This window comes from Macrotis lagotis, chromosome 1, assembly GCF_037893015.1.
Source record: "Macrotis lagotis isolate mMagLag1 chromosome 1, bilby.v1.9.chrom.fasta, whole genome shotgun sequence".
Taxonomy (NCBI): domain Eukaryota; kingdom Metazoa; phylum Chordata; class Mammalia; order Peramelemorphia; family Peramelidae; genus Macrotis; species Macrotis lagotis.
Genome location: NC_133658.1, coordinates 902814540 through 902886628, shown reverse-complemented (window position 1 = coordinate 902886628; position 72089 = coordinate 902814540). Strand labels below are relative to the sequence as shown.

Here is a 72089-nt window from a genome sequence, read left to right as displayed (position 1 = left end):
TTCCAATTTGGTATTTAATTGGAGATTTTTAATTTACTCTTTTTTTAGCTTTTTAGTTGCAAGTCCAATTTATTGATCTGTTCTTTCTCTATTTAAGTGCTGTAAGTATTAAGAGATATAAATTTCCCCCTAAGTACTGATCTAGAAAGAACGAAAGAAAGAAAGAAAGAAGAAAATACTTGAAAAAGCAGAATTGACTAAATAGAAAAAGATACACAAAAGTTCATTGAAGAAAGCAATGGAAAAAAGTACAAAAATTCACTGAAGAAAAGAATTTCTTTAAAAGTAAAATTGACCAGATGGGAAATGAGTTATAAAAGCTCAGAAGAGACTAATTCCTTAAAAATTAGTATTGGATGAGTGGAAGCTAAGGACTTCATGAAACCTCAAAAAATAATAAAACAAAAACAAAAAAAATGAAAAATAAGGAAAATGTGATATATTTCATTTTAAACTTGAAAGTAGTTTTTTTTTCAATTACATGTAAAGCTAGTTTTCACAATTCATTTTTGTAAAATCTTGGATTCCAAATTTTTCTCCCTTCCTTTTTTCTTTCCCTCCTCCCCAGGGCAGCAAGCAATCTGATATAGGTTATCCATGTACAATCTTGTTAAATGTATTTCCATATTATTCATGTAAAAGACGAATCAGAACAAAAAGGAACAATAATGAAAAAGAACAAAAAACAAATTTTAAAAAGGGAAGATAATATGCTTGGATCTGCATTCAGATGAAACAGTTTTCTCTGAATGTGGATTGCATTTGCCATCATAAGTTTTTGGAAATGTCTTTGATCGTTGTATTCCTGAAAAGACCTATGTCTATCATAATTGATCAAAAATGTGATTTATTTCTTTGGAGAAAACAACTGACTTGGAAAATAGATTCGGTAGAGACTATAGAAAATTATAGAATTATTTGAATAGCATGATCATAAAAGGAACCTAGACATCATTTTTCAAAAAAATTAACAAGGAAAACTGCTCTCATATTCTAGAAACAGAGGTATAAAAAGAAGTGGAAAGAATACAGCAATCACCTTCTGAAAGAGATTTCAAAATGAAAACTCCTAGGTATATTAAAGCCAAATTTTAGAGCTCTTAGCTCAAGGAGAAAATATTGGAAACAGTGAGAAAGAAACAAGATAAATATAATGAAAGCACAGTCAGGATAAAACAAGATTTAGCAGCTTTAATAATGAAGAATCAGGGAGCTTGGAATATAATATTCCAATGGGCAAAGGACCTAAGATTACAACCAAAAATCACCTACCCAGAAAACTGAGTATAATCCTCCAGGGGGGAAAAGGAGAGGATTTTCAAGTATTCCTGAAGAAACAGAATGGAATAGAAATTTTGACTTTCAAATGCAAGACTCAAGAAAAATATATAAATTTTAAGAGATTTGGTAAGTTTGAACTATTTACTATATTGAACTATATTGAAAAATGATACTTGATACTCCTAAGAACATTCTCATTATTGGGGCAGTTATATGGAGTACATATAGAGGACAGGTGTGTAAATTGACTATAATGACATGATACCTTAAAAATGAAATTAAGGGGTGACAAAGAGGCAAGCAGTGGTAAAGAGGGAAAGGGAGAGGATGAAAAAACTTAAACAATAGACAGAAAGATGGGGCATTTGGGAGGGAGTGCTTAAACTTTATTTTCATCAGAATTGGCTCAAACAGGGAATAATTTAGCTACTCAGTTGATTATAGAAATCTATCTTGCCCTACAGGAAAGTCAGAGGGCCAGGAGATAATATTGGATAAGAGTGGAGGTTGATAGAAGGGGAGGCAGATTGTGAAAGGTGATGGTCAGAAGCAAAACATTTTAGAGGGGGGAGAGAGAGAGAGAGAGAGAGAGAGAGAGAGAGAGAGAGAGAGAGAGAGAGAGAGAGAGAGAGAGAAAATAGGATAAATGGGGAGGGAAATACAAAATAATAATTGCTGTGAAAAAACTTGATAGCAAGTTTCTCTAGTTACCAGTCCTTGTTCACAGGCAAATTCTGGGTCTGAGAAAATAATAGGCAGAAACCATCCTATAAGACAAGTTATGCCCTGAAATGTGCTTGCCAGTGTTAAATATAGTGTGTCAGCAGAACCTGCCCAGCCTTGTACCAAATCCCTTTTATACAATCATTCTAGCTGTTCCCACAGGACTCTTCCTTGGATGGTCACAAATGATGTAATTGTTGTATTTTCCTGTGTGGTGGAGTTGTCTGGGGAGATCACTTATGCTCCAAATCTATTGTTCTATGAGACACCTACACACTTAAGATTATGGATAAAATATCTGGTGGCACAATTGCAAGGTGGAGTTCCAAGGAATGGAGTAATCTCATGATTTCCAAATTGGTTCCTTGCAAAGAAAGTAATTAATAAACCGCTAATAATTTATTGGCACTCTGTCTCAGGTCTGCTTTGCCATGATCAGGTTAGAAATGGTTCAGAAAAAACTTGATTAACAATGGAAGCCAGGCCAATAAGATCCTACCTTCACCTTCACAAGGTCATCTTCTCCATATGCAATGGCAAATGTCTACCCACTTCCAAATTTATCCCTCTATTAATTGAATCACCTAGCTGTATAAGAGAGTGGAGGATGATGTATAGGCTGTGAGCCTTGGAAACTAGGGAATTGTCAGTAACAATAAAAGTAATGTGGGGGTGGCTAGGTGGCACAGTGGATAGAACACCTGGCCCTGGAGTCAGGGACACCTGAGTTCAAAGCCAGCCTCAGATACTTAATAATGACCTAACTGTGTGGCCTTGGGCAAGCCACTTAACTCCATTGCCTTGCAAAAAAAAAAGTCATGTGGATGGATTTAGCAAGAAAAGTAATGAGTTTACTTTGGAACATGTTGACAAGTTCAACATCTATTTTGAGAAGCCCAATAAGCAATTAAAATGTGAGACTGGAATTCAGCAAAGAGGTTAAGGCTGGATTAGTAGATATGATAATCATTAGCATGGAGATAATAAATAAATGGAAGCTGAAAAGATAAAAAAGTAAAGTAGTATAAAGAGAAAAGAAAAGAATACTCACATTAAATAAAACCTTGGACTTGCCCCAATATGATCAAGTATGACCAGAATAAAAATCAAACAAAGGAGACTGAGGAGAGGTTAGAAAAATAGGGGCAGAACCAATGTAGAGAAGTGCCATGAAAATTAAAGAGAAGTGACAGCTGAATGATAAAGGTGAAAATAAGATTGTGCAGAGTTCAGAGAGTTAAGAGGAAATGAAGAGAGAACACAAATTGTAGATGACATTCTGCAATGAAAGATTTGGGATAATAGCTAGCAGGGATTGAGATGGATGGATCAAGTGAGAGGTTTTGAGAATGGAAGAGAGATGGGCATGTTTCCAGGCAATAGGAAAACCAAGGGGTATGTATACAGGGGAAGTTCATAGATAAGGGAGAGAGTTGGAATGATTGATGGGGCAGTTTGCTGTGGAAGACGGAAAGGTACAAGATCCATGCACATGTAAAGAAGTTTGTCTTAGCCAGAAGAGTTACCTAATGTGAAACAAGGATGAAAGAGATAATAGTAACAGAAGGTATTTGAATGATGTGAAATAAAGAGGACAGTAAAAGGAGCTCTTGGCAAAGAGTGTCTTTTTTTCAGTAAAAGATGAGATTCTCATCTGAGATGAGGGGTAGGAGTAGAGGTAATGGAAATCCAAACGGAGAAATAAAAACCTTTGGAAGAGCCACTATGGTTACTAAAATAGTGATCTAATTAGGAAGCTGTAAAAGAATTATCTTGAGGCAGTGAGGATCTAGAAGTTATGTAAACTAAATTTGCAATGGACCCAATCAGCAGGGATTTGAGATTATGTCCAACTTTCTTCATGAACATGTGAATGAGTGATGGCAAGGGATGATGGGAGTGATTCAAGGTTTAAGTTTGCTTGGGATAGATCAGAAATATAAGAGGACAAAGGACACAAGAGAAGAGGACAATTTAGGGTTGCATTGATTTCAGCAAGGAATTAATAAGGGAGAAGGAAGGTAATATAGTGAGTGTAGGGGTGGTGACCTAGAAATGAATTGAGTTGTGGAGGGATTAGAAGTCTGGACATGGAGGAAGAATAGAGTTTGGGATTTCAAGGCAAAGGGAGAGATGAAATGACAAAAGATTATGATAAGGGAATTTCAGAATTCATGAATATAGAAATAGTACATATTTGAGGTTGATGAAAAGATGAAGGTTATCTGTGTGTGACTAAGATAGGGTGGAAGACAAGATTATGGAAAATGGCAAGTTGAGGAATTATGAGTTTAGGTCATATGAGGGAGTAATATGTTTGTTGACAGTGGTTGAGAAAGAGATAAACCTGTCAGAAGATGAACTCACTGAGAAAGGAAGGAGAGAGGGTTAGACATAAAGATATCTAACAGATTTGCTGTAAAACTATAGGTGGAGGCCATTATGGTAATGACCACCCTGATCAGAGGGAGATAAGGATACTTATAAACAGGGACAAGGGAAGCTAGGATATACATGGACCAAATGTTAAACCTCCCTGGAGGTTGTGTTATTAAGTTCAGCATCCTTATACAATGCTATCTTGTCTAAGGAACGAGAGAGACTTCTTTCCTAGATTGAAGTACAAGGAGGGCAGGACAAGTATCCTTTTGAAGACTAAAGAAGGTCACAATTCATTCATCACAATAACTAAGAAAATCAACCTTTGACCAGGAATATAGTTGGGTAAAAACTTACTATCATCCTGACATAATCCCATTTTGATCAAAGATGTTACCATTACATCATCTATAGAGCAACTATGGAACAATAAATGAGGGTTATTTTGGAGGAGGAAATTGCATATCTTGGAAACTTGGAAAGAGTTGCTAGGATATTGGTAGGCAATGTAAGGTCTCTGAGGGGCATAAGGATGGATGATGCATTAACAGAAACAAAGGAGCAAGTTACAGAGAGCAAAAGGGGCAATTCCCTTTGATTTAACAACCCATACATATAAGAAAGGTAAAGGGAGAAAGTAAATAAAAACTTAAAATTTTGGTCCATTTCTTTTCTCTGGAGACATCTGTTGTGCTCCTGTATCTCCAGATTTGAGTCTTTTCATCATAAAATTCAATTTGGTTGTAGATATCTTTCTGGTAAAAGAAATATCTCAAACATAAATTTTATCAGATCAAATCTTGTTTTTTCCATTAAAGAAACATGAAATTTAGAACTCTTAGATAATAGAAATTACAATTTGAATTCCCAATTGAGAACTTGGTCACATAGAGGAAAAGGATTCTGTTACAAAGGTGAATTCATTAAAATTCATTTCCAAATTAACTTGAATTTGTAACATATACGTTTGATAATCATTTTCGAACAGTATGTAACCAGTAAGTGATTTTCCAATAAAACAGTTTTAACCTTTTCCCAATGGTTATAAAGGAACAAAGACTCTTGTTTGAAAATAATTTTTCTAAACAAAAAATTTTTTTAAATAGACCACAGGTCCTCAGACTGGCCAATATGACCAGAAAGGACAAGGATCAATGTTGGAAGGGATGTGGGAAATCTGGGGCACTAATACATTGTTGGTGCAGCTGTGAACTCATCCAACCTTTCTGGAAAGCAATTTGGAATTACACCCAAAGGGCAACAAAAATGTGCATAGCCTTTGATCCAGTAATACTGCTACTGGGTCTATACCCTGAAGAGATGATGAAAAAAGGGTAAAAACATCACTTGTACAAAAATATTCATAACAGCTCTGTTTGTGATGGCAAAGAACTGGAAATCAAATAAATGTCCTTCAATTGGGGAATGGCTTAGCAAACTGTGGTATATGTATGTCATGGAACACTATTGTTCTATTAGAAACTAGGAGGCATGGGAATTCAGGGAAGCCTGGAGGGATTTGCATGAACTGATGCTGAGTGAGATGAGCAGAACCAGAAAAAAACACTGTACACCCTAAAAGCAACATGGGGGTGATGATCAACCTTAATGGACTTGCTCATTCCATCAGTGCAACAACCAGGGACAATTTTGGGGTATCTGTGATGAAGAATACCATCTGTATCCATAGAAAAAAATGTGGAGTTTGAACAAAGACCAAAGACTATTACTTTTAATTTTAAAAAAAGTTACCCTATTATGTAATTTTGCTATCTCTTATACTTTATTTTTCTTCATTAAGGATATAATTTCTCTCTCATCAAATTCAACTTAGATCAATGTAAACCACGGAAACAGTGTAAAGACAGACTGCCTTTTGTGGGGGGTAGGGGGAGGGAAGCAAGATTAGGGGAAAATTGTAAAATTCAAAAATAAATAAATCTTTCTTTTATAAAAAAATTAAAAAAATAGACCACAGGTCATGCTGCTTTTGATATACTTAGTTGACTAACATTCCATTCCTTAAACTAGAATATGTGATAATTTTGAGAGTGAATCACATCTTTGCTTATATACCTCCTCAGCTTTTGAAAAGCTACAAGAATCTTAATTCCCACAGGAACATGTAGCTGACAACAGATGCCAAAATTATATATTAGCCTAATTGGCTATCAGAATTAGGTAATTATAAGCAAAAATAGCATAAAAATATTATTTTTATATTGATCACCTGCCATGATTTCAGGAATTTACCACAAGGACTACTGAAGACAAAATCATTAGAAAAATCTTATCTGTGTTCATCTGGTGTGTCCTATGGGTGGTAGGGGGGATATTATTGTGCATACTTGGATACATTCTGTGGGCTTCTGATTTCTATCCCATTGTTAGCTAGATAAATAATCCCATTTAATGGGACACAGAGACTTTACTTGAATGTAAATGACTTAACTCTTTCCCAAATTTATCCCTAGGGTCTTTCCCACAGAAACTGGGTACCTAGATAGGTGGTGGAAAATACCTCAGCACCTTCTTTTTTATTTTTTGAAAAATTTTTTATTGTTGCTATTTCAGATGGCTTTATTTATTTGTTTTTAAAAATTGAGTTAGGTTATGCATTTTCCAATTACATGTAAAGAAAGTTTTCTTTATTTTACTTTTTTAAAAAATATTTTTTTTCACATTACTATAATATCCTTGTAAAGTAAACATAATCCCTCTCTTCCACATACACACACACACACACACACACAAAGAAAGAGAAATCCAAAAAAATGAAGTGAGTGAAAAAAGTACTTCAATCAACTCTGTCTTTGGGATAGATAGAATTCTTTAATCATAAATACATCAGAGAAATTGCTTCTACATTTCCCCCCACACACACATTGTTAGTTGCATTTACTTCTAGCCTATTCTTCCCTACCCCATTTATTCTGTTCTCTTTCTCCTTTCACACTGTCCCTCCTCAAAAATGTGTTATATCTGACTACCCTCTCCCACAATTTTCCCTCTCTTCTATCACATGCATCCCCTCATTTCCCCTGTCGCCTTTCTCTCATCCCTTTCCTCTCCTATTTTCCTCTAAGGTAGGATAGATTTCTATACCCAATTAAGTGTGTATGTTATTTCTTCTCTGAGCCACTTCCAATGAGAATGAAGGTTCACTCATTACCTCTCACCTCTACCTCTTCCACTCCATTGCAAAAGCTTTTTTTGCCTCTTTTATATGAAATAACTTATCTTATTCTACCTCCCCTTTCCATTTCTCCCAGTACATGCCTTTCTCCCCCCTTGATTCCATATTTATAAAATATTATGCCTTCAAATTCAACTTCCTCCTATGCCTTGTTATGTTCCTTCCAACTGCCCTAATAATTGAGTTTCATATGAGTTATCTGTAGTGTCTTCCCAAGCAGGAATAAAAGCAGTTCAACGTCATTAAGCCCCTCATAATTTGCCCTTTCTATATACCTTCTCTATTCTTCACCTGAGTCCTATACTTGAATATCAAACTTTCTGATCAGTTCTAGTCATCAGAAAAGTTTGAAAGTCCCCTATTTCATTGAATATCCATTTTTTTTCTCCTGAAAGAATATGTTCAGTTTTACTGGGTAGTTGATTCTTGATTATAATTTAAACTCTTTTGCCTTTTGGATTATCATATTTCAAGCCCTAGGAGGCTTCAATGTAGGAGCTGCTAAATCCTGTGCTATCCTGACTGTAGCTCCATGACATTTGAATTTTTTCTTTCTAGCTGCTTATAATATTTTCTCCTTGATTTAGGAGTTCTGAAATTTGGGTACAATATTCTTGGCAGTTGTAAGGAATGTGGGAGTATTTGGTTTCCACAAGAATGTGAAGGGAGATTGTTAGTTTCATTATAAAGACTAGGGTCTGCCTGAATTGGTGCTTATGGGCAGGTTTGTGAGTGTAAGAAAAAAGAATTAGCCATGCCCTGATCAAAACCTGAGATTAGATCAGGTCTGCCCCATTTAGCTCTGAGTTAACCTAATGTCTGTGTCCTCCTTTGTGCATGATCAAGGAGGTTAGGGTTCACTTCCCTGGGCTCATTAATATAATGAGCAGGGCAGGGAAAATGTATAGGGATGAATGTATCAATTAGATTGTGATCTTGGCCAATGATTGGCATGACGGGGGAGGAACAAGCATATGACTCTCATTGTCATAATTCTGTACCTCCTTTCCTTAAGAGAAGAGATCCTTCTTTGCAAAGATGTATAAATAAAAGCCATTTTAATCATTATGGACTAAGTATTTATAATGAGTATTCATTGATAACAATTTGGGGGCTATAATGTAAATCCTTTGATATTTTTTCTAAAAATTTGAGAAGAAATTTGAGAAAAGCCCATGAATGGCTTTATTTCAAGCACATTTCTTGTCTTTCTTTGCTGAAGAACTATTTCAGGGATTTCTGGAAAAAAATGACTCAGAATCAGAGTTAAGTGATTAAAATTCCTACGGAATAGAACTATGGCAAGGATGCAATCTTTAGTTTAGTATGGTCATTTAGTATGGTGGTCAGAACTGCCCTGACTTAGAAGGCCTCCTTCTAAGGTGGGAGAGCTATCCAGAAGGAGTGGCCAGAGGATCAATCATTCCTGAAATGGGGAGAGGGCATCCAGGTTCCCCTCCAGGAATTTCCTTAAAACCTAAGTCACCAGCAAACAGACTTGGGAGACCAAGGAGCCAGAAGGAAGCTGGAAGGAAGCTGATTGGATCCTGATAAGGTAGGTGTGTGTGTGTGTGTGTGTGTGTGTGTGTGTGTGTGTGTGTGTTCTTGCAGGTGTGTTTGAATTGCATGTTCTTTTTTATTTGTCATTAATGTGTTCTGAGTTTAGTTCTAGCCTTGGGATATTCCTGAGTCTCTGGACTGAGTTTAAGTTTTTAACTATGGTGGGGGGAGTTAGGAAGTGAGTAGGAGTTTCAGAAGGTGAGGTGGGGGGGAGTGTGAGATCTGTAGTGTCCTGCTCCTCCCTTGTGGAGATCTGCCTCTCCCTCACTATGCCAAAGGTAGTTGTACTGGTGTATGGAGATGGAGAAAGGGGGTGGGGGCACTTAAAGAGAAAAAGTTGTGGCAGGGAGAGTTGAGAAAAGAATCAATTCTAAAGGAGATGATTAAGACTGAGAAGGTATTCTCATGGTTGTCTGGGAAATGCCCCATTCTTCCTGGATTGAGGAGCGGGGAGGGGTGGCTTGTTCCTATCCCCCCCATCTCATTAAGACTTGAACTGCAAATTGAGTTCTGCTGAGAAGTGCCCCACCTGTGGAGGGGGGAAGGGAAGGAGACTTAAGTGCTTATCCTTAAAGGGAAAAGTGATAGCAGGTGAGGTGATGTGCAGTAGGAAAAGAACAAAAATATAAGAGCCAGGAGTTGGAAGACAAGATTTTTGAAAGGAAAATCTCCCTGTGTTTGAAAGGGGAATTCCTAATTTGAAATTTAGACTGGGAGGCCACGTTATAAATTTAGTATTTGGAAGGAGTTTGAGTTAAAGTTGTATATTTAATATAAAATTCTTGTGAATTTAGTAATATGAGTTATTGGGGAAGGTTTTAAAAGGAAATCATGCTAAATTGATCCCTCTGCTATGACCACCTGGCCTAAAGTGCTATACACTTGACCCCCACGCTGTTTTTTTTAAGGGTAACCCATTTCTGAACTGGATTTTTGTGAAACACTGGAGATTTTAAAGGGGGAATTATTGTTAAATTCTGGCAAAGTCTTTGTACAGAACTTGGGTTCATGTATAATGTAATGAAAGAAAGATTATTTTGTAAAATCTAGTAACTTGTGGTATTCTTACTGCTGTTTTGTTATATTGTAATTAATAATACATGTTGAAAGTTTAAAGTCATCTTGTCCTAATTCTGAAAGTAATGATTTGTATTTTAAACATGGCTAGTAGTTAAACAGATCTAATGTATAGAAAGTTTCCAGTTACATATGTAAATTGGGATTATTGTGATTATATATATCCTAAAACTGTGGTTCTTTGCTTTGAAGTAAAAGCACCTATGTAATATGAAAAAGATAAAAACGAGAGATAATTTGAGATTTTTCTGTAACAATCTCTAGCTGATTGTTATGTGAGAATTCAGGAGATGACAGGCAATCTCTTAGTCAAAGGAGGTGTTTATTTGTTGTATAATATAATAGACTAGAAGGAGAGGTCTCCAACCAAGACGCATCTGACATATCATCTTCATATGGTGATAAAGCAGATGTGATTCCAGACAAAGGGATGTGGTTCTGGAGATCAGAAGTTAGTGCCACTAGAAGGACAGATTTTTTAGGCAAATTTTGGTATATGGTGTTTTTTTTTACACTCCAGATGCCGGAAGAAGTTATTGATCTTTGCATAAAGTCTGATAAAAAGGAGACTGGAGATCAAAGGCCTTGAATAAGAGGTAGAAGACAGGGGATGTAGAGTTAGACATAGTTAGAATTCCTGGTTTTAGGAAGGACCTAGAAAGAACACTCAAGGAAAATCTGAGTTTTTAGTAGGGGCTTCATTAATTTGGACCCCATCAAGATTATAATTGGAATTTAGTGAACTGGACTCACTTGAAGTTCTAATTCTGTAAAATTACTATTTTAGTTCATGGTACTTTTTTTATTCTATAGTACATTATATTAAAAAAAAGCAACTCCATGTGATAAACACTGTAAAAGAAGATAACAAAGAAATAGAGATGTGAGGGAAGGATTCCATTGAATATCATATTCACTTAAAAAAGTAATTTTTTTCTAAATTACAAATAAAAGAACTTTAACATTATTTTTTCAAATTTTAAGTTACAAATTCCCTTTCTCCTTTAACTCCCCAAATCAACAAAATAAGTAATTTGATTTATGTTATACATATGTAGTCCTGAAAAGCATGTTTTCATGTATGTCATGTTGTGAAAGAAAACACAAACAAATGAACAAATAAAAAAAAACTACAAGAAAATTATCTGCATTCAGACTCCATTAATTTTCTCAGGAGATGAATAACATTTTTCATCATAAGTCTTTCAGAATTTTCTTGGATCATTATATTGCTGAGAATAGCTTAGATATTCACAGAAATCATCTTACAATATCGCTTCCCTCTGTTTTTCCCCCTTTCCCTCCTACTTTCCTATAGAATAACATAAATTTCAAAAGCTAATTAGGAATGCATATCATTCTCTCTTTCAGCCAAAACTATTGAGAGTAAACTTTACTCAGTGTTTCCATTCTCCCTTCTTTCTTTCTATTATAGCATCTCCTTTGTGCCTCTTCATGTGGTGTCAGGTATTCCCTAAAGCCTGCACCTTCTTTTTTCATGTCTCACCTGTTTCATACCTATCTTGCACCCTGACTTTCTTTCAAAGTTTACTCCTTTTTTCCTAATACAACCTTCATTTTATTTTGTTATTAATTTTTTAGATTTTATTTATTTTGAATTATACGATTTATCCCCTATTCTTGCTTCTCTCTCCCCACTTCCCACAGAAGGCAGTCTACTAGTCTTTACATTGTTTCTATGGTATACATAGATTTCAGTTGAATGTGATGAGAAATCAATTAAGGAAGAAAAATAAAGTATAAGAGATAGCAAAATTACATAATAAGATATTTGTTTTTCTAAATTGAGGGCAATAGTCTAGTCTTTTGTCTTTGTTCAAACTCTACAATTCTTTCTCTGGATACAGATGGTATTCTCCATCACAGATAGCCCAAAATTGTCCCTGATTGCTGCACTGATGGAATGAGCAAGGAGCAAGTCCATCAAGGTTGATCATCACCCCCATGTTGCTGTTAGGGTGTACAATGTTTTTCTGGTTCTGCTCATCTCTCTCAGCATCAGTTCATGAAAATCCTTCCAGGCTTCCCTGAATTCCCCACCCTGGTTTCTAATAGAATAATAGTGTTCCATGACATACATATACCACAATTTGTTAAGACATTTTCCAAATGAAGGGTACTCACTTAATTTCCAAATTTTTGCCACCACAAACAGGGCTGCTATGAATATTTTTGTACAAATGATACTTTTGCCCTTTTTCATCATCTCTTCAGGGTATAGACCCAGTAGTGGTATTACTGTATCAAAGGGTATGAAGATTTTTATTGTCCTTTGGGCATTATTCCAAATTGGTCTCCAGAAAGGTTGGGTGAGTTCACAGCTCCACCAACAATGTATTTGTGTCCCAGATTCCCATATCCATTGTCCTTTCTGATCATATTGGCCAGTCTGAGAGGTGTGAAATGGTACCTCAGAGATGCTTTAATTTGCATTTCTCTAATAAGTAATGATTTAGAGCAATTTTTCATATGACTATGGATCACTTTGATTTTCTCAACTGCAAATTTCCTTTGCATATCTTTTGACCATTTGTCAATTGGGGAAGCTCATGGGACTTTTAATTAATTTTCTCTTCTGTGTCTGATACTGGGGATGGTCAGCAAAAGGAAGTGCTGGTGAGTCAATGTTTTTTCTGGAGCAAGGAAGTCCAATGGGGGTCTGAAGACCATAGGGGACAGGGATGAGCAGTTGAAGGGACAACTTTTCAGTGTAGTCTGACTTGATTTCTCAAATTGGGATAATGCCTCACCTGGTAGGTTAAATTTGGCTTGAGACATTTGACTACCCACATGTCCTTTGCCTGAACACTGACATTCAAAAGTCATATCTATAAAGGAATTTTCCTCTGATGTCCTGGATCTTTATAATAAGCTACTATAAACAAACTAGGATAAAGAAGTTTTAGGTCAATTGAATTTAATAGCCAAATAGATTAAAAGGATGGCTCTGGCACCTGCTGCAGCTTTGTGTTTTGATAAGAATTAAGATCCCTTGATTTATATCTTAGAGGGGATTTTTAGGTAAGAAGAATGGGAAGTTTTAGGATATAAAGATACGATCCTGTATAATTCAAGTTTAAAGTTTAGTTTAAGAAAAGTAATGTGAGACAGCTAAGTATATCAGGAAAAAAAGAAAACCTATGGTATATTTGGAAATATCTTGGGTGGAAAATAATTCATTTTGGCTAAGGATCTTTGATTCATTATTGTAATAAGAGCAAGGGGTTAAGACTTTTTATTTGTGAGGCAGCTAGGTGGTGCAGTGGATAGAACACTGGCCCTGGAGTCAGGAAGACCTGAGTTCAAATCCAGTTTCAGACACATAATAATTACCTAGCTTCATGATCTTGGCCAAATTGCTTAACCCCACTGCCTTGTAAAAAAAAAAAACTGAAAAAAAAGACTTTTTATTTGCAAGTTGCTGGATACTCTTTGTATTAAGAAGATTGTCAAATGTTTATGTTACGAGCTTAAGTTAATTTGACAATTTTCAGTGAGTTCACTAATGTAGTGAAACAATTACGGAAGTTTATTGTGTTAAAATGAAGTATGTATGTCAACATGACCATGAATAAGGCAAAAAGTAAATTGTAATAAGCTCCAGAATTTTATTGTCTTGTGATGAAAACATGTATTATGGTCTGAGTAAAATGAAGTTCCTTTACCAGAGAAGAGAAGTTCTCAACCAGTCACCTGAGCTGGAGAGGACCTTTTAAAAATGATTCAGAAGCTGCAGAAGGATATCAGATGTTTCCAAGGGAAAAGAAAGAAAGAGAGAGAGAGAGAGAGAGAGAGAGAGAGAGAGAGGACAGAGAGAATGGATTAATTCATCTCTATCTTGCACTTATGTATATGAATTGTTTAGTCAAGGGATCTGCCCTTTTTGATACCTGTAATTATCCCTTGATTCTGTAAGTATATCACCCCTATTTATGGCCCTCTCTTTATAGATAATGCACCAATCAAGAGATGAAAGTTTTTATAGAAAGGAGAAGAAGAGATGAGGTGAAGATGTGCTCCACTGAGAGAAAAGGAAATAAGAAAAAGTTATATCCTACATGCTACTGTATATCCTATCAAGCTTGCTGAAGGACACTATTATGTTTACTCCCCTTACACTTCGGTAACTGTCGAATATATATTCCCAATTCCTGCTCCCCTGGCTGGAGGGCAGGGATGGAGAATCCATCTGTCAGAAGTCATTGCCCTATCTTTTGGTGTTGCTCACTTTGCCAGCCTAGGACTTGATTTTTAACTCTTTATTAAGGTGGGGCTCTGCTTCCAGGGTGGAGGATGCTTTTGAGGGTTTTTACAACTCTCTTCAGGAACACCCTACAAGTTCTCAATTCCTACAAGGTTTCAGGAGAAGTTCTACTGCCACACCAAAAAAGAAGGAGTGAACTGCTCTCCTGTCCTGTGCTCTGTTCTGTGGATGACCACAAGCACTCCTCTCTTCCCTGGCACCATGAGGAGAGTCCCAGCTCCTTTGTAGGTAATAAATTCTGTTGACTCCTTTTCCTGGAGTGGGGCCCTAAACTGTGAACTTGATCTGAATATGGGCAAAGTAACAGCTCTGCTTCAGGGATTGCAAAGAGACCTCTGTTATCTCCCCACGCCCCTTACTGTCCATGGGCTAAGCGCTTTAGAAGTCGCTTCCCAGTGGTTCACCTCTGGGTGACTCCACAAGTCTACTCCTGTTCCCTGGGGATCAGATCTGTGCTGAGATCTACACCGGGTTCTCTGGTATGGCAGAAGTTTTCTGCTAACCTTCCAAGTTATCCTTGGCAATCTGTGGGCTGAGAGGTCTGGAAACCATCACCACTGCCACAGACTCAGGTGCCCCACAGACTGTTCCTGGATGCCTAGAGCCAGTTTGTTCTGGTGGCGCAGGCAGCACTACAGTCCCTTTACAACTCTGGTGTAACAGACCCTTGAGCAGATCTTCCAAGTTGTCTTGGACTGGAAAATTATTTCACTCAGCCTTTTTTGTGGGTACTGCCACTCTAGAATTTGATTGGAGTCACTATTTAAAGGCATATGGACTGGTTGGGGGAGAGCCTAAGGGAGTTCCTGCTTTTTCTCTGCCTTTTTGGCTTTGTCCCCCTAATTTATCTTTCTGATAATAATCATAAATTCCTATTTTGACAAGATGGCACAGAAATTCTATAGAGGAAAATCTCATATTTATTGGGAAAAACTGTGATGTCTAAGGCTTAGATATCCTGATTTAAGATAGAAGCATTCTTGCCCTTCTAGTGTGTGACTATGTAACATAGATAAGACATCCTGAAAAGCAGGGAAGGGAACTATAATTGATTTCATTGACTGCTGCTAATCATCCTATAGTTCTTATCTGCTCCCTATAAAATGTGGCTTAAGATCTCATTTCTGGGGGAACCCATTCTCAAATTAGAACTCCCTACCTTATGAGAACCATTAAAAATTTATGTCATCTAATTTTCTGTTTTTATTTTCTTATGGCCAAACTCTGGGAGCTAAGACAAGTTGATCTAATATAGTTTGTCCCTTTATTAGGGCAAACTTTGGAGGTTAGTGTCTGTAGTTTTATTCTTTATTAGGCCAAGACTCATGGATTTTCCTCAATATACACTTTCTCCTCTCTTCAGTTTCAAGGAGACGATGACCATTATGCCTTTTCTGTTTATTCCAGAAGTTGGGATGTAGCCATATTGTGCCTAGAATGTTGGACTGGAAATTTGTTAGATCTCCTTCATATCCCACATGTGACACTTAACTTTGTGACCTTGGGTAGTTGACATGATTTCATTGAAATTCAGTTTCTTCAGGTGTAAAATGTAAACAATGATCCTCTTGTTCTGATCTCATGGGAAACTGTAAAGGTCAATTGTTGTTTGTTTTATGGGTGGAGATGCCAGACCTGTCCTCTCAGTGATAGGTCAATATCTATTCTTCAATTTGCAGCTTCAAAGACCTGCTTGGGGCCCATTCTAAGTCTAGTTCTAGCCTTTATATAAGTTGGGTAAACTGAGGCAAGGGATCACAATAATTTGGAGAGGACCCAGAGGGTGGCAAGCAGTATCATGATGGGTTTTGAGTCCTTGTCATGTTAATGTATTGAAGGAAGTAGAGGTACTCAGCATGGGGAAGAGAAGACTCAGGGAGGGGGCAGATGTTAGCTATATTTGAAGGAGAATTAAACTAGTTTTGTTTGATGCCAGTGGGCAAAATCAAGAGGCATTGGTGGAAGTTTCAGAAAGGCCAGTTGAAGTATGAGATCAGAGAAACAATTAACTAGAATTTTCACAATGTGGAATAAATTACCTTGTCTTTCATCTGAGGAGAATCAGATGCAGAGTCCAGGCAAGAAACATCCAGGAGAAGCTGCCATCTCTTGGGGCAAAATAATTGGAAATCCTTCCATTCGTTGCTCCATAAACCCAATGAGTCCTTGATTCCTGGCCTAATTTCTCTTCCTTCTTTCACCAACTGGTCTCTCAGTCCTTGCAGGTCACTATGTGCCAATGGGCTTCCACCCAGATCTCAGGGACTTCCTTATGAAAGATCAGTCACATTCCTTAAACATGAAGAAGGAGTGCAAAGTTCCTTGACCCCAAGAATGGTCCCCAAGTACTGCATAATTTCACTCAGATCACAGATCACAGAATATCACTCACTGAGGTCATTGTATCTAATTCCTTAAGGCTTGAACCATTATTTCTGTCTGTCTGACCAGGGTCTCCTTAAGGGCAAGGTCATTTCGCAGGTCACAGGTCACAGGTCATGGAATGTCAGCATTGGAGGTGACACTAGGAGCCATATTTCCTGACTCATCCCCCTCCCCAAATTTTATACTGTCTCTCTCTCTCTCTCTCTTTATATATATATATATATATATATATATATATATATATATATATATGTATATACTAACTATATATGCCAAAATAAATCATTATTAAAACTTTGCTTAAAGATGCATCCTAATGAGGAACCTCTCAGGTAGCCCTTTTCGCTTTAGGATGCTTCAAATGATTAGGACCTCATGCCTAAACAGGTCTTTCCCATCCAATGTTCCTAGATCTGCCCCCTGGGTTATCAAAGGATGGCCCATTAAATTCTCTAAGACTTTTATCACATGCTCTCCCATCTTGCCCAGTCTCCCTTTCTCCAGGATAAATACTCCCAACTCCTTCAATAGATACTTCTCACTAAGGACCCAGCCTTTGGTTAGCAGCTGAATTCAAATCTAAAGTGGTGTAAGGGAGACCTTTTCATATCCTAGATTCACATAAACTTCATGAAGATCCACAGTCCTCCTCTAGATCCACAGGTCAGGACATTTTTCACCTGTAGCTGGGGAAAATAAAGAGCTATTCCAGTCTCAACAGTAACTATTTGGACAATTATGACTGTATTGTATCAGTGAGGGACCTGTAATGCTATAGTGTGGGTTACATCTAGGTGTGGGTCTATAAATTGAAATGGAAACAGTTGACTGAGAACAGGGGAAGGACATGAAGAGATAAAGGATCAAGTTGAGACCTGGGAGAACAAGTTGGCCCTGAGGAGGAAAGGAACATCCCACTCAGATATGGCACTGGGGAAGGACCTCCTGGTCTGGGAACAATTTGTTGTCTAAGCCTGAAGTCGGGGAAGGGGTGACCCAGTCCTGGAGATATAATTACCTAATTTTGAGTAGGAGTCGCAGAGCCTCCTTGCTTGATTGTGATAAAGGCTCAGTTGAACAGCAGGTAGAAGAAGGTGGGAATTGGACCAGCAGAGAACAGTACATGGATTCTGGAAGTCTCCTCCTCCTCCTGGCTGTCTTCCTGGGACTCCTTCTGCTCATGGCCCGGAGAACCCAGAAAGACAACCTCCCTCCAGGGCCCCAACCTCTGCCTCTGCTAGGAAACCTGCTACATATTATTCGCAAAGGTGTACTCAAATCCTTCTTGGAGGTGAGCTATCCTTTTCGCTGGGTGATTGAGTGGACCTAGGACCTCCCTCCTTGGGCCAGGGCAGCATTGGGGTTGCCTATGGTGATGTAGTTGCCCACTCTGTTTTCTCTCCACGTGAGAGGAGTGCTTGGATATTCCTCAAGAGGAGGTGGGTTGGGTGAGGAGTATACTGGAGAACCTTGTATCACTTCCAAGATCTGGGTCTCATGTCTGCTCCCCTAGGATTAAGAACTCTGACATTATTTACCAATGAGGGAGATGTGGGAGTTTTGACAACTAGTAAAGAGGGAGAGATTTCCAAAGAAATGTGAGTGTGGTGTTGTGTGTGGGTAGAGGCACTGGGTCTGATGTCTGAAAGATCTGGGTTCAATTTCCAGATCTTCCATTTATCACCTGGACAACTTTGACCAAATTACTCAAATCACTTGCCCCAGATTCCTAATCTGTTAAAAGGATGATGTTGAACTAAGTGACTTCTATGGCCCCTTCTGCAGCTAGCTGGTAACACCAGGGCAGCTAGAGGTGCAGTAGAGACAGTACCAGCCCTGGAGTCAGGACAGGAGTTTGAATCCAGCCTCAAAAACTTGATACTTAATAGCTGTGTGATCTTGGCCAGGTCACTTAACCCTGTTTGCCAAAGCTTCTTCATCTGTAAAATGAAGAGGAGGAAAAAAACCCAACAAAGCACTCTACTATTTTTGCCAAGAAAATCCCAGATGGGATCAAGAAGAGCCAGACAAGACTGAGGAGACCTGAACAGCAAATTCTAAGATCCTTTCCAGTTCTGACATCCTGTCGTCTATATTCATAATATCATAGATATTGAGAGAAAGAGGACTTCATGAATCATTTGGTTCAGAAATATAAATTTGTTGATGCACTGATCAAAAATATGTCCTGTACCAGAGCAAAATGTATCGGGAAAAGTTTAATGAAATAAGTGTACATTGCAATACTGATAATGTTAATTTGAGGTGTTCTAAGTTAATGTGCACCCTGAAATGATCTGTGTCTATATGAGCTGACATCACTCATCCAGTTTAATCTCCCTATATTACAGATGAGAAAACTGAGGCTCAGAGATGCTAAGTGATTTTTCCCAAAATACACAATTAGTAAGTCAAGTCAATAAACATGGATTATAGACCTCCTATGATCCCTGCAGGCTTTGTGTGTGCTAGTTTTGGGGATATTCAGAAAAACAAAAGTCATCCCAGTCCTCAAGGAATTTGCATTCTAATGAGGAAACAACATGTCATCAACTCTGTACTACAAGTTATAGCCAGGGTGAACTGGAGAGAATCTCAGAAGGAAGGTACTAGAAAGTAATAAGGACAGAGAAAGGTTGGGATTTCAGCTGGCCCATCTTCTCAAATTCCAAAGTCTCAGACATTTGTCTCATTTCTTTCCCTTCTGACTTCACCCACCTCTTTATCTAGATAAGACCCCAGACCCTCTCCTTTAAGTCATAGATACATGACTTAAAAGAAGGAACCTTAGAAGTCATTTAAATCAACATTACCCTTTTACAAAGGAGGAAATTGAAGCAAACAGGGTTAAGTGTCTTCTTAAGGATCACACAGCTAGTAAATGACTAATGGTAGATTTGAACTCATCCAATTCTAAGTCCAGTGTTCTATCACTATTACTTGATGATGTTTATCCTTTGTTCTAGAAGACCATGGCATCAATAAGATGATGCCATGAGAAGCATATAAATTAGATTTGAGTGAGGGGGATGGTATAATACGTCACCAGCCTCACTTTCTCTTCCAGAGCCTTCTGGGTCTAATAGCCAGATATAAATCAGGACAACTGGAGAAGAACCTGGATACGAGGCAAGCAGGGTTAAATGACTTGCCCAGGGTCATCCAGTTATAAATGTCTCAGTCTGGATTTAAACTCCAGGAGATTAGTCTTTCTGAATTCAGGTCCATCATTCTATCCACTTCACCATCTAACTGACCTTAATGCTAATCCTAGGAAGAGTTATTATTATCTGAGAGACTATATTATCTAAGACCCCAGTTTCAGAGTTGTGCTATAGGACCCAGGGCAGAGGTGGCCAGAGGGTAGAGATCCTGGTTGTCCTTCATTCTTTTTTTTTTTTTGGCCTTCATCATCAGCTTCACTTTGTCCTCCAGAGCCAGATATGGATCAGGAGGACTGGAGATGGCTCTGGATATGAGGCAATCAGGGTTAAATGACTTGCCCAAGGTCACACAGTTAGTAAATGTCAGAGGCCAGCATTGAACTTTCATCCTACTGACTCCAAGGCCAAAGCTTTATTCATTGCAGGGCAGAGATGGCCAGAGGATTGAGACCCTGGGGTAGCTAGGGCATCATCATTGGCAGGAGGATAACAAAGTGGGTGCTTCTACCACACAGTTTCAAGACAAATATGGGGATGTGTTTACTGTCTATATGGGTACCCGACCGGCTATTATCATATGTGGACCAGAGGCTGTCAAAGAAGCTGTGGTGGACAATGCAAAGGTGTTCAGTGGCCGTGGGGTCCTTGCCATAGCTGATTCAATCTTTCAGGGATATGGTGAGTAGGCTGTGGGGACCCTGTTTGTGTGGGGAGAGAGCAGAGGTGAAGATCAGGGCAGGAAGGATTCAGTGAGAGAAGGAAGTGCGATGATGAAGACCAACTGATGGGACTCAAGATGCAGGAGTCAGAGAGATTCAGGGATCAGTGACCTGTGAGAGAAGGGGGAGAAACGATGCAGGAAAGTGCTAGGGAGAGATTGGGGAGGAGGGTGATAGAGAGTCAGGGAGGAATAACGTAGTGGATAAGACATGTGAGGAAGGGACTTTGGAGTAGAGGGAGAGAAAGTCAGAAATAGTATTATTATTATCTATATTATCTAAGACCCCGGTTTTAGAGCTCTGCCATAGGAGTCAGGGCAGAGGTGGCCAGAGGGTTGAGACCCTGAGAAGTATGACAAAGTAGGTGCATCGGCCCACAGTTTCCAGGCCTAGGGGAAAAGGATAAAGAGAGACATTAGGATGGGGGAGGAGAATTGCAGGAGTGAGCAATGTAGGAGATAAGAGGATTAAGAATCAGAAGGAATTATCTGGGGAGAGAAGTTGGAGGGCATGGATTTGAGGGTTAAGTATATGATACATTGATTATATGAGTGGGGAAGGTCCTAACTCTCTCCTTTCTTCTCATTCCCAATTTCTTTCTCTTTGTCCCAGGATTCTTTTCGGGTGGATGTGAATGGAAGGATATTCGCAGATTCTCATTGACTACCCTCAGGGACTTGGGGATGGGAAAGAAGAGTATTGAAGAGAAAATAAAAATGGAAGCTCAATACTTGGTAGAGGAACTCCAGAAAACTCATGGTGAGGAGAGGAGATAGCAGGATTAGGTGCAGAAGTGCTGAATAATGGAGGCAGATACACAAAAAATAAGAGGAGAAAAATATAAAGACTCAGACAGAGAAAAAGATGAGAGGGAATGAGAGAGACAAAAAGTTAAGAATAAAATCACACAAGATGACCTTCTAAGAGTCCCCTCCATGTGTCATATATAGGAGGCAAGCGAACACTTGTGGAGTGGTGTTAATCATTCAGAGTACTGACTCACATGTGCCAATTTAACAGGTAAAGATCCAGCCAAGGGGTTTGAATGAAGTCAGAGTCCAACATAGATTTTCTTCAGCATTTATGTTGAGGCAGCTAGGTGGCCCAGCGGATAGTGTGCTAGACCTGGATTCAGGAAGACCTGAGTTCAAATCCAACCTAAGAAATTTCTTAGTTGTGTGACCCTGGGGAGATCACCTAACTTCTGTCTGCCTTAGTTTCCTCATCTGTAAAGTGAAGATAATGATGATGATGATGATGATGATGATAATTAATGAACCTCCCAGGTTTGTGGTATCAAATGAGACACAATTGCAAAGTGCTTCCCATAGTGTCTGTCACATAATAAGTGCTTTGTAAATGGTGACTATTACTATTGTTGCTGCTGTTATTTTTATCATTCACCAGAGACTTCTGTTCTAGAGTTGCCCTTTTCTGCACTGGCTAGGTCCCTTCTGGTAGTCTCATGCTCCAAATGGAGTTTTGCTATGTGTGGGGTTTTTCTCTGACTCCTGGGTGACTCTCTAATCTAGGACATGATATAGTCATTGAATATTAAAATATGAAACTTTATATTTTGGCTATCAGTTTTCTATTTTTATTTTATAAATTCTTATGATATTCTACTTTCCCAGGTCTCTTTCCTTTCCATTCATAGGTTTTGACACTTAGTTTGTTATGAGCACATAGCACATAGCTTCAATAAAATGTATTTGAAATGCAAAAGACAATATCAACCCTCCCCATCACAACCACTCCCTCCCAGGTCTTCGGAGTAAATGTTGCTATTTCCAGAGCATGCATAGTGGCAAACTCATAACAAAGGAATGGGGAAAAATCTTTACTCCTTCATCTAGAAAGCTCTAGAAAAAGAAAGGAAGATGGAATTCTGCCTGGTTCACTAACCACAGGTTTCTTAGTTGTTCAAGCACCCAACCATTTCAGGGCAACACTGAGTGTGGTGGAGCATCCTCTCTTCCCCTCTAGGGTCAGCCTTCACTGTCCATAACTTCTGTCATCTCTCCTCCAAAGTCTGAATGAGAATAGAAGAGAGAGGTCAAGTCCTGATGGTGTCCTTCTCTCTCCTACTCCTGTCACAGAAGGGATTCCAGAAGTGGGGAAGGATGGTCCTTTTCCCAGAGTCTCAGAATCTGCTCCCTCTGGGAATTATTTTCTTGGGCCCTAAGGATTTTCAGAGAGAGAGAGAGAGAGAGAGAGAGAGAGAGCAAACTATCCCAACAATAATAACAAAAACCAGCTTCCCCTGGGCTACCGATGAAAGCAATGAGACATAGATAATAAACACCAGAGAGCTTCTTACCACTTCCTGAATTCTTTCCTTTTCTGTTTCTCCTCCTCCCAGGGGCTCTGCTGGACCCTGTCACCCTTTTCCAGTCAGTCTCATCCAACATTATCTGTTCCATTGTATTTGGGAAGCGTTTTTCATACCAGGATATCCAGTTCCAGGAACTACTCAACAGTTTCTTCGAAGCTTTTGTCATTATGACCTCCCTATGGATGCAGGTATGACTTGGGGACCCATGAAAGAGGGACACAAGGAGATACCATGGACACCGAGAAAGGGACATGAGAGATAATGAAGGGGGAACAAAAGGAGGGGAGCATATCAGGAGGGAGTTAAAGGGAAGTGCAAAGGGGAAGGCATAGAGAGGGAAGGCTGTGAGCAAGGGGGGATTCAGAGGGCAGAGAAGATGTTTCATATCCCTAGAGCCAAGCAGATGATTAAAAATGGCATTAGAATACAGAGAAAAACAGAAAAAGACAAGAGACAGACATCAAAGATATTCTGAGAACAAAAGGAAGCTTGAGTTTACTAGTCCTTAATATGATAACAGCAATGATAATAATTATTATATTTACTCAGAACTTTAAAGTTTGCAAATTCCTCTACAAATGTTGTCTCATTTGTTCCTCACAGATAGGATCTGAGACCTAATTTGAATTCAGGACTTATTATCAATGTATCAGCTATGATAGAGATATGATCCAAATAGATGAGGCACTTATGGGAGCCAATGAAGTAGCTATTGAGTAATATTCATTTGGAATATTAAATTATATTTAAATTATATTTCTAGTCATATAGTTAAAAATCCAGAAGGAAGAAAAGGAAGGAAGGACAAAAGGAAGGAGATGGCAGGGTTGGGGGGAAGTGGAGATAAGATTTTTAGAAAGGGGCAGTTTGAGACTAGGGTAGGGAAAGATCGTGGTGGGGAAGGAGGGCATTTGTATCATACTGAAGTATGCTGAGAGCCAGGGGACCTGTTGGGGGACAGGGTTGGGGGACAGCTAGGTCTAAGTCTTCTGCCTTGCCCTCTCTTCTCAGCTCTATGAACAGTTTCCACATTTGCTGAAGTATTTTCCTGGGCCCCATCGCCGTATAGTAAATCTTGCTCAGCATACCAAAGAATTCATTGCTAGAAGGGTTGAGGAGCACCAAGAAAGCCTGGACCCCAGTGACCCCCGGGACTTCATAGACAGTTTCCTGCTCCACATGGAGAAAGTGAGTCACCCTCTTTTCCCCTTCCCTCAATACACAGGAACTAGTGAGACTTGCAGAAAAGACTGTAATGGGTGAATGTGTTTGTGAACTTGTGTGTGGGTGGGTGTGGGTGTCTGTGTGTGAATGTGTGGGTGAGGGAGGCAGGATGAGACACAGAGAAACTAAGAAAAAACAGAGAGAGATATAGAGGCATGGAGAGAGGGACAATAGGAAGGAAGAGGTTGAAGAGAAGAGATGAAGAGAAGGTTGGGGAGGAAGAAAAACTGCAAGAGAGAGAAAAGAGTGATGCTAGAGAGAGGGAGAGGGAGACATGGGAAGGGAAGCTCTAATCCACCCATGGATTGACAAAAAGGAGGCAGTACAGGGGTCAGGACAAAATAGAGGAAACCTCAGTCCCTGAGAGAGATCCTATAAAGAAGAGGCAGTGAGACACATGAAAGAACTTGGCTGGCTCTCTGTGCTTCTTCCCTCTCTATTTGCTGTCAACCATTCTAGGAGAAGGACACAGATCCCGAGTTTGATCATAATTCCCTTATCGCCATCGTCTTGAATTTGTTCTTCGCGGGTACTGAGACAACCAGCACCACCCTGAGATATAGCTTCCTTTTGTTTCTCAAGTATCCTCAGGTGACAGGTGAGCGGGCATCTTGGGTGGGGCAGCCCTGGGCCCTTCTGAAGGTACAAGGACTGAAAGCCTCGAGGACTCAGTTTCCCCTTGTAAAAAATAATTCTGGATCCAAAAAGTCCTGAAGAAACTAAACGATTGGACTGAATTTAGTAGAATGAAATCTAACAAGAGTGAATTAAATTAAATTAAAATTTTATATCTTGTTAAAAAATCATTATGCATAAGATGTGGAGTCATAGATAATAGTTTAGAAAAGATCTGGAGGTTTTAGTGGGTTAGAAGCTCAGTGTGCATCAGCTGAGAGATGTGGGGACCAGAAAATTTAATAGGATCTTAGACTCTGTAAAGAGGGATATGATTTCCAGGAATGAGTAGGTGATAGTGCTGTTAACCCTATACTCTACCCTCATTAGAACATAACTAGAACATTCTATTTGGTTCTGGAATGTTGATAAGCTGCACAGTATCCAGAGGAAGGGGGCAACAATGATATTGGAAGGTGTTGAGTCCCTGTTGTATGAGTAGTAATTTAAGAAACTGTGTGTGTTTAGCCTTTAGAAGAGAAGTTTGGGGATTTAGGAGATGACTAAGAAGGTAATGAAATCTTTTAGTATCTGAAGGAATGTCCTGTGAAGGAAGAAGTAGCCTTCTATTAAACACCAGTGACAATGGAAGGGGTAGGGGATGAGAAAGAAGCCAACTGAATCTTGAGGCAAGGAAATTTCTTAACCTTGAGAGTTGTTCCAAAGTGGAAGTAAGTGATTATCTCAGAAGGTTGTATAGAATCTTTAAACTGATATTAAAGATCAAACCTTCTGTTCAGCTCTGGCCATTCCAGCAGGAACATTTGAAATTCCCCTGCTTTCCATCTTTTTCCCTGGAAGAGGACATTCAGTTTTGCTGGGTAGTTGATTCTTGGTTGCATTCTAAGCTCTTTTGCCTTCCGGTATATTATATTCCAAGTAGAGGACTCAGGTGAAGCATAGAGATTGGAGGAGGGGGGAAAATATGAGAGACTTGATGATGATGAACTGCATGTATTCCTGTATAGAAAAATGACACTGATAATACTCATATGAACCTTCTCAGTTAATAGAGCAGGTAGAGGGAGCTTTTATAGTTGAAGCACCAGAGAAAGCTGAATTTGAAGATAAAGTGATGTTGACTACTTGTCAGGTGTGTTGTAATGGGAATTCTTCTTGAAGTGTCTAGATGGCACACACACGTTTCTTCTCACTTAAAATATGCCAAGGGCAACTTGGATGGTCTTCCAAGCCACCTTCTAGTTAGGATGCTCAGTGAAGTTCCCAAACTTTGTTCTTAGCTTCTGCGTTGTCCTGAGAATCAGACCCAGATTTTTTTTCTTTCAATGTTATTTTATTTTATTTTATTCCAATTACATGAAAAGGTAGCTTTCAACATTCATCTTTTTGTAAACTTTTTGAGTTCCACATTTTTCTACCTCCCTGCCTTCCCTCCTCTTTCCCTATAATAGTGAGTCAACTGATATATGTTATATTTATACAGTCATGATCAGATGCATATCTTTAACTTGTCTGATTTGAGAGGCAGCTAAGTGGATAAAATGAGGAAGCTCTGAGTTCAAATCAGACCTCAGACATTTGCTAGCTATGGGACCTTGGGTAAGTCATTTAACCTCTGCCTGCCTAAGTTTCCTCAACTGTAAAATAGTTATGAAAATAACACTACCTCCCAGGGTTGTTGCCAGGATCCAATGAGATAAATTAGATTAAGTGCTCAGCAAAGTGCCAGTAGGTGTTCTATAAATGATCACTATTATCATATCATCAATAATAATGATGATGATGATGATGATGAGACAGTGAAATATGAAGAGACAGAAGCTACCTATCCTCTCCAGATAATTTATCCAAATATTAAGTAAAATCAGCCCAGAATGGAATGATATTCTTTCCACTTCTGTATTCAGAGAAAAGTCCCCTTATCCCTACTCTGCTTTCCTATTTCAAATTCTGACTCTGATGAACTATTTTTCAGATTTGTAATACTGAATAAATATATGAATGAATGAATTAAAAAGCATCTAATTGACACTCAGTGTATGCCAACCAAAAATAAACAAATAGAGATTCAAATAAAAGACAGATAGTTCCTGCTATTAAGGAACTCATACTTTTTTAAATTGAAATTTCATTTTATTTTCCCAATGACATACAATGGCAGTTTTTCAACATTCATCTATTTGCAAATGCATGAGTTCCACAGTTTTTTACCACTGTTTCTTTCCTCCCCCCCTCCTCATGGTAGCTAACAGTCTGTATATGTGCATTCGTGGTCGACATATTTAAATATTAGACATATCATGTAAGAAGAATTAGAACTAAGGGGAAAGAAAAAGAACATGAGAAAGGAAGGAAAAACATAAAAGGAATTTTTAAAAAGTGAACATAATATGCATTCAGAATCTGTGATTGTTTTCCTCTGGATGTAGATGGCATTGTCCATAGCAGGCCTCTCAGAGTTGTTCTTGATCTCTGAATGGCTAAGAAGAGCTGCATACACATCACAGCTGACCATCTCATGATGCTTTTGTTAATGTGTATAATGTTCTCTTGGGAATTCATACTCCTTTTTGGGGGATTTTTTACAAGGCACTGGGGTTAAGTGACTTGCCCAAGGTCACATGGGTAGGCAATTATTAAGTGTCTGAGTTTGGATTTGAACTCAGGTCCTCCTGACTCCAGGGCCAGCGCTCTATCCACGCACCACCTTGTGGCCCTGAACTCATACTCTTAATGGGGAAATAAAATATAAAAGGAAGTTCATCCTCAGGGCAGATGGAAAGATCCAAAAGTCTCAAGGGGGCAGTGGCAGATGACAAGATACAAGGAGACTTAGAGTACATCTAAGTCAGATGTTAATACATTTATTAAACTTTTACTATGTTCTCCAACACTGTGTATCTCTACCCTTGAGAAATTCTCAGTCAAATAGGGTAGGTTCCATATATCTTCAATTAATTCTGGACAAACAAAATATAGACTGGATAAACCAGGGTGGGGGAGTGGTAATCAACCAAAGGAAGGAACTGACATTAAAGAGAATCAGAAGGTGGGATTTTACCTGAAACTTAAAACACACTGAGAAAATTAGGATTTGGAGAAGAGGAACAAAAATAAGTCAGAAGACAATCCCAGAGCTCTAGGGGATGTAGATGTATTACAGTTGGTAAGACTTAGAGGACTTTAAGGAAGCCATAGCAGGGCAAGTGGCAAAGCCTACTTAGAGGACCATAAGAGGCAAATTCAGGAAAGGGGTAAGACCTAGGAGATGTTCTCCATCTCATCAGGAGGAATTGAATTCATGACTCTGATTTCATCTAAGCCCTGTGATTTTTTTTTAAAACAAAGCAGGGAATTCAGGGGCTTGCCCTACAATAGGTGTTTCATAAATACTTGGAAAATGAGGAGTTAAATAACCTTCCATTTGCCTTTCCAAAATGACTTTTTAAAAGTCTTATGGGGGGGGCAGCTAGATGTCACAATGGGTAGAGCATAGGACCTGAGTTTAAATGCAGACTCAGACACTTGATACTTACTAGCTATGTTACCTTGGGCAAATCAGTTAATCTCATTGCCTTGCATACAGCCCCCCCCACCTCCCAAAGTTTAAGGAAACCAAGTCCCTTGCTTATTCTTTATTTAACCCATTTACATATAATTGGCACTCAATCAATGATTATTAAATGAATGATCTCTCTTATTGTCCCAGACTTTCTTAGGCAAGTCAAGTGTGAGCGCCCCTTAGAAATTCCAGGTGAACTTTTTCTGAATGGGCTACACTATTGAAGTGATCAGAGTTGTTGTATTTAAGCACTTCTTCAGTTATGTCTGGCTCTCCATGATTTCATTTGGGGTTCTCTTGGCAGAGGTACTGGAGTGGTTTGCAATTTCCTTCTCCAGTTCATTCCTCCAGGAAACTGAGGCAAACAGGGTTAAATGACTTGCCCAGGATCCCAGAGCTAGATGTGACTGAGGCTAGATTTGAATTTATGAAATTGAGTCTTCCTGATTTTAGGTCTGGCACTTTATCCATAGTGCCACCTAGCTGCCCAGTCAGAATTCCTTTAATATGAATGCCACCATGTTGCTTGGTAAAGTGGTAGCAATCATTAATCTGTTAATTCTCAGTTTCTCTCTGTGGTCCTTCCTGTGGTTGAGTTTATATGTCCCTTCCTCTTTCCCAGAGAAAGTTCAGGAAGAGATTGACCAGGTGATTGGGAAGAACCGATTTCCAGAACTCAAGGATCGAGCCAATATGCCCTACACTGATGCTGTCATCCATGAGATCCAGAGATTCAGTGACCTACTTCCTCTGGGTTTACCTCACATGGTGACTGAAGACACCTCTTTCCGAGGCTACTTTCTTCCCAAGGTAAAGTCCTTTGGGACCCTGGGGTCCTTGGAGTGGTGAGTGCCCAAAGCCAGTGCTTGCAGCACCCCTGATGTTGGTACATTATTCTTCCTCCCTTCAAGTTATATATTATATAGATAGCGATATCTAGATATATCTAGATAGATAAGTAAGGGGAGCACCATTTCTACCTTGTCTTTCACCTTTTCTACCATTCTTTGTCTTTCACATCCATGCCAGGGTATTACTGTGTTCCTTTTTCTGAGCTCCAGTCTGAAAAATCCTCATTATTTTGAGAAGCCAGATATTTTTGACCCCAACCACTTCTTGGATGCCCAAGGAGCTCTGAAAAAGAGCGATGCCTTCATCCCCTTCTCTATGGGTAAGTACAAACCTTTAAGTCCTGATGGTATCAATGAGGGATGCACCTCTGTCTGTACCTTTCCTTCTCACTAAAGGAAACTCATATCAGAAACTAACCAAACCCCCAAAGCATGGGCTGCTTAATCAGAATGCCAGCTTACATCCTCTCAATGATGGTTTGCCTGACTGAAGATCCAGTAATAGAGAAAGAGAAGTGCTTGTTGAAGCTAGAGTTGTAGCAGAAAAATGTGTATTATTTTCCCTGAGATATCTCCTCCCAGAAGGAGAGAACTCCTTTTCTAATCTATTGAATACTGTTTAGGTAATATAAAAAGATACAATTTTTTTCCCATTAGAGTACCCTCTTTATTTAAGATAAACTCTTTTCCTTTAAAATTTATTTATATCTTTTATTTTTATATTACCTTAATTTCTAAAAATATTTCCCCTACTCCACTGTCCAGAAAGCTATTCCTTATTTAAAAAAATAATAAAGGAGAATGAACATCTTTCAGCAAAATTAACCAGCATATAAACTGAGCCCAACATCATTCCCCACCTCTAATCTTTAACCATCTCCTCCTTCTGAAAAGAGGGAAGGGGTCATCATCTCCTTTACTTAGTGTAGGAAAATAATCTTAATACTATTTACCTTTTCTATGGCATCTGAAGGTTTACGAAGGGCTTTCACTATAACTTATGACATGACAAATATCATTTATTCCAATTCTACTGACAAAGTAAAAGAATAGAAGGGAAGGGAACTCAGTCAGTTCCTTACATGGGTCAGATCCAAACCTGGTTCCTATGATTCCATATCCAAGGTTCTTTACACTATGGCAGGGAAAGTAATCAGGTCTTCTTTGCCCCATTTTGAAAGCTAGGTTTCTTGGTGAAAGAGGATAACCTAGTCTCTATTACAGTTACTTCTTAGAGAGTTATTCCTGTATCTGGCTGGAATTGAGTCCCAGTTCCCAGTCTAATCTCTTCTTCCTCCACCAACAAGGTGGTCTTGAACTAGTCCCTTTCCCATTCTGGCCTCTGTAAAATAATGATGTTGGACTTTATAACTTCTAAGTTATCTATTTCTAAATCTATGATTCTATTAAAAATTAGTGGGTTTGGTGGGATAAATAAAAGAAAAATGAAAAAGTCTTAAGAGATAGGAGTGATAAGCGGAAGGATAGGCACAGAGCAGGGAGGGAAGAAAGAATTCTTGGGGCTAAGAAACTGATGGAACCCCTTCTTGAAGAGGATCAGCTAGATGCTCCAGGAGAAAAACCTTAGTCCTTCAAAGAATGACTTGGATGCTCCAGTGCCGGGTAGGTGGTGTCCTTAGTTGGGGACTACAGAGGGAGAAACTGGTCAAGAAAAGAGATCACTGCTGCCATGCATGAAGACATTCCTAAGTCATGATAGAGAACTTTCTGAGATTTGTCAAACTTGATGACTAAGTTCCCATTGTCATTGGTTCCTTTGGCTCAAATGATATTGCCAAAAGGAATCAAGAAACCATTGCTACGGGGAAGCTAGGTGGCAGTGGATAAAGCACTGGCCCTGAAGTCAGGAGTACCTGGATTCAAATCTGACCTCAGACACTTAATAATTACCTAGCTGTGTAGCCTTGGGCAAGTCACTTAACCCCATTTGCCTTGCAAAAACCTAAAAAAAAAAAGAAACCATTGCTACAATTTTGGAGGGTTAAATTGTATTTTCATCATTATTATTGATTAAAGGGAAAGAACTTTCCAAAGAGAAGGTAGTTGTTCTTTGGTATCTAAGAAGACCATGACAACTTATTTGTGAAAATGGTAGCAGATTTAGAAGATGGTGTATGGGTTGGTCAGGGGAGTTCCCTAATCAGACAATGGATTAACTAGCATTTATTAAAAACCTGAGTCAGAAACTATGATAAGCTCTTAGGATACAGTGATTTGACTAGGCTCTCAACTGACACAGACATTTTGCATGCTGCAGCATGTGTAAAAGGAAATATGACTCAATGTAAGAATAGTAAGTTGGAAATGACAATGAGCACCTGCATAAGGCATGGAGTTGATGTTAGAATTTGGGGAGAGAGAAACAGATAAGTCACAACACACTCTTTGGAAAAGACACACATAAAAAGACTTTGGAAACTGCAAACGAGAAGGGAAAGTTCAAACCAAGGGAGGGATCTGATCTCTATCATGGAGAAAGTCTTTAGGGTATAGTGGAGGCAAGTTGGAAATCAAGTATATTTTGAGAAGCTAGCTCCTCCAAATATTTGCATTTCCCAAAGTTGATTTTCATGCTTCTCACCTGGTGGGTGGTTTGCTTCCAGAATATCTCTCACCAAAGAAACTGATATCAACTCACTCCTTATAGAAGTGATCAGGTAGAGCTTAGCATTTTCTCCAAGAAGCACCTTTTATTTTGTATACAGAACCACTCCCCAAATGCTTTGGACTTTGTTGAAAGCCAGGATAAAAATACTACAGTCAAATCATTCCCAAGTCTAAAGAAACTTGGCTAGTTTTAGTTTTCAAGGTGTGCTGTTTTGTCATGATTTCTTTGGTATAGGGAACTCCCAAGGAAGACCCTGTCCTAGTGTGGGATACTACTTACCCTGAAGTTTAAAGTCTAAGTGAACTAAGGCATAGAGAGATTAAAAGACTTGTGTAGGGTTACATGGCCAAGGACTTGAATCCAGGGTTTACTGACTGCAAGGCAGGCTCTTGATCTGGTCAACTCAAGTTGAGCCTTGGTTAAGATTTTAATTGCTTCTCTCTGTAGAGGGTGTTGAGTGCCCATTAAAATCTTGTAGGAGGTATTGAGATGGGTCCTGGGTTCTCCAAGGTGATTTTCATTGGGTCAACTGTTGGAGATCAGAACTACTTCTTTGTGCTGGGCTCCCAAGAACTGGGAACTGAACTTTTGAGTCCTTTGACCTTTTTTTTTAGAGGATAGAGGCACAATTCCACCAGCACCTGGAACTTGCCTCCCCTTTACCCTAATTCTAAATGGAAGTTAGATGGTTATATTAAAGCAGAGACTTATGAGAGCTGAAAATATTCTTATCATGTGGTCAGAGAAAGGTATTTTGAGTTTCAACTTCTTGGCCTTGGGCATTGGCTTAATATCTTAGCAAGAGAATTCAAAGAATCATGGGATTTCAGGGTTGAAAAAGACCTCAGTAGCCCTCTCTTCATTCCTTACATGTAATCATTCATCCTCTACTTGGGAACCTCCTGTGAGGAGGAAACCCAGTCCCTACTGAGGCATCTTCCTTCCACAGGGATGTCATTAGCTTAGGGGACTCATCAGTGAGGAAACTCCCTCTACCTCTGACAAAACAGCACACCTCTACCAATCCAGGTTAACCATCTTCCTGGAAATTTAGAGTCTGAGAGAGTTGTCTAGAACTTTGTCAAATTAAATGATTTACCCAAGGTCATACAATTAGTATAGGTCAGAGATAGGAGTTGAATACAAGTCTTCTTGTTTAGAGGTCATATTTCTAGGTTCCACACCCATACTGGGCTTCCAATTTAGAAGAGTAATGATGATGATGAAGTTTTGTTTGTTTGTTTTTTTAGTTTTTGCAAGGTAAATGGGGTTAAGTGGCTTGCCCAAGGTCACACAGCTGGGTAATTATTAAGTGTCTGAAGCTGGATTTGAACCTAGGTACTCCTGACTCCAGGCCTGGTGCTTTATCCACTGCCCCACCTAGCCACCCCGATGATAAAGTTTTTCTTGACATCTAACCCCAATCAATTTCCCAACTACCTAATTCTACTCTTTGAAGTCAAGCAACAGAGGAGAACTCGGTCCTAATGTCTTGGATGAATGACATCCTAGTTGGTCTCCCTGTCTTAAGGCTCTCCCACCTCCCATCTGTATGGTTAATGCATAAGATATAAGATTTTCCATGGTAAGGCCTTATAGTTTAGCTACAGAGAATTACTGACCCCCAAATCACCCTTGATGTACAAGAAGAGATGAGCAGGCTTGATCTTATGCACATATTTAAAACAGCTCGAGTATTTAAAAGAACTGTACTTGACTGGTTCTGGTCAGACTCTCAAGGCCATACTTGATGAATATTGCCTTCTCTCTTCAGGAACTAGCCATTCCTGAATGTAAACACCATAATTCTTGGGGTTTGGGGAGAGGTGGCTCCCTCCTCTGACACCCTGGAAAATATGGTTTTATTCCACAAAAAATTGACAAGATGCCTTCTTTGTTCTCAAGCTATATAAGATCTAATTAGACCTTAGCCTAACTGGAGTCTCACCCATGGACAGTATGCTCTGCCTGGGACCTTCCTGTTGGGGACTCTGGAGGCTGTACCCTGGCCACTGTTGATTCAGATGTTGAAGCTCCCCCAAATTAGTGATGTTTTCTCTTAATATTTATGTTTATGTAGACTTTGCTCTTTTTTTATATTAGGACTTATTGGTTATTTTTGCTGCAAAACTGATTCATTTCTACCTGTTTTATAATCACTTTATTAAATTTACTTTTTAGTTTTGTCAGTGTGAACATGTCATTTTATCGCAGCAAATTGAAACCAAAACTCCTTCATCAAACAGTCAGCCAGTGAAAAGGTGTAGGTGTGTATCATTAAGGGGTTATTTTTTATTTTAGACATCCATTTTTCCCAAAGAGGGTCAATGCTATCATGGGATTTTATCTTGACTTGCGTGTGAACTGGATTTAAGTGAAGCAGAGCTGTGCAAAGTTATCAGCAAAGTTCAGAGGCTGAACAAAGGTTTCACTGAATCATAAAGTATATAAATAAAGGGGGAGTAAATGAACAGAGCCTGGACAGGAAGAATTGGGATAGTTTAGGAAGAACCTTAAATACTTCATATTTTAAAGACTTCATAATTGATCCTGGAGAACCTAGAACTCATTGAGAAGTAGCTAGGTGGTGACATAATGGATAGAGTACTTCATCTTCCTGAGTTCAAATGTAGCCTCAGTCACTTCCTATCTATGTGACCTTGGGCAAGTCACTTTGCCTCATTTGTCTCCGTTTTCTCATTTATAAAATGACCTGGAGAAGGAAATGGCAAACTACTTCAATAATTTTGTCCAGAAAACTTCAAATGAGATCACAGAGAGTCAGCTAAAAATCAAAGAACTGAACAACAGAACTCATTGAACAAAGGGTGACGCAGTCAAACTTATGTTTTAAAAAAATCACCTTGGCACCTGAAGGGAAGAAGGATGTGGAGGGGTGGGAGAGACTGGAGGCAGGGAGACCGTCTAGGAGACTATTATAATAGTCCAACTAAGAGGTAATGAGGACCTAAACTAGGATGTTGGCTTTATGAAAAGAAAGGAGACCTATTTGATAGATGTGAGATTGGGAACAGGTTGAATGTATGAGATGAGAATGAGGTCTCAAAGATGACATTAGAGATGGCCAGGGACATTTTGTTTTCATCTCAGGAGACTGAAAGAATTGTCTGACATAATTACTAGGCTACTATGAATGAGTACTAAAAGACTGTGAATAATAGGAGAAGGGCAGGGGTCACTTGGGTTTTCCAAAAAAAGAAGAAAATGAATAGAGTCTTTAAACTTCTATTCTTGGTGAAATTTTGGAATGGAATAGTTAGTAAAAATTTGGAAAAAGGCATCATGACCACCAGGTGTCAGCTATGGCTTCTTCCTTAAAGAAATCTCATATCAGATTGACTTCGTTTCCTCTTTTGTAAGCATTATTAGACTAGATCTAAACCCTGTTTAAATAGTGAATATATTTGTCAAAATCTATTATAATGCTCTTTTTTTGAAGAAACTTATATTTTATATTTCCAATTTTTGACATTTTTTTAATGTTTACTTTATAAATTCTTTCCATCTCTGTTACCCTTTCCCCTCCTTGAGAAGGCAAACAATTCAATATAGACTAGACATTTATACAGTCATACTAAACACATTTCCATATTAGCTAAACAAACAAACAAAACCAAGAAAAATGAAAAGAGTAAAAATATATGCTTTGATATGCATTCAGACTCCATTAGTTCTTTCTCTGAAAATAGATTGTAGTTTTCACTGTATGATGTTCTCAAGGTTGAACAGTGAGATATGGCCTAGAGAATGGTATATTTACCTGGATTCAAAGTTTGTTGAATGGTTAGATCCCCAAAGTACTCATAAATGTTTTGATGTCAATTAGAAGGAGGTCTCCAATGGAGTTCTCCAGGTTCTGTCGTTGGTTCTATGTTGTTTAACCTTGAATCTTAGACATAAATAGCGTGCTTATTCAAGATCTCTATGACACAAACCCGTATGAAAAAGCTAACATACTAGATGACTGAAACAGAAATCAAAAAAGATTTTGATGGACTCTAGAGTAGGGACCAAATCTAAGAAGGTGAATTTAATATCAAAAGATATATGAACTCAAATAATCTCTACAAAAATAGAAGATCCAAGTTTATATTGGAAGACCTAAGAGTTCTAGTGGGTCTACAACCTCTATATGAGTCAACCATGTGATAGAGTAGCCAAGAAATAAATGGGATCTTATGCTATGTGGGAAGAAGATTGAGGAGGTCTCTATCTTCTGCCCTGGTCAGAACCTATCCAGAGCATTGTATTAGTTCTATCCATTGCATTTTAAGAAAGACATTGTTATGTTGGAAGGGTATAACATAGGGAAGGACCTTAAGATCCTGCCATTTGGAGAAGAGACATAACTGGGAGGTTAGAGGGTAGAGATGTGGGGGCAGGTAGAATATCCAGGGTTAAGTGTGGGAGGGAATGGAGTGACATTTGTATGATGTCAACACTGGATGAGGCACTGTGCTGAACTTTTTACAATTGTTATTCAGGTAACCTTGGGTCAGTAGTTATGAGAATTGAAGAGACTAAAAAACAGAGAAGACAAGGTGTTGGAAGGGAATGTTAAACCTCTTGGGGAGGAGGAAGAATGAGTTGCAGATGCTTAGAGGACTTACATCAGGATGGAGTTGCCCTCTAAAGGAGGAATTGATTAACAATAGGCAATTCCAGGGGTAACAGTATAAATGGCAAATGGAGAGAGAAGAATTTGGGGAAGGTGAGGAGTGAGTCTGGGGTGGAAAAGGGGAGAAGACACTGTCTGTACTTGGATTTTTCCTTTGCTTCTTATCGTTTCCTCCCTACTCCTGCTTTTCCCAGTGCCATTTAGGTTGGCATAAAGTTGGCAAGAGGGGCATCATGGACTCCAATTCTCTTCTTATTATGTTTCTCTGCTACCCACAGGGAAGCGCTCCTGTCTAGGTGAGGGTATTGCTCGGACAGAACTCTTCCTCTTCATCACTACTATCCTGCAGAACTTCTCAATTGTCTCCTCTAAGCCCCCTGAAGACTTGGACATCAAACTCCAAAATGCGGGAGTAGGGATAATACCTCCTAGCTATGAGCTCCGCTTCCTGCCCCGGTGATGGGAAGGTTTCTCAGGGAGACAGTAACAGAGGGTATCAGCCTGGAATCATAGAGCATTCTGTACTTTGAGTCAGAAGATGTGGGCTTGTGTGACCCTGGACAAATCACCTCACCTCTCTATGTTTAGAAGTCAGACTAGATGATTAAATTACCTTAATTTAGTTCAGTTCCATAGACATGATTAATTTCTCACTGTGATCTCTTGCCAGGTCCAACAGCCTGGACTTTTTTCTTCTGTTTACTGCACAATGGCCTGTAGAGAATCCATCTTGTAGGCTTGGTGTAACCCATAAATCCTCCTAAAAACTCATCATGAACTTGCAGTGACAGGACATCCCCCATCTTTGCTGCCTTCCCAGGGTTATACTATAACGTGAAGCCTCATGATATGAAGCCTCACAATGTGAAGGCTACACTGTGTCTGAAGGCTTTCCCTCATGCATCACACTCATGGACTCCTTATTGTGGATTACCTAATATTTCAGAAGAGAGAAGTTATTGAAGGCTTTCCCATATCTTCTCTCCAATATGAATTCTCTGATCTGACTTCTTTACTTTTAACCTTTTCTCATTTGGACTTTTTTTAAAAAGGATTTTTAAGCTACAAATACTCATAATAACAGAAGAATTCTGCATTTACTTTTTTACTAAATTTTCTTTTACTAAATCCCTAATTTTTTCAAACTCAGGAGAATTTTCCTTTCAAAGAGTTCCAGGTCTTTCAGTCTCCCATTTCTAGTAAATACAAAAACCTCTGGGAGACAATATAATGACCTAGGCTAGTGTAGAAACACATGGCATTTCTGTCTACCCTGAAGAATTAGATGTCTACTTGAAATTCCTTTGAATCAAGGCAATTAATACTGATCAGAGAAACCCTATTAAAGATCAGCACTTCAGGGTCAGATACAGATATTATTTTAGTTAATTATAATTATCAATAATACATAAATCCTCCATAAGAGATGTATTCTTTTTTTTATGGTCAACATTGGAACTTTAGAATTGATTGTACAGCATGGGAGACACTGGCACAGGACTGTCCAGTATGGCGTGCCCTCCTCATTGAGGGTGCTGCACTCTATGAGGAAGGCAGAATGGAAGCAGCTCAAAGGAAACATGACATAACTAAATTTAGAGTAAGCATCCCAGGTGTTCATATGGACTATTTGCGCCCAACCTGAGGTAGAGAATTCCAAGTTCGTACTGGTCTGATCAGCCACAGTTGGACACACTGCAGTTTGTCTCAAACATAGTGATATCATTTTGATCTTGTAGAACCTACTGGAACTAACCATTCTGTTTGTGGTCAACACCACAATTTTAGGTTCCTAAAGGTTTAGTTTATGAAAGAATCCAGGAGCGGCTAGGTGGCATAGTGGATCAAGCACCAGCCCTGGAGTCAGGAGTGAGTTCAATTCTAGCCTCAGACACTTAATAATTACCTAGTTGTGGCCTTGGGTAAGTCACTTAACCCCATTGCCTTGCAAAAAGCAAAAATAAAAAAAGAATTTGTCCTTTACTAATAACCCTAGCTGTTACATTTATCAATATTTCTTAATATTAGAACATGTTGGATACTCAATATACCATGATCACAATTATGCATTTTAAGATCTTATTAATTCAAGTTAATCTAACTAAAAAAGATTGTATTGCTTTAATGCATTTTGTACCATCAATTAGCAACCGGTAAGTAGCCCTTGTTTCTTTTTCCTTTTAGAGCTAAATTTTGACTCTGAAAAACTCCTACAGATTGTTTTTTCTGAAATCAAACCAACTCTGATTTGCTATCACATGATGAATTAGGAAATACCTTCAATGCCAGCAAGGTGTGGCTAGCTTTAAAAAGTTTCATATAGATATCTGTCTTGAACCCTTTCTCCTAGTTTAAACCCCATGAACTGATTTCAAAAGGGAAAGGTTATCTTTGGGCAGTTTCTCACAGAAGTAAAATTACAATATCTTTCTTCAAAATGTTCAAGCAGGGAGCTAGATTTTGAAAATGATGACACCCTAAGTCAGATGATAATCTGTTATTACTTATTCATTTTAAATTAGTCTTTTTAAACAATAAAAATCCAAAATCCAAACAAAGAAAAGGGGTGTGTGTGTATGTGTATACTTTGGCATTTTTGTTTCTTTTAGACTGGGGCTAGAAATGAACTCAGTTGTCCATGGTTCCTATTTTTCTCCAAATGTTGTCTAGTAGAGTTTTAGATGAATAATTTAGCCTTCTAAGTTATATTCATGTATATATATTTTTAAAAAGTTAATATCAAAATAGCATTTTTTAGTTTCCTTCCTTTATTCTGAAACCAAAAGCTTCATTACTTCCTGAGGGCTCCCCAAATTAGCACTGGGCTCACTGATATGATGCTAAAATTCAATCTACCTCAAACATGAGCACAACCCAGACCATTTCAAATCTGCATTCCACAGTTCCTGAAAAAATTTCTTAATTTATCTTTTGATTTTATAGTTCTAATACATATACACACACATACACACACTCACTCATGTACTTAGTTACCTTAAAAAAATCAAATCACAAAATTTCATAATCTATTCAAATTACAAAAGTAGCAACATAACATTTTCAAATTACCTCCTGTCTTGTATGGTAAGGACTAAGCCATTTCTTAAAATTTAAAATACTGAAATATAAAACTATAATTTTCAGTAAAATTATTCTAATTTTTTAGTCTCTTTCAAAATGAACAGTACATTTTATATTAAACAATTCTTAATCTGAAACATTATTTAAAATGCCCAATTAAAACCTAACTACCTCTCTACTGTTTTGAGACCCATTTTCTTAAAACAAACTTGGCTTTTGATAGAAGCCTGTGCTTGTAGAGAGGAGGGAGAGGTCAGTCTTCAAGGCAATGATCTAAGAGAAACTTATTTTAAAACGAATGGCCATTTCTACCCGTTAAAAACAGGAAAAACAGATTCTTTTCAAAACTGCAATTTCTGAACTGATATAATTCATGCTATTTAAATTTCAGATTTTAAGTGAGAAATTCTAATTTTTCCTTTCATTTTACAGCTAAAAAAAACATAGAGAGGAAAAATAAAAAAAATAAAAAACCAGAACAGAATGACCAAATCAAGACAGAGAAAATACAACAGATAAAAGAAATAATCAAGGCACAGAGAAAATAATAAAAAAAAAAAAACCAATCAAGTAGAAACAGATTTTTCAGAGAGCACTGCTATCTCCTAGTGAAAAAAGTAATGGCAGTAATCCTGCCAGCCTTCCTAGGGGTGCCCTGCCCCTTAGGTTAGTGAGATTTAAAGGCATTATGTGAAGGGGAAGGGGAGGCAAGTGACGAGTCCATGTGAAGGCATTTCATCTTTGAGTGCCAGTTCTAAACTCTTGTACTAGTTAATAGCAGAAATACCAGTATTAAGAAGAGCAACAGGGGCGGCTAGGTGGCGCAGTGGATAGAGCACTGGCCCTGGAGTCAGCAGTACCTGAGTTCAAATCCAGCCTCAGACACTTAATAATTACCTAGCTGTGTGGCCTTGGGCAAGCCACTTAACCCCATTTGCCTTGCAAAATCCTAAAAAAAAAAAAAAAAAAAAAAAAGAGCAACAAATAAACATAGGTTCCTGAACAGACATACATACAAACAAAAAAGGAAGTTCCCATTTCAAGATGCCAATGGCACAATCCTCAAAACAACAAAAGACACAGACAACACAAGGGGGTCTTTGTTCTCACCCTAAAGGGTTCTAGAGACAAAAACATGCAAACTGAGGGGGGACACCCAAACTAATTCTCCCATAATTGAGTGCCAGCAACCCCAAACAACAAACATAAAAACTAGAGGGCACCCAAAAATATTGGGAATATCAGAGGTCCTAAACCAGAAGAAATTCTCATTAAAGCTAAGAATTTCATTAAACCAGAAGTAAAATCCAGAAAATATTTCAATTTAAACTAAAACAAAGATTCAAAAATAGTGCAATTGAGTTGAAAAAGTGTTAGACTCATTCATCACAAACTTTGGTTAGGCTCAAAAGCTGAACTAACTTTTTTTTTAGGGATCCCATTATGCAACATTGTTGAAAGAGAATCTGACCCCTTTCCCAATCAAAATTGTCTAATCCCACATCTATCAGCTAAAACACAGACTTGGAAAAGAGCAAAGATTTGAAAAGTTACAGACTTCTTTCCTTCTAAGGAGCATGTCTGGGTGGAGAAGGAGGGTTTATCCCTTCTCAAAATCCCATCCATATCCATATCCAGGCAAAAAAACTGTTACCACTAAAATTGTAAATTGTAAAAACAGTTAAAATTTAAATGACAGAAAATAAAGGTTAGAATGACGTTTTATCCTCTGAGATTTACCTTAAACCTATAGGTAGAGGCCATTATGGTAATGATGACCCCAGTCAGAGAGAGACCAGGATACTTAGAAAGCCAAAGGTGGGGGAGGGGGAAATTATGCCATACATAGACAAAAGTTTAAACCTCACTGGATGCCATTCTCTTAAGTTGGTCATTTTTTTTACAATGCTATCTTGTCTAAGGGAAGAGGGATACCTTCTTTCCTGGACTGAAATACAAGGAGTGCAGGACAAATATTTCTTTCAAAAGTCTAAAGAACACTTCCATTTCTCACAAAAGCTAGGAAATTAACCTTTGAATATAATTATAAAAAACTTACTACTCTGACACTGGGGCAGGAGAAGGAGTGTGGTAGAACCTGTCCAGCTTGAATCTAATACATATGAATAAAAAATGCTTTTTTTAACCTGTCTTTTTCAGTTATGAATTTCTATGGTTTAACTCAATCACTCTGCAGGTCTGGTGCAAAGTTCATTCCTCCACAGCCCCTCTCAACCTTTTTTCTTCTTGCTCCATATTCAAGTCCCTTTTCCCTTTCCTCCAGTTCCTTTTCCCTCCTTAAACCTCTTAGGGTTTGAAAAGGAAGAATAATCTTCCTGCTTATAAACCTGAATGGAAGGGAAGAAGGAGGTAGGCAGAGAGAGAGAGAAAGAGAGAGAGAGAGAGAGAGAGAGGCAGAACACTGAACAAAGAAAAACCCTCTGAAGTATAAAAACCCCCAAAGTTGTCACCCTTATGATTCCAGGTTTTCTAACTGGAAAATCTACTTAGAGATTTCTCATTGTACCACCTTCTACATTTTAGAGATGAGAAGCTCCTCTGAGGAGGTGTGGAATCTACATGGTGGAGAAAAGGCAGGGACTCTTCTGCACTCTTTCAAATTCTTTCACTACTTTAAATAATATTTCAAAACAAATTCTGTATTGACCAAACACACCAAAGAACTGGGTGAAACATTTTTCCAGTCAAACAGAACTAAGAAAGTTGGCAAGGAAGGTCTTTCCCACCCAAGGTCAGAGTTAAGTACAATCCAGTGCAGTGCAGGTCTTGCCCTTGCTAGGTTCCCAAGGTCTGCCTTGGAGAAATTGAATCAGCTGTGGATTCTGGACCTCTCATCCCATAGACAGTAAAGGTCTTGGACAATGATCTGTTCAGAAGTAGATGAAAGGGGTCCCTTTGCTTGCACTGGATGAAGAAGGAGGACCTATTGCATTTCCTAAAAGCAAATCCAGATTGCAGTCCTGGATCATAGTCCTGGGCAAGGAGGAAGGAACACCAGCACTTCAGAGCTTGTAACTAAAGGGGAGATGGAACCCACATCACAGTTCTGGAATGGGGAGTTTATATGGTCTCTGACAGACCAGAACAAACAAAAAGGAGAATTATGAACATACTTATTTGACCATACTTCCTCAGTAGAACATAAAACTTATGGTTCCCCAGAACTAACTCTGAAAGCAGCATGCAAGAAAAGCATGAACCCTGAGTTTAAATCCAACCTTAGACATTTAATAATTACCCAGCTGTGTGACCTTGGACAAGTCACTTAATCCCATTGCCTTGCCAAAAAACCTAACAAAAACCTAAAAAGGAAAGGAAATAGAAAAAAGAAAAGCATGAACTTAGGTTGGTACACCTTTCACCTCAAGAGCAAAGCTCAACTTTAACATAAAATTAAAAGATAAGAAATAGGCTGATAAAATGAGTAAGCAAAGCAAAAATAACTCGTTAACTATGGTGACAGAGATCAAACCTAAACTCACAAGAAGACAACAAAGTGTGAATTGACTTCAGTTCCCTGACAACAAAAATTGCTGAAAGAGTTCAACAATGTTTTTTTAAAAAAACAAAAGAGAGAGGGAAAAAAAATCAAAAAATAAATGAGAAAATAATGAAAAAATAGTCAACAGCTCGGTAAAGGAGGTATTGAAAAAAATACTGAAGAAGATAAGATTTTACAAAGTATAGATAACCAAATGGAAAAGGAGGTAGTAAAACTCATGAAAAGGAAATAATTCCTTAAAAATTAGAAAGGGACAAGCAGAAGCTAAGAATTCTATGAGACATCAAAAAAAATCAATCAAAAAATGAAACAGAGAAAAAAATGTGAATTATCTCATTGGAACAAAACTGACCTAAAAAGCAGATTGAGGAGAGATAATTTCAGAATTATTAAACTATCTGAAAGTCCTAATTTTTATTTATTTATTTAATTAATTTATTTTGAATTTTATAATTTTCCCCCAATCTCACTTCCCTCCCCTGCCCCTCCCCAGAAGGCAGTCTTACATTGTTTCCATGGTATACATTGATCAAAATTGAATGTGATGAGAGAGAAATCATATCCTTAAGGAAGAAAAATAAAGTATAAGAGATAGCAAAATTATATAAGATAAAGTTCTTTTTTTTTAATTAAAGGCAATAGTCATTGGTCTTTGTTCAAACTCTACAATTCTTTCTCTGGATACAGAAGGTATTCTCCATTTCAGACAGCCCAAAATTGTCCCTGATTGTTGCACTGATGGAATGAGCGGCTCCATTAAGATTGATCCCCATATTGCTGTTAGGATATATAATGTTCTTCTGCTTCTGCTCATCTCACTCAGCATCAGTTCATGCAAATCCCTCCAGGCTTCTCTGAATTCCTGTCCCTCCTGGTTTCTAATAGAACAATAGTGTTCCATGACATACATAAACCACAGTTTGTTAAGCCATTCCCCAGTTGAATGACATTCACTTAATTTCCAATTCTTTGACATCACAAACCATGCTGCTAGGAATATTTTTTAAATTTATTTTTATTAAAGATATTATTTGAGTTTAGTAATATTTTCATATAAGTGATGATATCTTCAGGGTATAGACCTAGTAGTGGTATTGCTGGTTCAAAGGGGATGCACGTTTTTATTGCCCTTTGGGTGTAATTCCAAATTGTTCTCCAGGAAAGTCCTAATTTTTTTTTAAAGTCTAAATGGGGTGGCTAGGCTGCACAGTGGATAGAATACTGGCCCTGGAGTCAGGAGTACCTGAGTTCAAATCCGGCCTCAGACACGTAATAATTACCTAGCCGTGTGGCCTTGGGCAAGCCATTTAACTCCATTTGCCTTGCAAAAAAAATCTAAAAAATGTCTAAATATAATCTTTCAAAAAATGTGTTGCCCTGATATTCTAGAATCAGAGGGGTGAAATAGAAATGAAAAGAATCCATCAAATACCTTCTGAAAGAAATCCCCAAAAGAAAACTGTTAGTATTAGGAAATATTGTAAGCAGCCAGAAAGAAATAATTCAATTATCTACAGTCAGGATAACACAAGATTTAGCAGTTTCTATATTAAAGGATCTAAGATTACAACCAAGTCACATACCCTGAAAAAAGTCAGTATAATCCTTCAGGGGAACAATGGATATTTAATGAAATAAATGATTTTAAGCATTTCTGATGAAAAGTCAAGAGCTGAATAGAAAATTTGAATTTCAAATACAAAACTCAAAGAAGCATAAAAATATAATGAAGAAAGAGAAATCCTAAGGGATTCAGTAAGATTAAACTATTCACATTGCTATATGGGGAGATGAGTCTTGTAACTGAAGTGCTTTCTCATTGTTATGGCAGTTAGAAGCTATAGTTTACATAGACATAGGACACAGATGTGAATTGACTATGATAGGATAATATTTTTATTTATTTATTTAGTTATTTAGTTAGTTTTTAGTTTTTGCAAGGCAGTGGGGTTAAGTGGCTTGCCCAAGGCCACACGGCTAGGTAATTATTAAGTGTCTGAGGCCGGATTTGAACTCAGGTACTCCTGACTCCAGGGCCAGTGCTCTATCCACTGCACCACCTAGCCACCCCAGGATAATATTTTTAAAATAAGATTAAGTGGTGAGAAAGTGGAATGCACTGGGAAAAGGGGAAAGGGAGAGCTAGAATGGAATAAATTCGCATAAAGGAGTCTTAAAAGAACTTTTTGGGTTTTGGTTTTTGCAAGGTAATGAATGGGGTTAAGGGCATTACCCAAGGCAAGTTAATTAGCTTATCCAAGGTAAGTTAATTATTAAGTGTCTGAGGCTGTATTTGAATACAGGTCCTCCTGTCTCCAGGTTTAGTGCTTTATCCACTGCACCACCTAGCTGCCCCCCAAAAGAGCTTTTACAGTGGATGGGAATATGGAGGAGCTGGGGGTGGGGGAGCACTTGAACCTTACTCTCATTGAATTTGGCTCAAAGAAGGCATAAAATACAAATTCAGTTCGAAATAGAAATTTATATTACCCTATAGGAAATTAAAGGAAAAGGATATAAAAAGTGTGTGGGGGGAAGAATAGGGCTGATAGAATAAATTGTGGGAGGTGGTAGAAAGAAGCAAAACTCTTGAGGATGGTCAAAGTGAAAGGAGAGAGAGAGTAGGGTAAAAAGAACTGAGGGAAAAACACAGAAAATAATCATAACTGTGAAATTATTTTATAGAAAGTTTCTCTGATAAAGAGTTCATATTTCAAGTATATAGAAAATTACATTAAATTTCTAACAATAACAATTCACTTCCCAATGGTCAAAGATTATGAATAGATAATTTTCAGATAAATTAATCAATATTATGTATGTTCTTATGAAAAAAATCTAAGGTACCCTTCCAATACACACAACCAAACACACACACACACACACACACATCTGACACATCAGATTGGCTGATAGGATAGAAAAAGAAAATGACAAATGTTGAAGGAAAATTAAGAGAGGGAAAATTGAGACACTAAATCATTGTTGATGGATTTGTGAACTAATGATACTATTCTGCAGAGCAATTTGAAATTATACTCAAAGGATTATAAAATCATATCTACCCATTGCCCAAGTAGTCACTTCTAAGTATGTATTCCAAAGAGATTTACAAAACAAATACAAAAAAGTTCAAGTTAGGCAAGGGAGAAAAACTAATTGAGACTGCATATGTGCACAAATATTTAAAGCAGTCATTTTTGTGGTGGCAAAGAATTGGAAACTGAGGGAATGATGAACAATTCAGGGATGGATGAATGAGTTATGAACAAGAACCTCCCAGAAAACCTGGTAAAACAAGCAGAACTAGGAGAATATTATACTCCATAATAGCAATATTATACAAGAGAGAGGCAGCTAGGTGATGCCGTGGATAGGGCACCGGCCCTGGAGTCAGGAGAACCTGAGTTCAAATCCAGCCTCAGGCACTTAAAAATTACCTAGTTGCATGACCTTGGGCAAGTCACTTAGCCCCATCACCTTGCAAAAACAAAAAAAAAATCATACAAGATAAACTATAAATGACTTGGTTATACTCAACAGTACAATGACCCATGATAATTCCCAAAGACCCATGCTGAAAAATATTCTCTACCCCCAGAAAAAGAACTGATAGAACCAGAATGCCAATGGAAGTGTACTTTAAAATTTTTTTCCATTGTTTTTGTCTGTATTTTTTTTCATAAAAAGATATTTTTGTATGATTGCATATTTATAATCAGGCTCAAGGGCTGCACTTCTAATCTACAGGACTTTTCTTTCTGAGGCCACTGCCCTCCAAAGTCATGACATTCTTCATTTCCATTCACTCACACCTCATACACATTTCAGCCTTTGCTGTAGTCAGAAACCTCACATAGTGTGTTACGAAGCTCAGATGAGATCATGGATAGAAGACATTTTACCCTAGAGTTGCATTATTTATTAGTGGCACATCATGAAGCCTTCAGTCTGGTGTTGACTTCATTCCCTAAACCTTCTCCTGTATCCCTGTGGGGCTCATGTGTTGTTTATTGATTGTGAGACTGGCAAAGGAACACCCGGCATGGTGGGCCTGCATCAAAGAAGACAGTGGATTCTATGAGCAAAGCAGAATTGCAGTCATTCAAAAGAAATACGAGAAGCTCAAATGTAGAGACATCTGAACTCCAAATGTGCATACAAACTCTTTGTGCTCAACCTGTGGCAGAGGCTTTTGAGATCATATTGTTCTGTCTGTCATATTCAGACATACTGAATCTTGACCCCAATAGAGTAGTGTCATTTTGAGTCTCTTTGAGAATAGATAGCAGTTATTGAACAATATGGGAGGGGACTGGTAAATATTTAAGGTGGGGGGTAGGGCAGAGTGAGAGGGTGTATGTACACATACTTTTAAGTTTACTCTGAATTATTTATACTTCATTATATCTAGCTAATAAACAAAACAATAAATCAAACTCTGATTTGTTGCAACCACTGATATCTGAGATATAAACATTCATACCAAACTAACTACAGTTCTTGGAATCCCTTACAGTTTGCTTTGTTGTACTCCTGCCCACATCCATCCTGAACCCCTCTTAGTAGATTTAGAAAGATTGTCCTGATTCCCCAGACTTCTCCCTAATCCTGAGTTCTCTAGGCTATGACCTGAGAGAAGACGTAACCAGGGGAGCAAGGTCACTGAAATCTAGATCAGCCCAAGTTAAAATAGCTGCAGTCTCAATTAGTTTCCTTCCCTTGCCTAACTTGCACTCTCCCTAAATCTCCCTAAAAATACCACAATCTATTTTCTTTTGTTTCCAGGTCTGCTCCCTCTCTCCTTTCCCCACCCTCAAACTGCTGCCCAGAGGCAGATATGGCAGGTACACAAACTAGGGCTGCTGCCCATAGTCAGCCTCCCATGGAGAAAATCAGATGACCTTGATTCAAATTCCAGCATTGTTCCTGGCTTACTGACTGAACTTCATCTCTCAGTTTCTTCATCTGTAAAACTAAAAAGTTAGAAATGTTTGTTTTTAATACCTAGAATGGGAGAGCTTCACAGAATTTCAGAGTCAGAAGAAATATTAACACACGTGAAATCAGAACTGGAAGAGGCCATGGGGAGAACTGAAAGGAAATCGTGAAGTCAGATCATCCAGTCCCAGTCACATCCAATCTCTCAGTATGCACATCTTTTTCTATGAGCAATTTTGGGATTAAGGTTATTTAACATATGGCAAGACTCTTGGAAGAGGGTGTGCTGGAACTTTTAAAAAGTGTTGCACTGAAGTATTATAATTCTACATTATTTAGTTCATTTAAAAAATCTTATATAACCACAAAAAAGAAATGTTTGTTTTTGTGGATAATTGTTAAATCTATCATCAGAAATTCCTCGTCAATTTTAAAAGAAAATAATAAAAATGAAATTAGAGGATAGAGGATACACAGGTTGTAGAGAATCCCCTCTCCGAATCCTAAAATCTAATATTTGCCTTCTTCACCCCACCTTGTCCAATGACTCCCTAATAAGATCAAAGCACAAATGGTTCACACGTGAGGCTTTGGATTGGAGATTTATTTGTCTTATGTTTTGATCAGTTCTTGCTTTGTCATCAATATTTGTGGATGAAGGAAAACTTGGTAAATGATAGGTTCGGGATCCTATGCTCCACAGCTGCAAAGACTATCCACTGAGGCTGGGGACTGGGGTTCTTAAGACTTGTCTGATACCATAGACTTGTCTGATACCATAGGTCTCTCCTCAAACAATAAAAGAAATGGATGGCCCAGAGAAAGGAAGGGACTTAAGTTCACATCCAGGAATAGATCTATTCTTGCTCCCCCCCCCCCAACTTCACCCTCTACAGGCTCAACTTCAAGCCTTGAGATACCTTGCCCTTCAAGGCATATTATTAGATCCTTCCCAACTTTGATCATTACACTGAGACCACAGGCTCCATGTATGGGCTAAGAAACCCTATTTAAATACAAATATAAATAGTTATTTCTACTCTTACCTCTGGGATGCACAAATGTCTGAATCCCCCCTGCACTTGATTTTTCTCCCTCTTCAGATCTGGCTTAGAGGACAGACGAGTTAGGACAGAGAATGTTGCATAATAGAACTGGGATCAGTGCCAGGTGATAGCCTCCTCCACAGACCCATGCATAAAAGTGAGGAACACCCCATTTAGACCCCAGTCCTAAGTCAGTAACTGCACAAACCCCAGACAACACTGCAGTGAGGCCTCTGGCACCTCCACCAATGCTGGTCTCTGGATTGCTGCTGGGGGCCCTATTGTTTTGCCTCTCAGTCCTGGTGGTGCTCTCTTTATGGAGACAGAGGAGGAACTACAGCACCCTTCCTCCTGGGCCCACCCCTCTGCCTTTCATCGGCAACTACCTGCAGCTCAACACGGGGCAGATGTATGACTCCTTCATGAAGGTACTGAGGCTGGGAGGCTGGGGACAAGAGGGAGAGCACGGAGAGACTGAGGCAGAGAAGAGAGATTGAGAAGAGACAGAGAGGAGCAAAGAGAAAGAGAGACTGGGAGGAAGGCAGAAGCAGGCGTGTAGTCAGAAACAGACAGGGAGACCCATGAAGTCACAGAGCCAGAGATGGAAACAGATACCAAGAGTGGCAGAGACTGGGAGTGATACATAGAATTGAGGATACAGGGAGAGACAGTAACAGAGAAGGAGACTGAAGTGGACACTAAGAGACAGACATAGAGTGAGACAAAGAACCACCAACAGCAAAGGAACAGACAGACACATGTATACATACATACATACATACACACACACACACAGACATCCATCTCTCATGTGCAGGTTGTGAAAGTTTCCACTGGGAAACTCTGGAAGGATCAGAGAGAAGGAGAGATGGAGATAGAGAGGTGGAAGCAGAAAAAAATCTCTACCAATTCTTTCTTCTCTCTAGACCTCAATTTCCTTCTTGTCAACATGGCCATATTGGGCTCAATGATCTTATGGGAAAGAGGTTCCGAGAACAGCAGAGAGCCTCTTTGTGGGGTTGGATGGGCACAGTTGGGTTGCAAGGCAGGGATTCAGGGGGGAAAGGTGGAGAAGAAGCAAGAAGAGGGTCTGAGGAAGAGGGTGAGGGATAGAGAGGTGGGAGATCAGAGAGATCTCTGAGTAGAAAATGATTTCTAGAGGGGCAACTTCAGACATGCTCTCTCTGCCCTAGATGTGGGGGCTCATTAGTTTCTTTTGATTCTGCAGAATTGTTTCAGGAAGCCCATTGTAGGTGGAGGCTTGGAATAGATGAGCCTCATTAGACTGTGAGCTCCTCCAGAGCAGAGACCATCCTATCCTCAGAGTTCTTGGTACATAGTAGGTGTCTAATAAATAAATATTTATTGTCTTGGCACAGGAAAAAAAAATCATGGAAAAAGGAGGAAAAACAGCAATTTTGTTACTATCTTGTAAAACTGAGGTTCATGGAATTTAGCATTAGAAAGAACCTGACAGACCTTTGAATTCAAAACCTTCATCTTATAGATGAGGAAACTGAGGCAGAGATGAAGTGACTTTCCAAGGGCCACACAGCTAATCAGCTAATAAACATCTGGGGAATGATTTCAACTAGGCCAGTGTCCATTATACCATGTAGCATCTTGCAAAAAAAGAGATTTGAATATGCACACAAATATAATTCATTTTAAAATGTATTCAAATATTATTTGTTTGTTTTAAAAATATATGATGTACAAGAGAAGTTCACAAAATTCTCCTTTGTATGTCTGAAATGTCTGTATTTTTACTGATGGCTAAGTTACCACTACAAAATTTTTAAAAAATCTTTTGAGAGATGATGGATGAGAGGTTATCTTTCAGGGGAGAGGATTAGGGAGGAAATCATGACTACTGGTTGTTCCAGATTGGAGAAAAGTTTGGACCAGTGTTTACAGTGCACCTGGGCCCCAGGATTATAGTAGTCCTGACTGGATATGATGCTGTGAAAGAGGCACTGGTGGACCAAGCAGACGAGTTCTCTGGTCGGGGAGAGCAGGCCACCTTCAGCTGGCTCTTCAAAGAATTTGGTGAGTGCATGGTAGGGGACACCTACCTAACCTTCCTCAGACCAATGCAACCTCCTCTAGAATACTGGCTAGGATTCCTCCATGAACTACCATCTTCTGTCACCTCCCTTCCTTCCTCCCATTATTGTCACTCTCAACCACCTGCCCCTGGCTATCTTTCTTTCTTCGTTTCTCCATTTCTGTCTCCTCATTCTCTTCCCTATCTCCCTTTCTTTCCATCTCTTGTGTCTCTTCAGTTTCTTTGCCTCTATCTGTCTTTGCCTAGTCTTTTCTCCCCATTTCTCTCTATTTCAACTTGCTCCCTGCTTCCTATTTCCTCTCTCTCTCTCTCTCTCTCTCTCTCTCTCTCTCTCTCTCTCTCTCTCTCTCTCTCTCTCTCCCAGAAGCTTTATGTCCATCATTTCTCCACTGTCTCTCCTTGTTCTTTCTTTCCCTATATTCTTGTCTCCTCAGTCTTTACACCTCTTTCTTGATTTTTTCCTAACTCCCTCTCTTCCTCCTTTTCTCTGACTCTCATTGTCTCTTCATGTTTCTTGACTTTCTATGTTTCCCTCCTTGTCTCTCCACATTTCCATGTCTTTCTCTGGTTATCTTTCTATTCCTTCTCCCTGTTTCCCTTACTCATTTTATTTTTCCCTTTCTTTTCATCTGCCCATTCTCTCCCTATATCTCTTTGTATAACTTTCTGTCTCCCCTTTCCTTTGTTTCTCTTTCTTTTTTGCAAGGCAATAGAGTTAAGTGGCTTGCTCAAGGCCACACAGCTGGGTAATTAGTAAGTGTCTGAGGTCGATTTGAACTCAGATGCTCCTGACTCCAGGGCCAGTGCTCTATCCACTGCGCCACCTAGCTGCCCTCTTGTTTCTCTTTCATTGTCACCCTATATTCACCTCTGTCTCTTTTTGTTTTGCTATCTTGCCTTTCTCTCAAGCTCTGCCTGCCTTCCAATGATTCCTTTTCTATCTCTCTGCCCCTTCCTGACTCCCCATTTCTTCCTTTTTTTTATCCCTGACTTTCCACTCATTCTCTCTCCATCTCCCTTTGTTTCTCCCTTTATCCCCAACTCTCCTTGTTTCTCTTCCCTCCTTGGCTATCCCTGGTTACCTACTTCTTTCCAGGCCTACCTGAGCCCATTCCCTCTTCCTTGCCCTGTTCAGGTGTGATCTTCAGTAATGGGGAGAGGGCCCAGAAACTCCGACGATTCTCCATCACCACCCTTAGAGATTTTGGCATGGGCAAGAGGGGCATAGAGGAACGCATCCAAGAGGAAGCTGGCTTCCTCATTGAGGAAATTCAAAGAACAAAAGGTGAGTGGGTTTCAAGAAGATTTCAGGACCTTGGATAAGGTCAAGCTCAACTATATTGTCTCCCACAAATAGACTGCTGCTCTATGTCCTGTGGCTTACTCCTCCCTTGCATCTATCATGAGCTAATCTCTAAGGGTGTATGGAATATTCCAGAAGGATTAGCACTTCTGGTTTAGGAGCTTGCAGAACTGTATTGAGGGTTCCACATCTACCTTTGGTGTTCATCTGCTACCCAGTTCTCAATTATGGGAAGTTATAGCATGCAAAACAGTCACACCCTGGAAAAATTGTCTTGGCAAATGGAAGAAACCACTTGAACCTATGGGCCTTAAATTCATTGGTGAATCGGGTGATGTATATCCCAAGCATATGCAGACTTCCCTCTGTTGGAAAGGGAGGATGAGGACAGTTTACTCCAATGGACAAGAAGGCACCTGAAGCTGGTATTGTAGAGCTGTTAGAGTTTGGTCAGGTCTCAAAGACATCAAGATCATCCACTGAATCCTGGGCTACTGCCAGGCATCCTGACTCTTGTCTAGACTCTGAATTTGGATGACTCTAATAGAGAGAAAGTATGGCTGATAACTTTATGCAGCTCTGCCTCATTTAATATCAATTTATGTTCAAGTTAAGACATTATCCCATGAGGTCAGTGTCCCTCTTTGAAAATGAAAAACAAATGACAATAGTTGAGTTCTAAATCTTGATGTGGAAAAAGTCTTGAATATGGAGTCGTTTTGAACAGATGACATCTCTTCTGTGAACCTCTGTTTCCTTATTTTCTTATTTGATTATTGGTGTTTAGGTTCAGAGACTGACCCTCTCCCCAATTCAGGTGAATCAGATTAGAATTTTTAGCACTGTCCTTCACTCACTGTGTGATTTTTGGACAAGTCCCTTCCTCTTGCAGAACTTTAATTCCTTCTTCTCTATAAAATGAGAGGGATTGGATTATATGATCCTTTCTGGCTCTGATGTTTTATGTTCTAACTCACTAAATAAATGATCTTGATCAGAGTTTTCCTATCTGTAAAAAGAAAGATTTTCTCTAGATAAACAGATGACCATGAAGGTTCCTTCCAGCTGACAAGTTAGATAAGGGAAGGCAGGTCATGGAAAAGTAACTGAACTTAGAACCAGTAGACTTGAGCATAGATCTCAGTTGTATTACTTGTTACCTGAGCAGGCCCCCTCCCCTCTGTGGGTCTCAGTTTCCCTTCTTGTAAAATAAGTGTTCTATTGTTTATACTCCATGCTACCTCAAGGGCATCACAGAATAGTGGGTGGAGTGCAGATGAAAGAGTTAGGAAAATGAGGATTCAAATCCATCTCTGATGGATCCTGGCTTTGTGGCCTTGATGGTCTCTAAGTTTCCCTAAATATTTTGGCAATGGGGGCATATTGACTGTCTTTTGAAGGAGACTGGGAGAGTCAGAGACTGAGTCATCTCTTTCTCTCCCTTTCTCTGTTTCGACCTTTTTTGTATGCATCTTTATTCTCTCTCCATTTACTCAACTATCTTTATCCAAAATTGTCTCCTTGCATCTTTTGGGGTTTTCCGTTCTTTTCTTGCTTCTGCTTCCTCTTTTCCCCTCTCTATCTCTTGACCTCTGTCCTCTTTCTTCATTGCTCTACCACTGTACTTCCTTATCTCTGTGTCTCTGTTGACCTGGGCTACAGGAGTCCCCATTGACCCCACTTTCATCCTGAGCTGCACAGTCTCAAATATCATCTGCTCCATTGTCTTTGGTGATCGCTACGAATATGAGGACAAACAGTTCCTGTCCCTGTTGCAAATGATGCTGGGGAGCTTCCGGTTCACAGCCACATCTTTGGGGCAGGTAACTCCCAGACCTCTCTCTGGCTCTACTTACCTTCATTCCTTCATACTCAGATTTCATTTTTGTCCTGTACCTCCCCAATCCTATTCGACTTGACCCCACTATTACAATCTGACTTTGTGCCCATCCCAACCCCCTTCTTCATGCTGACCTTCTTTCCCTATTCTTATCTCTGTCTTTCACCATGTTGTTCTCATCCACTGTCTGAAACTATGTCTGCCTTAATACCCAACCCTCAGCCAGATCTCATCTCTACTCCTATCTGTCCCATTCTCAATCTAATTCTGTGCCCTCTCCTAAACACCTATTCTCTATTCTGAATCCTATTCCTTATCCTAAATTGCCATCTTTACTATTGATAACCTACTCCCCATATCTCTTGGGCACCCACTCCAGTATTGTGTCCTATGCCCCATGATTTGTCTTGTGCCCTCCCCCAGCTATATGAGATGTTCTCTGGAGTGATGAAGCACCTGCCAGGCCCTCAGCAGCAAGCCTTCAAAGAACTGAAAGGACTGGAGAACTTTATCACTGAGAAGGTCCGGGAGAACCAGGCCACCCTGGACCCTAACTCTCCCCGAAATTTCATTGATTCCTTCTTGATCAAGATGCAGGAGGTACTGCTCCACTGGGCAGGTGAAAATGAAGGGGAGGCACTGAGACCTCAAACTAAGGTTTGATAGATCTCTGGGGGAATGCCCAGACATTGGGAAATGAGATTCACAGTCACTGGGTAGCAGGTCTCCTAAGTGAGCCAGAAGCTCTGGCAGATATATGGCAAATCTGAGGCTTCCAGAGACAAGACTCAGAGGTATCATGTAGCATGCATCAAGAGGTAGGGTTCACCAACACAGACAGCAACCCATAACACAGATTCAGATATATCCAGCCCTTCTGACATTGCCAACTTGAGGATATCATAGCAAATAAAGATAAAGACAAAATAAATGGAGAAAGTAAGATGCAGAGATAGGGGATACAGAATAACAGAAGTACAAAAACAGACAGAAAGATGGAGTTAGATGCATAAACAGAGATAGAAAATTGGAAACAGAGACACAGGAAGACAAAACTAATACAAAGATATACAAATAGAGGCTTCCCATTCTCCAAACTCCCTACCCCTTCAGACATTCACAAGCCAGGTACAGGGCTTGGGAGTGTTAAGGAACCCTATCTTCTGGACCCAGATAACTCTATAAGATATTGGAAAGTTCTTTTTTCTCTCTAGATCTCTATCTTTTCATTTATAAAATGTAAGCAAGAAAGAGAATATTAGATTTGCTGTCTTGGTCATAGAATGCAGGAGCAGGAACAGCCGGAGAAATTGTAAAGGGAGGAATTTAGGTTTAGTATCAGGGAGAAGAGACTTCCTAATGGTGAGAACTGGCCAAAAGGGAGATGGGTCCCCATCTGGAAGGATTTTCCCCTTTGGAGGTCTTCAAGCAGAGGGTGAACCACCACTTGGCAGTAAGCTCAAAGTACTTTGACTATTGAGATCTCTCCCAGCTCTACCATTCTGGGATTTGGGAAGGCAGACTACTGTAGTGGGTAAGGCTATAGATTCAGGAGTCAGGTATACCAAGGTTCAAATCCCACTTACTTACTTTGTTATTCTGGGAAAGTCCTAACTTCTCTGTGCCTTAACTTCCTCCCTTTTAGCACTAAATCTATATTCAACTAAATTCTGAGGAGAATAGATATATTTTTGTGTTCCTCTAAATTAAGATATTTCTGCTTACTCAGGTGCCAGTGATAGATTTCCCTTTACATTCTTAAGGCTCAAAGAAATTGAGCTGGGATGGAGGGAAAAGGAGGCTTTGAGGCTGAAGAGTCTAGAGGTCAAGCAACTGTGGAGGGTTGGGGGTAGAAGTCCCTGAGCCTTGTTCATTCCCTCCCCCAGGAAAAGGAAGATCCCAACACTGAATTCTTCATTCATAATCTAATCATGACCACCCTGAACCTGTTTTTTGCTGGCACTGAAACTGTTAGCACAACCCTTCGTTATGGTTTCCTTCTGCTGATGAAGCATCCAGAGGTGGAAGGTGAGCCCCCTATTTTCCTCCCCTTAGAACCATTTTGGAACCCTAGAAACTGCCCAAAACCTCTTTCTACTCATCTCCTCAACTTCCATGTCCTTCACACACACACACAGATACACAAACAAGCTTGGGACATAGATTATCCCCTTCACTCCCCTTCACCACATTCCCCTATCTCAGGATATATCCAAACTCCAACTATTCCTTTGGGTCTTCCCAAAAGTCTCTCTGATACCCCTGTTTCTTGGTGCCACCCCACCACCACAGCAAAAATCCATGAGGAAATTGATCGTGTGATTGGGAGGAACCGTTCACCCAAATTTGAAGACAAAATCAAGATGCCATACACAGAGGCCGTCATCCATGAGATTCAGAGGTTTAGCAACATAATTGCCATGGGTGTTTCCCGAAGGGTCACAAAGGATACCAGATTCCGGGGATATCTTCTTCCCAAGGTAGGAGCCTCTCATTCTCAGCTCCACACTTCCATCTTCCTATCCCAGAACTATCTCCATCTCCTTCATCCTCTAAGTCTGCATCTATCAGGCTCATCCTTCAGTACTTTCCCATGCTCTTTCTTGCAAATGCCCCTTTTCCTACCCTAGAACCTCCCTTATCTTCACCCTGCCTAGAACATGCCTCCATTACTCTTCTTCCTGCACCCAGTCATTCCCTATGTTCTTTTGCTCTGATGGATGCTCATTTCAACTCTCATATTCCCATTCCTTCTTTCTTCCATTCTAGTTCCCTCATCTCTTCTTCTCTCTTCTCTCCACTTCCCTGCTTCTCTCTGTCCCCTCCTTCCCTTTCTCTATTTTCCTCCTCCTCTCCCTCTTTCTCTTTCTCTTTCTCTCTGTGTCTCTCTTCTTTCTCCCTTTTATATCTTCTTTCTTTCTCATCAGGGTGGGTAGCTAGGTGGTGTAGTGGATAAAGCACCAGCCCTGGAATCAGGAAGACCCAAGTTCAAATGGCATCTGAGACATTTATTAGCTGTGTGACCTTGGGCAAGTCACTTAACCCCAATTGCCTTGAATCCAGGGCCATCTCTAATCATCCTGATTCATATCTGGTCACTGGACCCAGATGACTCTAGAGGAGAAAGTGAGGCTGGTGACTCCTCACAGACTCCCCTCACTAAAATCCAGTTCATGTGCTTGTCACGGATAATGCATGTCACTTCCCCCGATGACACAGTCTTCTTTAAGAATGAAGTACAGGGGGTGGCTAGGTGGCGTAGTGCATAAAGCACTGGCCCTGGAGTCAGGAGTACCTAAGTTCAAATCCGGCCTCAGACACTTACTAATTACCTATCTGTGTGGCCTTGGGCAAGTCACTTTACCCATTGCTTTGCAAAAAAAATAATAAAATTTTTTTTTTTAAAAAGAATGAAGGCTGGGCAGCTAGGTTGCACAGTGTATAGAGCACCAGCCCTGGAGACAGGAGTACCTGGGTTCAAATCTGAGCTCAGACACTTAATAATTACCTAGCTGTGTGGCCTTGGGCAAGCCACTTAACCCCATTTGCCTTGAAAAAACCTAAAAACAAAAAGAAAGTCAAAAAGAATGAAGGACAAACATCATCATCTTTCTCACTCTATAATTTTGTCTTATCTTTATGACAATGGCCAAGTCATTTAATCTATTCAGTCTCAATGAGTATCAATTTCCTTATTAGAAAAACTGTGATGATAGTAACACATTTTTGTGAGACTTAAGAAAATAATATATAAAAACATTAAAGTCTACAGAAATTATAGCTGTTAATAGTATATATAGTATCCCTTTTGACCTACCTCACTAACTTGAACTTATAGATTAGGTTTACAGTTACTGTTATGAGGTTATTCTTAAAAGTAGATTTCTAAAGCTCCCATTGGTACATTCACTTTCTGATTCAACCAATAGACAGAGTTAACTCAAAGCAAGATATTTGGTGGAGTGACATCATAAGAACAATTCCCTTTCCCTATAAATCCAAGGCACACACTCTCGTAATTATGGCCAGCTATCTGTGGAAAGAGTGACCATGGACTTAGTGGATGCTTAGGGAGAGGCACATACTTAGAGAACGTGTGTGGCCAAAGCAATTCACACCTCTACGTCTATAGGGTCCCAATATCCTTTCTCTTCTTGTGGTGTCCTCATGCTGGATCCCTTTGGTACATACAGAGTCTCTTACCTGGGTCCCTGGTCTTGCTTGTCTCTGAAGCTTGACTTACCTCCCACTTACCTCCCGTGACGATTTTCACTCTCTCTGCTTCCATTCTCTTACTCAGTCATTAGTTCTGATGCAAATCAATATGGCCAATAGAATTGTGGGGAGGAGAAAGCAATACCCTCTCACTTTCCTTCTCCCCCTTTATATTCTGGCAGGAAAAAGGTACAAAATATGGGTTCTTTCATTGCTGGTTTTATTCTAGGGTGTCAGAGCTCACACTTCCTGATATTACTTCCTGTTTCCAATATGCCTCAGAACAAACAAGCTCCATTTTTACAGGTTATTAAGGGTACAGCTGATTCCTCTTAAATAAAACCAGAGAATCGTTTTGCACCCAAAAGAGAAACAAAGTGAAAAATACTGTTTTGAACTTTTTTTTTTGCAAGGCAAACGGGGTTAAGTGGCTTGCCCAAGGCCACATAGCTAGGTCATTATTAAGTGTCTGAGATTGGACTTGAACCCAGGTACTCCTGACTCCGGGACCAGTGCTTTATCTACTACGCCATGTAGCCACCCCGCTTTGAACTTTTTAAAGACATGGACATGTGGATTTCATCAACTGAACTGGGGAGAAGGGAAAGTCACCAATTAAAGGTGATCTGACCAATTCCCCCATTATACTTTATTCTCACTATTATTAATATAATACATAATATGCTATAATCACATAATGTAGAATAAATAATGTATCAATAAAATGTTCATTATGTGTAATTGATAATATAGTAATAATACATTAATAATTCACTTTTTATTAATTTTTGTCAACCAATCATCAATATTTATGATGAATTTACTAGGCATTGGGATTTCATGATGGGTGTACAAAGACAAAGATGAAACAGCACCTTCCCTCAAGGATCTTACATTCTTTTTTTTTTTTTTTGCAAGGCAGTGGGGTTAAGTGGCTTGCCCAAGGCCACATAGCTAGGTAATTATTAAGTGTCTGAAGCCAGATTTGAACTCAGCTACTCCTGACTCCAGGGCTGGTGCTCTACCCACTGCACCACCTAGCCACCCCCTAGGATCTTACATTCTATTTGGGAAAACAATATGGGCCCATATAACTAGATACAAAATATAAAGATAAGAACTAGACATATTATATCATTGATACAGGGACAAATTTTGCTGAAGAGTTTTGGCATCTTCTCTGCAAGTTATAGTCTTAAGGTTTATTAACTTGTCCAGGATCATGTAGCTTTTCTCATGCCTCTGAGACTAGCACTTAATCTACTATTTTTACCTTGTTTTCTCAGGAGCAAAATATCTTCTCTCTCTCTCTCTCTCTCTCTCTCTCTCTCTCTCTCTCTCTCTCTTTCTTCTTCCTGTCTCTTTCTTCCACCCCCCATCTTGTTTCCTCTCCTCTCTCCACTTTATCCCTCATTTTCTTTGTTGTTCTCTCTTGCCCCAAACTGTAGGGCACAGAAGTTTATCCCATTCTGGGATCAGTGCTGAGGGACCCCAACTTTTTTGCCTACCCGGAAACTTTCAACCCCCAACACTTCCTGGATGAAAAAGGCCAGTTCAAGAAGAATGATGCCTTTGTCCCCTTCTCCATTGGTGAGCAGGAAAGTCTTTTCTCTTGCCTTCCATAACTCCCACCCATCCTAATCATAACCAATGTGGTGACCAAATCTGGTGAATCCTTCTTTTCCTCCAGTCTACTCTCAATTCATCCTGCTACCACAATTTCACTTGACCGAGTTTCTTAAGTGGAAATGGGTGGTTGTGATGATTCCAGAAAGATTGTGGTTGTGGACCTAAGGGTTCCAGAAAGAACCCTTAGATCCCAAACTTCACCATTTGTCTCTTCCTCTTTGAGAAAGAATTAAGTATGTTTACTAGAAAAAAACCTTGACCCTTGGTCAGAAGACCTTGGTGAAGTTCCATCTTTTTTACCTATTCAATCTTGGTCTTTTTTTTTTTACAATTTTTCCCCCAATCTTACTTCCCCACCTCCACAGAAGGCAACTTGCCAGTCTTTACATTGTTTCCATGGTATATATTGATCCAAATTGAATGTGATGAAAGAGAAATCACATCCTTAAGGAAGAAACATAAAGTATAAGAGACAGCAAGATCAGACAATAAGATTTCAGTTTTTTCCTAAATTAAAGGGAATAGTCCTTGGGAAGTCCCATCTTTAATGCTTCCTACCTGTGTGATATTGAGCAAGTTACTTCATATTCCCTAAGCCTCAGTGTCCTCATCTGGGAAATACAGGGCTTGGACTCAATGGCCCTCTGAGGTCCTTTCCAACTTAGCATCTATCATTTTGGGACAATATGAGTCTATATATTGGTCATGTCCCTTCCCTTTTCAGGGTCTCTGTTTCCCCATTTAAAAAACAAGACTCTAGAACTAGAAGATGCTTTAAGTTCTTCTCAATTCTAACATCCAATTGAAGGAGTAGTTATGGGGTTGGGTAGGGCAAAGACAAGGGAAAATGGTCTCAGTCCTTAACGAGTTTTCAGTCTACTGGAGGGAGATCAAGTTTAGGTAGATAAGAAAGGATGGTAATTTTGGGACAGAGATAATTTTTGACCTCTAGGAGAAACAGGAAAGGTTTGCTCTAGGAAGTGACCTCAAAGATTACTTTAATGGAAGTGAAGGAGATTAGGAAGCAGAGGTGAGGAGGGAGAGCATTCTAGTTAAGGAACTTCAAAGGCATGGAGGCTGGAAATGGAACAATCAATTTGAAGAACAGAAAATAGGTCAGCGTATTCAAAATGTAGAACTCCTGATGGGCAATTCTGGGAGACTGGGAAGGGAAGGAACATAAGAACAGGAAGGAGGAAGATCACCTCTTTGCCAGACCCTTGCTCAAAGGCAGAAATAATAGTGGAAGATGGAGAAGGTTTTTGAAGTATAACATAAGCTAGCAGAGGAATTTCACATAGAATGATTTCCATTTTCTCCTCCAAGGAAGCAATGGCTTCCACTGAGGAGGTATAAGATGACTAAGGAAAAAGAACTACTCTGTTCTGAATGTCCTTATCTATAACTCATGGTCTAGGCAGGCCATACCTAGAGTGGGACAATACGACAATGAACTAGGCACTAGGGCATGAAAATATAGTAGCCTATGATAGCATTTGAGGTCCTTCATCAGTCTAAAAACAATAAAAAAAATACAGATGATTAGGAAAAAAGGATTAAATAAAATGGGAAATTTCCAGAATCTGTCCTTGCTACAGATGAAAGCCTCCTTGAGGAAATCTGTTCTGCCACAAAGCCAAACATGTTCTGTGGTATTTGTCTTTTTTTGAAATTCTCTCCTGATGCTGAGATTGTATACCCTAAAGGATCACAGATTGAAAACAGGAAGGGACCTTATGGAGGATCAGATTTAACCCTTTTATTTTTGTAGAGGAGCAAACAAAAACTTGGAGAGGTTAAATGACTTGCTCAAGAAGACAAAGATATTAAATGTCTAAGTGACATTTGAACTCAGGTCTTCTTGACTCTATGCCCAGAAAACTATCAATTACTTTTACAATATAGTTCCTCCCAGCTCTGATAATACTTGTTCTAAAGGCCCTCTCCATCCTGACTCTGTCTCTGTCTCCCTAGGCAAACGCTATTGTTTTGGAGAAGGCTTGGCCAGAATGGAACTATTCCTCTTCCTCACCACCATCCTTCAGAATTTCCACTTCCAGTCTCCACTCCCTCCAGAAGCCATTGATATCTCCCCCAAGATGGTGGGCTTTGCCACCATCCCACGCAGCTACACCATCTCATTCCTGCCTCGAGGATGAAGCTGAGCCCAGGCAGTCACAGTTGAAGCAGGAGGAGCCTTTGGAACTCCTGGGTGGGTGGCAGAGGATGAATTAATAAAGTCTGATCCCCCAGGAAGCTCTCATAGCTACTTGGTTTGGCTCCTGAAAACTGGGACTGGCAGCTCTGAGGTCATTGATTCTAACCTTCTCAGGTTACATTGGAGGTAACTGAAGCTCCCAGAGAGGAAGACACTTGTCCCAGGTCACAAAGAGAAACAGTGGTAGGGCCTGGCTTTACAATGATGAGGCACAATTGAAAGAGTGCTGGCTTTGGAACCAAAGGACCCGGGTTCAAATCTTGTCTCTGAAATTGGGACTGAGTGACTTTGGAAAAGTCACTTCTCTCTTTGTTGGAATCATGACAGGGTTGGCTAGACAAACTTTGAGGTCTCCTCTAGGTCTATACCCCTTCATTCTCATTCTGATGCTTTCCCTACCACTTGTTTCTGAACACACGGAGAGTCAACGGCAAAGCTGGGACTGGCTCTGAAGACTCTTGGCTAAAAATGGGAGGTATATCTCATGTCATAGTACCCCCTTTTTGGCCAGTTCTGCCTCTGGCTCTCTGTCTGTCTATGTTTCTGTCTCACTGTTTCTGTCTTTTTTTCTCTCTTTTGATTCCTTTCCTCTTTTCTCTATGTCTTTTGTTCCACAACTTACTTCTTCTGCCTTTGTCCATAACTTTCCTCTCCATCTCTTTTCCCTTGACTCTATATGACTATCTACACCTCTGTGTTTCTCTCTCTAATTTGAATTCTAGATGAGAAAGAGGCCATAAGTTTTTATTGTCAACCATCTGAAACATCACAGAATGACTGACCCCTTCTAATTCACAGATTGGAAAAATGAAGCCAAGAGAGGGGAAGCGTTTCACCCAAGCTCAAGGGGTTAGTTAGGTTGCATACAGCAATAAGAAGGTTGAAGGAATGACTCCAGGTAATGAAGAATATGAAGAAAGAAAGAAGTGGACCAGGTGTGAGAACTTTCAGGAAGACTCAGTTCTGAGTTAGAACTGAGTGGGTGGGTTGCGCATAAGGTTTGGACTCTGGAAAACCAGAGTTCAAATGTTCCCCCCAACACTTATCCTGGGTAAATTCATTTCCATTCTCTGGGCTTCAGTCTCCTCATCTGTAAAAGTAGAGGGTTGAAAATGAGTCCCTCTCCTAACAGGTACAATTTAATTTAGAAAGAGCTCCATTGGAGTAGCCTGGGATTCTTCTCATGTCACCATACTATTCAAAATGCTTATCAGTGACTTTAAGGAAGGCATAATAAACTTTCTCAGAATTGCAGAGATCACAAGTCTGGGATAAAGAGATTACCAGTTGGGTAACAGAGCTGGGATCCAAAAAAGTTTGACTCAGAATTACAGGATGAATCCATGATGAAAAAAAAATGAATATAGGCTAATTTTGAATCCTGTACTTTTATTAAAATAAATTAGTTCAGTGAGAACAAAATAGGGTTCACAAAAGAATTCATGTGGAAAAGATCTGAGGGGTTAGTGCAAGCTCCAGAGGAGTCAGCAAAGTATTACAGTAGTATCCAGAATCAGGTGTAGATAAATTGTAGTTTGCCCTGCTAGATCACACCAGGAATATTGTGTTTACATCCTATGACTCAGACTCTGACCTTAAATGAACTAAGTCCAATCTTAAGAGGTCTTCCAGAAAAGTTATTCCCTGTGATTCATTTTGCCCCCATCTATAGTTTCTTTTGGAAACATCAGAATACACCTTTTCTATTGTGGATGACTATGAGAAAAGGAGTTACCAGTCCTTGTATAAGCACTCAAAGTAAAAATATATAGCTGGTTTAGGGCAGCATTTATTTCATTCCATATAGTTTACAGAAAACAGAAAAGATTCAAATTAGTTCTAAAATAGGGGCAGCTAGGTGGCATAGTGGATAAAGCACCAGCCTTGGAGTCAGGAGTACCTGGGTTCAAATCCGGTCTCAGGCACTTAATAATTACCTAGCTGTGTGGCCTTGGGCAAGCCACTTAACCCCATTTGCCTTGCAAAAAAAACCAAAAAAAACAAATTAGTTCTAAAATAATCAACGCAAATTTTCATCATGTCTAATGAATCACACCTGCCCTACAGGGACTTAAAGATTTTTCCAGGCTTATAACAATATCTTGTGGTTTGGATTTTCCTTAAAAAGGGAAATAAATATGGTGTCACTAGAGTGGCAATCTTCCCAATCTTCCAATGAGTCTCTCTTGTATCCTAGGGGTGTTTTGAGACCTTTAGCATCTTGGAATTACCCCAAGAGTTTAAATTCATCCCAGAAGAAAAATGACCTTGAGAGTGTCGGAAAGGTAAACTCCTTCCCATTGAACCCAAATATCAAAGACCAAGTAATTTGACTTTTCCTGCTCTTCCAGTTCTGGGGCTACCAAAATGATTCTCTCCTTTCCAGAATGGTCATAGTCACTGTCACTGACCTCCTCCCCCCCCCCTTTTTTTTTTTACTAGAAGGCTGGATTCTTAGATTTTTCTCTTTTTCATGAGACTGGTTCTTTCAAATATTTTCCTCCCTGTTCTCCAGAAACTTGAACCCTGGAACTCTGAAACTGCAGATTAACAAATCTAAAATAAGGACAAAAAAATGAGATATCAAAAATTAGAAGAGAAACAGATAAACTGGAAAGCAAAAAAAAAATCCTAATAAAAATTGAAAATAAAACTAAAAGTTTGTTCTTTGAAAAAAACTAACAAAATGTTACATAATGTATTCAATTTGACTAAAAAGAGTAGAAAAATCAAATGAACAAAATAACAAAACAATGTCAAAAGATAAATAGAATAATCAGAACCTATTATACTCTATTATATGTTAACAAAACTGGGAACGCAAAAAATAAAACAATATCTTCAGAAATATAAAATATTCAAACTAACAGAAGACCAATGTAATCTTATATACCTGAATCTTTAAAAAAATGAAATAGAACCAACTTTATTGGAGCTGATCAAAGGGAAAAAATCTGCTTCCCAAGGATTCACAGGAAAATTCCATTAAATTTTTCTAGATCAAAAAATAACCTCAATCTGTACCTGTGTCCATATCTGGAGGATAGCATTTTCCCTCATGAGTGCTTTTGGAGATGTAATGAATCATTGTATTAATTAGAGTTACTTAGTCTTTCACAGTTAATTTTCTATTTTTTCCTTATAACATTTATTCCTTATAATTTCTAGCATTTATTTTTATAAAAGCTTTTATTTCCAAATTCTCACCCATTCTTCTCCTCTCTTGAGAAAGTGAGCAGTTTATACCAGAGTTTATACGTGTGTAGTCATGTAAAACATATTTCCTTATTAATCTTGTCATGAAAGCCCAGAACCTGTCTAACCTGCAAAAACAAAAACGCTAAAGTAAGGTGTTTTTTAAAAGTATACTTCAATCTGCATACAGACTTCATTATTCTTTCTCTGGAAGTGGATAGCACTCTTCATCAATCATACATTTCTTGTCTTGGATCACTGTATTGCTGAAAATAGCTAGGTCATCATCATATAATACTGTATCTACCATTCCCTTGGTTCTGCTCATTTCATTTTGCATCAGTTCATGAAAATCTTTCTAGATCTTTCTGAGTGCATCCTTTCTTTATTTCACATAAAACAATCATGTTCCATCACCATATACCTCATCATTATATACCTCAACTTATTCAGTCATTCCCCAATTGATGGACATTTCCCTCAATATCTAATTCTTTTCCATCACACATGCACACACACACACACACACACACACACACACACACACAGAGCTATAAATACTTTTGTACATATAGGTCCTTTTTTGGATCTCTTTGGGATATCGACCTAGTATGCATCATTTTGTATATAGTTTCAAATTGCTCTCCAGGATTGAGAATGACTTCACAATTGCACCAACAATCCGTATCTCATTTTTTCTACATCCCTTCCAATATTTATTATTTTCATTTTCTGTCACATTAGACCTTAGAGTTGTTTTAATTTATATTTCTCTTATCAATAGTGACTTAGAACAATTTTTCATATGACCATAGATAATTCCGACCATTTATCAATTGGAGAAGGATATGTATTCTGAAAATTTTGACTCTATTCTCTATAAATTTCTCCCTATAAGATTATTTTCAATTTCTATATATTGCTAGGTAAATTATTCTTGGTTCTAATCTTAGCTCCTCTGACTTCCAGAGCATCCTATTCAAAACCTTCTGCTCCTTTACAGTGGTAGATGCTAAATCTAGTGTGTTCATAACCACAGTTTCTCAGTATTTAATTATTACATTTTTTTAGGTTTTTTTTTTGCAAGGCAATGGGGTTAAGTGACTTGCCCAAGGCCACACAGCTAGGTAATTATTAAGTGTCTGAGGCCAGATTTGAACTCAGGTACTCCTGACTCCAGGGCCGGTGCTCTATCCACTGTGCCACCTGGCTGCCCCTAATTATTACCTTTTGACTGCTATCAGTATGTTCTGTTTGATCTGAAGGCTATGAAATTTGGTTATACTATTCCTGAGAATTTTTAGTTTGAGATCTCTTTCAGGAGATCATTGATGAATTCTTCTATTTCTACCTTGCTCTCTAGTTTTAAGATATTTGGTAAGATTTTCTTGATAATACTGTGAAATATGACTAGGCTTGGGGCAGTGTAGTAATACTGCAGATAAAGTACTGATCCTAGAGTCAGGAAGACCTGAGTTCAAATTTATTCTCAGACACTTACTAGCTGTGTAACCCTGGGTAAGTCACAGCCCCAATTGCCTTCAAAGAGAGGAAACAAAGGAGAAGGTTCATGACTAGGCTTTTAAAAAAATATGGCTTTCAAGTCAAATAATTCTTAAATTACCTCTCCTTGATCTATTTCCATTTTAGTTGCTTTTCCTATGAGATACTTCACATTTTTCTATTTTTTTCAGTCTTTGTACTTTATTATTTTTGAGACTTTTATCAAGTATTAATTTTCTTGGATTACTCTTATTTTTCCCTCTACAACTCTGACTTTTGCAATAGTATTTTTTTTTGGTTTGGGTTTTTGGTTTGGGTTTTTTACAAGGCAATGGGGTTAAGTGAGTTGCCCAAGGCCACACCTAGCTGCCCCGAAATAGTATTTTTTATTCTTTTTTAATCACTTTCATTAGCTCTTCTAGGAACTTTTGTTTGGCTTGTGTCTAATTAGGAAACTTCTCCTTCACAGCTCTGCTTTCAGGGGCAGCTAGATAGTGCAGTAAATAGAGCACCGGCCCTGGAGTCAGGAGGACCTGAGTTCAAATTTGACCTCAGACACTTAATGATTGCCTAGCTGTGTGACTTTGGGCAACTTACTTAACCCCATTGTCTTGCCAAAAGAACCCCCAAACCACAACTCTGGTTTCATATATTTACTAATGCTGTGACCCTTGTAAAATTCTTTGTCTGACTCACTTTCCACAACTGTGAATTGAGTATATTGATAGCAATTCTTCTAACTTTTTAGAAAGTATCTGTACCTGGATTTTAAGTTGGGTCTTCCTGACTCTAGGTCTGGCATTCTATGCACTGTATCATTTAGGTTTCTTAATCTACTATGATTTATAAGAATTAAATTAGATATATAATTAAAGAGTGTGTTTAAAAATAAATCAATGATACATAAGTGATTAATAGTTTACATCTCTTTCTTTTTATGGGAGACATCTCTTTAACTAAAGATTTAATCTATATTGGCATAAAGTATGATCCCAGAAGCGAAGAGAGCTAACTGAAACTTGATTCATCCATCTGAAAACAACACTCTAAAGATTGCTATCAAAACAATCAAAAGCCAAATACAACTCTAAGAATTATTAAAAGAGTGTCCTAATAACCTGTCAAAAGTAACTTATCAGTAACAAGGAGCTGGAGCCATGGAACTCATTCATTTGAACTATGGTGACAAGCCTCAAACTCACAGAGACCTACAGATTGAGAAAGAGGATGTTTAAGGGGAAAAGTACATATTTCAATTGATCTGCAATCCAGATAAAATGAAAATGTTGGTGCAATTACCTTAAGAAACATTTCAACCACAAAGGCAATTGTAGCCAATGAAATTCTTATTGAATCTCCCTTAAGGGGAAGCTTACTTAGCGGAAATTTGCTTTCATCTTTGTCAAGTATGTTGACAAAGTCTTTGAGGGGGGAAATCACCTTTGGTACATAGCTTCAGTCTGTGGGAAAAGAGAAGTGAGGAGGTGAAAGAGTCCTTTTGCATCCCACTCTCAATATCCATGTAATTGGCATTTTGACATTACACATGTCCCAGATAGGTGTAGCTCTACTTTTCTTGAATATTTTTGGAGCAAACCACATTATCAGGACAGATCAGTAGAGGTTCTTCCTTTCCAATCTGCTTCTCAGGTTTCAAGCGCACGTAGGTAGTTCAGAACTCTTTCCATTGCCCAGCGTTGTTTCAGAATAGGGTAAGTCCCCAAGTTCCTTGGACAGAACAACAGAGGCAGGTAGCTGTGGACCCACACCTTTTGATCCAACCCTGTTTCAAAAAGTTTGCAGTCTATCAGGTTCACAGAGAGGTACATTAACCTAGATAGATTTCAGCCCGCTAGATCTCAAGGGCTCTCACATACTCTTTCAGACCTGGTTACCCAGGCTTTAACTCTGATCTCCAGGGCTTTTCTTTCTGAGGTCAATGACCTTCAGAGTCAAACCATTCTCCATTTCCACATGTTACAGTATAGCTGTGGGCTTTTGTTCTCTAAGAGAATTAAAAATAACATTACTGTCTTGGGGTCAAAGGCGTATGAGTTCCACTGGGGCTGATCACTCCAAGTCCAGAAGCCTCTCCCATGGTCAGGTAAATAGAGTCCATATGAAGAACGTTGGAACAAAGTTGCCTCTAAATTTGCACACCTCGCATTTCTTTTGAGCTATGTAATTCTGTTTTGCTCATAAGGCTGGGAGATCCTTTGCCACTGTCTCCCATATCTCACAATCGATTCCAAAGTTATTCAGAGAGATCTTTAGAGTGTTCTTGTATTGTTTCGTCTGACCTCCATGAGAGCACTCACCTCCTGTGAGTTCTCAGTAAGGCAAATGTGACCAGCCTATTACAGTTGCTCTCTCTCTTGCAAAATTGGAATGCTTAGTAGTTCAAATGAGAAAGGATCCCCATGCTAAGTCCCTTATCTTGAGAGGTGATCTTCAGAATCTTCCTAAGATTATTTAAATGGAAGCGATTCAATGGCCTTCACGAGGAAACAACAATGAAGTCAGCGCAAGGCTCTACAGACCTCCAGTTTGGTAGGTAGCCTAATATCTCTTCTCTTCTACATTTTTCTTTGGAGTCTCCCAAACCTGGAGCTAGAATTGGCAAGGCATGTATCAGTCTCATCATTTGTGTATATCCATGGAAAATGTATTGGAAAAGTAAGTGAACATAACTAATTTGGAAATATGTTAAACATGAATATACATGTACAACTTTTGCGGACTGTTCACCGCCATGGGGAGTGCAGAGTGGTAGAAGAACGTGGAACTCAAAACTTTACAAATGGATGGATATTGAAAAACTACTATTGCATGTAATTGGAAAAATTAAATAAAATTTCTATTAAAAAAGAGGTAAGTGAACTTATCCACACCATTTCAGATTTTTCCATTTGCTGTTTCAGGTATGAATAGTGGAAAACCTAAGTTTCTTAGTGCTAATTGTCAGATCAAAATTAGAGAATCAATCCATATTTTGTTGCATTTCAGTCTCAGTGGCAGCATTAGGTATACATCTGCTTACAAAAAGTCATACAGTAAGGCAGCTAGGTGGTACAGTAAGTAGAGCACCAGCCCCAAAGTCAAGAGGACCTGAGTTCAAATCTAGCCTCAGACACTTAATAACTGCCTAGTTGTGTGTGACCTTGGACAAGTCACTTAACCCTATTGCCTTGCAAAAAGAAAATCCCTTAAAAAAAAGAAAAAGTCATACACCAAGTCTTCCTTCACTTTAGACTCATGCCCCATACATATAATCATCCTTGATTTAACCTCTTCACATTCTAGAGTGCTATCAATCTCAAATGAGACCTCAGATGAAAGATTCACCATAAGTTGTAAAATTTATTAGTATCCCATCACTAAACCTTCAGTCTGGTGTTGATTTCATTCCCTAAGCCTTCCCCTGCATGCCTTCTGAGCTCACTCACTATTTATTCAGTAATATAGGAGTGTGCTGGTAAATGTTTAAGTGGGGTAGGGAGAACAGATTATGTTTACTCTGACTTATTAATGCATTATTAAATCTAAATTATTAACAAAACAATGAATTAAACTGTGATTTGTAGTAATCACTAATTTCTGTGGTTTAAATATTTGTACCAAAAATCTGACCATAGTTCTTAGAAGTTTGTTCTAACTTACCCTGTCCACACTCAGCTTGGACCCTTCTTATCAAAAGTTCACTTAACAGAGATTGTCCCAGGGTAGCTAGGTGGCACAGTGGATAGAGCACCAGCCCTGGAGTCAGGAGGACCTGAAAACCTTAATAATTACCTAGCTGTGTGACTTGGGCAAGTCACTTAACCCCATTGCCTTGAAAAAAACAAACAACAACAACAAAAAAAAAAAACAACCCAGAGATTGTCCTGAAAATCCAGGGAGAGATGAATGAAATTGAATAAATATACATTCAATAAAATTAAAGGTAAGAGAAATTATTGAACTAATAAATTAGATTAGAAGTTGGTTGTATTTAAAATGATTAATTTGATTTAAAAGAGAGAATAAAAGTTACAAGTATCAAAAATGAATGAGTGAATTTACTACCCATGAAGAGGAAATTACAATAATTATTAGGAGCTATTTTGCCCAATTGTATGCCAAAAAATCTGACACTCTAAGTGGAATGCATAAATAAGTATAAAACTATAAATTGTACAGATTAATAGAAGAGGAAATAGAATACTTAACTCAATTTTAGAAAAAAGAAATTCAACAAACCAGAGATGAACAACTTAATAAAAAATTCCTAGGTCCAGAAGAATACACATGAACTCTTCCCACAAACATTTAAAGAACAATTAATCCCAATACTATATAAATTATTTGCAAAATAGGCGAAAAATCCTACCAAATTCCTTTTAGAACTAAAATATGATGCTGATTCCTAAATCATTAAGAGAAAAATTCCAATTTCCCTAATGAATATTGATGAAAAATTTTTAAATAAAATTCTAGCAAGGAAATTAAAGCAATATATCACCAGTAGCAGACCCTATGACCAGGTGGGTTTCATACTAGGAAAGCAGAACTGATCTAACTTTAGGAAAACTATAAATATGATTGACAATATCATTAACAAAGCCAGCAGAAATCAGATGATTATCTCAATAGATGCAAAAATAGCTTTGACAAACTATCATACCCCTCTTATTTTTTTTTTTTTGTTTTTGCAAGGCAGTGGGGTTAAGTGGCTTACCCAAGGTCACACAGCTAGGTAAATTAAGTGTCTGAGGCCAGATTTGAACTCGGGGACTCCTGACTCCAGGTCTGGTGCTCTATCCAGCCACCTAGCTTCCCCGCATACCTCTTCTTATTACAAAAAAAGGCTCTAGAGAGCATAGGCTATATGAAAGGTTTTTTA

At 38.9% G+C, this 72089-nt stretch overlaps 2 protein-coding genes and 1 pseudogene across 3 annotated transcripts; 2 read left to right on the top strand and 1 right to left on the bottom strand.

Annotated features, from left to right (window-relative positions):
• The window catches only part of LOC141509514 (non-selective voltage-gated ion channel VDAC3-like), a 5818-nt pseudogene extending 1610 nt beyond the window's left edge, over positions 1-4208 (bottom strand).
• Positions 4209-17735: 13527 nt separating this feature from the next.
• Positions 17736-39303, top strand: LOC141509513 (cytochrome P450 2B6-like). Its single transcript, XM_074219122.1, has 9 exons — positions 17736-18177; positions 20566-20728; positions 21382-21528; positions 23132-23292; positions 24116-24292; positions 24788-24926; positions 29149-29336; positions 29556-29697; positions 36924-39303. Exons 1-9 carry the CDS (start codon positions 18010-18012, stop codon positions 37103-37105), a joined length of 1467 nt encoding a protein of 488 aa, XP_074075223.1. The 5' UTR covers positions 17736-18009; the 3' UTR covers positions 37106-39303.
• A 10103-nt stretch (positions 39304-49406) lies between these two features.
• LOC141509517 (cytochrome P450 2A13-like) lies at positions 49407-66544 on the top strand. 2 transcript variants are annotated; one of them, XM_074219130.1, is made up of 9 exons: positions 49407-49664; positions 51123-51285; positions 52440-52589; positions 54270-54430; positions 54871-55047; positions 56334-56475; positions 56740-56927; positions 60111-60252; positions 62266-65686. In XM_074219130.1, exons 1-9 carry the CDS (start codon positions 49485-49487, stop codon positions 62448-62450), a joined length of 1488 nt encoding a protein of 495 aa, XP_074075231.1. In that variant the 5' UTR covers positions 49407-49484; the 3' UTR covers positions 62451-65686. The 2 variants fall into 2 exon arrangements, with proteins under 2 accessions (XP_074075231.1, XP_074075232.1); XM_074219131.1 differs by lacking the exon at positions 60111-60252 and having other exon boundaries at positions 62266-66544.
• Positions 66545-72089: the final 5545 nt, after the last annotated feature.

What these genes read in the sequence shown, in the direction of transcription:
- LOC141509513 (XM_074219122.1), top strand. Translation starts at nt 18,010, where the DNA reads ATGGATTCTGGAAGTCTCCTCCTCCTCCTGGCTGTCTTCCTGGGACTC. An exon ending in GGAACTCCAGAAAACTCATG is followed by an intron (nt 21,529 to 23,131) that starts GTGAGGAGAGGA and finishes TCCTCCTCCCAG; the next exon opens with GGGCTCTGCTGGACCCTGTC. An exon ending in TCCTGCTCCACATGGAGAAA is followed by an intron (nt 24,293 to 24,787) that starts GTGAGTCACCCT and finishes CAACCATTCTAG; the next exon opens with GAGAAGGACACAGATCCCGA.
- LOC141509517 (XM_074219130.1), top strand. Translation starts at nt 49,485, where the DNA reads ATGCTGGTCTCTGGATTGCTGCTGGGGGCCCTATTGTTTTGCCTCTCA. An exon ending in CAGCCACATCTTTGGGGCAG is followed by an intron (nt 54,431 to 54,870) that starts GTAACTCCCAGA and finishes GCCCTCCCCCAG; the next exon opens with CTATATGAGATGTTCTCTGG. An exon ending in GAAGCATCCAGAGGTGGAAG is followed by an intron (nt 56,476 to 56,739) that starts GTGAGCCCCCTA and finishes CCACCACCACAG; the next exon opens with CAAAAATCCATGAGGAAATT.